This window comes from Gasterosteus aculeatus, chromosome 8 (genome assembly GCF_964276395.1).
Source record: "Gasterosteus aculeatus chromosome 8, fGasAcu3.hap1.1, whole genome shotgun sequence".
Lineage (NCBI taxonomy): Eukaryota > Metazoa > Chordata > Actinopteri > Perciformes > Gasterosteidae > Gasterosteus > Gasterosteus aculeatus.
This window is the reverse complement of record NC_135695.1, coordinates 9,727,148-9,799,236: the sequence shown is the minus strand read 5'-3', so window position 1 is coordinate 9,799,236 and position 72,089 is coordinate 9,727,148. Positions and strand designations below refer to the sequence as shown.

Below are 72,089 nucleotides of genomic sequence, written 5' to 3'. Positions count from 1 at the left end.
TCATTCTTGATTTCTCCCATATAGGCTGCCGAGAAGTTACAATGATGTATCTCTCATCAGAGAATCTGTAGCTTTTTTTAATAGCTTCAAGCAGAGAACGTGATTTAAATTTGTACATGACTTGACATTTGCTCACTGAATAATGGGGAACGGAAAACAACATTGGAGAGATAAGAGTGACGAGGAGAGAAGAGGATATGAAATGCAACAAAGGATGCGAACTGGATCTGAATCTGTCATTAATCAATCCTGTTTGTAAGCATTTCTTAATTCTTCACCCCCCGAGTTGCAACAAAGCATCTCACCACTTAGAGATCTGATACGCCGCGTGAAGCGATGCCTGCACCTCTTCAGGGAGCAACATTTGACTTGAGAGCAGAAATATTCATTGCTACACAAGGAGACAGGGGCCAAATGAGGCAGGCTGATTGCTATTCTGAAATGTGGCGTAGTGCAGCGAGACCAGTGCCGAGAGAAAATCTGTGCCCTGACAAAAAGAGGAAGAAGTGAAGGGTGTGTGTGTGTGTGTGTGTGTGTGTGTGTGTGTGTGTGTGTGTGAGAAGGTGTGGCGATAGGCCATAATTAATGTAGTGATTCATTCTCATAGTCAGAGTATTTCTCTCCCTCGCTACCAAACACACACTCACACACACACACACACACACACACACACAATGTGTCTGAGCACTCTCTTCAGAGATGATTTAAAAAGATTAAAAGTGAGAACCAGATTTCTCTACCAACCTTGTTGCTATGGCGATACAAAATTTAGCCTCTTTCTCTCTCTCTCGCTCTCCTTCTTATGGTCATATCATCAAATCAACATGAGTGCAGTCTTGAACACAGAGGCATGTGTGTGTGTGTGTGTGTGTGTGTGTGTGTGTGTGTGTGTGCGCTCCTGCTGTGTTATTGCTATCTGGTAACAATTTGGGACTCCGGATGAATCAGCCCGGTGTGATCTCATGTTAGTGGACCTCCTCTGCTGCAGACGGGAAATCTTCTATCTTTCAAAATAAATTTTGGATTTGAAATTTTTAGTTCCTGAAAATATGTATTGACCGCGACCCAATGAAAAAATATATACTGATGTAGCTCAGAGATCAGCGATCAAATAATAGCATGCACTGCAGTGTTTTGATATTTGATAAACTCTCTCTTTAGCCATTGTGATTAATCCTTCCAACAAAAAAAGCGTAATCTTATTCGCTAAAAGCTAATGCTGACTTGATATTGCTTAAATAAATGTATAAAATCATTGCATGTTGACATCAATATATTTGTACACATTACACGTTTTATGACAAGATCACATACTTATTAATTTATTTGATCACGTATTCAAATTTGCCTCAGAGGCCTTTACAGTCTGTACATATGCGACTTCCTCTGTCCCAGAACCCTCACATCAGCCCAGGAAAAACATCTGACCTCGGCAGCGAGTTGCTCATCGAGGGGGTGGAGCTCCAGCGTCGTCCTGCCTTTGCGAAGACGGTCCGACCTTCAGACACAGCAGGCGGCTATTCAATGCCTCCGTCACATCCTCCCACTCTGTAACCTTTTTCGGCATTTGTGTCCACCAAACAATATATTTATCTCGCCTCTACCTATCTGTCTCAAACTCTTTGGACATTTTTCCATTGAATTCGAATCAAATCAAATAAAGAATGTTCTACAAGGTGAGTTGCGCGTACTTGGACTGTGTTGGTGTTGGTGGGGTAGTGGTTTTGTGTTAGTTTTAAAGTAGCATTTGGTTTGGTCGTGTTCATTCTTTAAAATATTTTCAGCAGAAGACTCTCGTAAAAAATAAGAAGAGAGTGTACTACTTCCTGCAAACAATAAGTGTGTCTTCAGAAAGCTGCACGAGTACTGATCCCTCAGGAAGAATAGCTGGCTAAATTTAAACTTCTGAAGCTTCAGGGCAGAAAATAACAATGGGATGCAGGAAACAGAGTGGGGGGGGTAAAGGGGGATGAGGTGGGAGGAAGGAAGAGAAGGAGAGGATAAAAGAGGAAGAGGGAAGTGTGAATACAGACAGACAGAACATACATGCTGATATTCTGACCTTTGACGATGATTCAAACTTTAGCTTTTACTTGAGCCAGCAAGAAATTGCTATTATATTGTTATTATTGCTATTGCTTTGTTAAGGCAGGTTATAAGCATATGAGAGCATATGAGTTATAAGCAGGTAAGTACATTCAAACATTGATTATTAAAAAAAATCTCAACTTTAGATTTTCAAAAGACATTACTTCCTGAATTTATTAGCGGCCCAGTGAAAAGCAGTGACAATTTAGTAACAAATTGTTCAGTCATCCATTTTTAGAATGAATTATTCATTTAATGACACAAAGCGACCTGCAGACTAAAAACGAAAAATGTAGTTTTCCCAGATTTCTGCGCAACCTTTTTTCAAAATTTGCATTAATTGAGAAGATTTAATGGACAAAACACTGTATGCGAGATTCAAGAGAAGTACGACAGGCCAAACTCTACGTACGCCATGTAACCACTCAGGAATGTCATGTGACCCTGCTGTGAATCTCTGGAAGCTTTTTGCTGTTTAAGTGTGACATGATGAGTTAGGAAGGCATTTACGTCAGAAGGCAGTTTATGGTTCTAAGAGGAAGGTCTTTTTTAAAACAAGGTGTTTACTCCCTGCTGGGCTTGAGGGCCACTCTGGACAGAAATGTACAACACTGTTGCTGGTGTTGTTTCCAGTATCTCCTTGACTGTTTAACATTTGCATCCTTACCTCATCCACAAAACCTCATCTGTTCTCATGTTTCATATGTATTAAAGCTGGTGAGATGGTACATTCATTCATTATACTGATGATGATACAACTTCACAAAAAACTGCTAACAAAAAAAGTACTACAGTATACTGTAACTGCGTCAAACTAATTCTCATAAAATATTAGATTTTGTTTGTTGTTATTTTGATTTACTCATTAAATTACAGATAAACGATTGGACCGGATTGGGAAGCAAGATTAGAAAGAAAGCAGACAACTGAAAATAATAAAGGAGAGAGTTGAGGTTGGAAAAGTCAGGTAAACGTCTGTGAAAAATACACTTTGGACTTGATCGTCCACCTGAGTGAAAACGGTCTATGCTGTCGTTTAATTAATGCACAAAAAAAAAGATGCTGGCAAAAGACGTAAAGAAAGCCTTCCGGGTTTCACGTACTAGCAAAGTCACTGGAGAAAAACCTTCTGTCTCCCAATCAACCAGCTTTTTATCTTCCAAATGTTAACTATGCACTTTTATTGAGCTTCCATGATTTTATTTTCAGCCTATAACACTTACATTTAAATAGATATGTTGTTATTTGCTAGTGATATACTTATACGTATAGGGTAACTTCGTAACTAAACAAGGGTGACAGGTATGCTGTAATTGCTGTTATGTGAATTAAGTTAGGCACACTAAAGAGTCTGTGGAGGTGATTAAAACAAACCTGTTCCGAGTCAAATGTCCCCGTACCAGCAGAGTGCTCACATGATAGAACACAACTTAAAAAATGACAATATCCACATACATTTCAATAATCACCTCATTCTTCAATACTCCTCATATTTAAAGAGCAGATTGTCAAACCCCGAGGGACACAAACTCCAGCGCAGTGAATCTGGTTGACACTGAGCTCACTGCACACATTTTGTATTCAGACAAAATAAAGTGATTAGCCTTATGTGGAGCAATAATTAAGGGTCAAAATCTTTACTTCAGACAGGATTACTCGGGTCTGACTTTGCACTTATGACCAAATTATAACTCACACACTAACATTTTAAGAGGCGTGCAGGTGCAAAGGCATGCTAAGGTGTGCTAAGTGTGATCACGTCAAATCGACAAGGCTGCTGGCCTGTGAGTGGATAAAAGGACTTCCTCAGAAAACAGCAGTGGCATTAACTTCACAATCCGCGGTCAGTGTTGAACAATTAGAGGAAAGTGCTTTTTTCTCTATTTAAGCATACACATGAATTGTCGTTATATTGACCATCATTGTGGCATGTCCTGAGGAAACTTACGGTAAAGGATTCAATCAATTAATTGCTAGATAATAAATACGGTCTGATGATTCTTTTTTACACACGTTCTTGCCAATCAGGACTCATTGGTTTGAATTTGAATAAATATCAACGGTCTGTCTGGGCTAAAAAGACCGGGAGGCTAATTCTCCTTTAATTCACAACAATCAGGCAGCCAACATTCATTAAAACATACAATATAAAGATCAGAATGAAATAGTGGCAGTTAAATGTGCTAGAGGCCAACAATTTGGGCCTTTTATGGTCCGTGAACCACTTAGCTGGCTTCTTCCTGCTATTAAACGACTAAATAGCCTCGTGGAGAGCCCTGTTTATCAAAGTAGGGTTTACCATTTCATAATGGGACATTTGAAATGGCAGCCAATTCATCACGTTTGCTCTCTTTTAATATTACTTCCTATCCTCTTATGTGTTTACGTGAATGACATGTGTGTAATCATTTGTGATGGGCCTGTCGAGGCAAAATGACATCACCTGATGACGTTTACCAGAATTAGCACAGTTCTGTCTGCAGCCACAAAACGCTTTACACAGTTTTTGTCACATTATGCAGATATACTCGCATATTGGTGAATAGACTTGATTTATAAAATGTACTTCAAGTCTGCACCTCCACAATTGCAGAGGAGAACGTGTTCAAAGGTGCCCGCTGATGACAGATGAATCCAATAACTTTCACCTTCATGTCATGCTCAGCCACAACCATCAGCTCAAGCCTCTGATGCCCAGAGAGGTGACATTGCATGTTGCTGCCGTTCCTCTGCCAAGTCCCACATTGCCCGAGTCTGTTCCTAATCCCAACTCCCTACCCTGCAGATGGCAGCTCCACAAGGCCGGGATTCTTTTCATCTGCAAGTAGCCCCCCGAGGACACGGCTCGTGGGCCTCTGTGTTCCTAACACAGCAAGGTTGTCTCATCAACCAGTCAGAGATGCATTCGGGGAAATCCAAAGTCACACAAGCTATTTGTTTAACCCTGTAAAGCAACGGTGCTCAGAAGCCAAGTAGCTCAACAGAGCCGGTCCAAATTGGGGGAAAAAACGACTTTACAACTTTTCAGGATACATTTTTGAAATGAGCAAAGTAACTAAAAAAGAAAAGCACGGAACAAAAATGAAAATAACCAATGCAGGCAACATGGGGTTGGAAAGCTCCAACTAAAGGGCAACGCAGCTAATCATGTGCTGTAAGTGTATGCTGGAGAAAATTCTGTGTGTACCGCAGTAATTAACAAAGAAGGGTGAATGACTGCAGTTGGGTAAATATAGATACTGTGGATTCAGGATGTCCAATCCAAGAGAAATACTGGAGCAAAACACAGACTCCAGTTACTCAGCAGGTTTAATCCAAAGGTGAAATATATAGACACACAATATATATGTCATATAACAGAAATACTAGTTGCTTTGACCTTCTGCCTTGCTCAGGTCTGGCTCTTGATTTGCTGGTGAACGTGTAACTCAGGAGCTCAGTTCAGATCTGTGCAAATCTCTCCAGTGATGTGTCGTATTTATTTTAGCAGCCTAGAAGGTAGAGATAGCTGCTGCTGACTGCTGCTCAATAATAGATAACCGCCCCGCTCCCCACACCCCTCCTCCGCCCCCCAAAAGTAGAGCGCTCAGTATTCATCGTTTTCCTGCAGAGAGCTCTGTGAGGGAAAGATAGAGGCGGATGAGAAGAGAACGCGACAGAGCCAGAGAGGAAGAGAAAGGATCACGTTGTTCATCTCCAGGAAAACAAAAGTCGGGTGAGCAAAACGCCTCACACCAGTGGGCCAGTGTGGGGTAAGAGTGAGTCAATTATGTATCCGGGAGGGGGGGGGGGGGGGGGGGGGGGGTTGTTGGGAGGGGAGAGCAGAGAGAGAAATGTGTTGGGATGGTTATGTGAAGATGACTCACTCCATGAGACACACACACACATTTCATGAAGAATCCCCTCTCTTTTTGCCTCCCTCCCCCTCTTTCTGTCACTCTCTCTTTCCTCTGGCGATGCAGTCACGCCGGTATTGTGCCCCCGCCCCCCCCCCCCTGTGACACGCCTGACCAGGCTTCGGTCTGTTATCACTGAAAGCCATCAACCCTTTAAGCAGTGTTGGGGCGACACGCACAGCGTCATCCATAAGATATGAGCTCTGGACCCTTTTTCTGAACTAAAAAGCGATGACACACAGGCAGCAGATATACAAAGAATGAAACTCTGGAGTTAATTTTGAATTACATTAATGCCGGATTTAAAAAGCGGATTACGTCCAATTTCCTAAAATAGACATTGGGTTCCTTTAACCACAAATGTCAAAATAATTCACTTTTTTTCGTTAGGTCTATTTTTAGCTGTGGATTAATACAAAAAAGGACAGCATGCCGTGATGAGTTCTCACAGCCAGCGGTTTGTGTATTTGGGATCCATGTACACGGTAAGAAAGGAAAGAGTTGCCAAGTGCAAAAAGTGCAATATTCTGTCCCATTCTTGCATTTAAATATATTTTCTAAAATACATAGAGCCGTTAATTGTTGGTTTTTGATCCCTTATCCTTTGATCACAGGTAAATGGGCCCTTATGAGGTGGTTATTTTAGAGGGCAGGTTCATACGCTGTAGCCGATTAGCTGTAGGGGCGTTCGACTTGCATTTTCAGGTCGATGCTTTAGTGAAATAAATGGAGATTGTATTTAATACTTTGAAATCACATTTCTTTTTTTGTCATCAAATTGAATTTGCTGTCACTTAGCTGCACTTAACGGCTTTATGTCAATTACACGACTAACGTGTATTCATGGCCCTCATTAGCAATATGCAATAGTTCCTGTGCTGTTAATCTGTTTTGTGTGAATTAATGGCTCTCACTGCTCTGAATAATACACTGCAGCAGACTCCACAGTCAGGTAATGGGTCTTTTTCTAACAACTAACTCTAAATGTGATTCCATTTATCCCGCCTTGTGGGTTTTCGAGCTTTTGTAAATCTTTTGTCGGCTCAGATGTGTTCGATTCCTGTGACGCTCTGAGCAACCAGAGAGGATCATTCAAAGTCGACCTAACAGGTTGTAAACTTTACCGCTTTGTTTATAAATCCCAGTCAGAAACACGAGACTCACACATTTAATGAAACTGACTCTCACTCCCATCAATGATTCATTTAGTCCGCCGGCATACTGGTGGAACTCATTATAGAGTTTTATTACCGTCTTTATTGATTTTCAGAATGCAGTTGTCTTCTATAATCTACTAAGGGATTGGATTTAGTTTGTGAGATATAGAGTGGATTTTGCCTCCAGAACGTCATACAAAGAATATTAAATTGGCCATTTATCATAAGCCTTATTGATATTATAAAAAAATTGGACATATCCAGTTAAATGTGTATGTGTTCAGCACGCTGGCAGACGACTGAAGAACAAACTTAACTCCAAAAAGTCCTCAATACTTATTTAGGGTTCCCAAAGGAAATACTGCTAAAGAAAACATTCATAATTGGTAAGCAAATGAAAATACATTGTATTTGAACTTTTAACTTCGCTTCTGCGCCGTAACGTATTACAATTGAAACAGAATATTTTAGTGCTGCATAGTCAGAAGAGGCATTCAAATAAAATCCTATTCATTAAAAAGTTGGCGAGATTAGAATGTTGCGCGATGCAAAGCTGGAATGAGCACTGAGACGGCAAACACACTTGGATGGATGGATGTGACGATATGATTGGTTGATACCATAATTTTACCAGCGATGACATAAGCTGGGAATTTGATGTAAAAAGACAAAATTTACATTGAATCCTGACTGAATTCTTGTTTTACAGCTAACGGACACAAGCAATGAATCGTGTTTATAAGCACTTCAAAGTTATGAAAGGTAACATAGTCAACTTGTCAAATCAAGGTTATTAAAGAATGTTTAATAAGATCTTAAAGACATAGTTTGAGTCCTTTTATTTTATAGAGTGTGAGTCTGAACGATAAATATGAAGCTAACAAAGCGCCGTTTAGCATAAACACTTGATTAAGCCGATCAGCGTGATTGATTTGTCCTCTTTATTGACAAACAGGGCCTTGTAAATGTAAGACTCAGAAAGTTAACAGCTACAAATTCACACACACACACACACACACACACAAAATGTACAAACATGTAACTGCACACTAAACAGCTCACTTAGGTTATCTTACACACACACACTCACGCATACACACACACACACACTCACATTATCTTACAGCATTGTAATACATTACAGTGGGATGTTCCGACTATATGGGCAGTAACACCTTTAACAGTATTGTAGGTAAACAGAGAAAGGCAGACAACAGACGATTACTGAGCTGCTTTTTTTTTAAACAAGAGAATCAGATATACATTATAAAAAATACTGAAAAAAAGGCAAGCAATAGAAAATAAGATACATTTGAAATAAATAATAAATACAAAATGCATTAATAGAGAGTTAACAGCCAGGCGGTTTTAGTTCAAGTTATTATTTTTTTAAACATGACTAAACACATCGACCAAAGGCTAAAATGAGACCACAAATCATTAATTTCTGCGTAGATTAGACATTTACTTTTGTGGTGGAAATGTGCAGATCAACAATTCTCTTTCATAGTTTATTGATAATTGCTCCTGAAAAACAACAACACTCTGCAGGTTGCTGTTTTTATTGTGCGTGTAAAAGTGCAAAATTCCTTAAAAGCTCAAATATAACATGTTTCTAAACAGTTCATCTCGAATAAACCGAGAACTGAACTTTAAAACGGTGGAGGTGCAGACTGGAAGCAGATTGAGTTGCACATGGAGGTCGTGGGCATTAGCAGAAGAGAGAGGACGGCCGGGGAGAGCAGGGGGAGAGAGTGAGACAAAAAGAGGAGTAATCTCTCCTCACCGAGGCTCATTTTTATTCAAACACCAGTGTCAAGCTTTGCCTCTCGCCCGCCCACCCCCTCCTTTTTTTCCCTCTTCTTCTTTTACACTTTCCTTCTTCTCTGGCTCCTTCTATTACCTATTCCCTTTCACTTTATTTCCTCTCATCTCCAACCTCACCTACAGTATCTATTACACCAGAGCAACTGGAGAGAAGAGGAGCAGCTGAGTCCTTTCAGCCTTCGGAAGAAAAAAAAAACTGTAATTAAAAGATAAATCGTCCCCTAAAGCACATACAGGAGTCATTTCTGGGCCTATTTTGCTGAATATTGGTGTATATAGTTGTCCCGTTATAGTGGTTGAGTGGCCAAACAAAGCGACATCATGATGGTATATTTTCTTCAGTCACAGTGCAGTCTGAATGGAGTTCTCTATCTAAAACATCTGCAGTAAATGTCAGGTTTTGGTGTCAGACCCGAGCGGGAGCTTTTGTCTGCCGCTGCCATTTGTACCCCCGTTGAACAATGAGAAATTCATCATAGTCGTCCCCATTGACAGTAATCCCAGCAGACCAGCATGTTTTTTTTTGTAAAGGAAACAGACTGTGGTCACAGACATACACGCCAACCCTTTTCAGCGCAGCACGCTTCTACGCAACACTATTTAAAGTATCATGCAACAAAAGGATGTTCTAATTACAAATGATATTTATAGGTGGGCCTTTCCTTAAAAGGAGAAGCCCACCTTAAAACAATGCAGTAGCCGTGTCTCAAACCAAATCGCATGGAGACGTGAAGTGGGAGGAGCGATTTTGGTGCCATCTAGTTTCCAGGTAAGACCGTTAGACTGCAGTGTCCAACCAGCCTAATGGAAATGGGTCCAAGAACCATTTAAGACAAATTGGAATCAGATTGTTTGAACCAACTAGAGATTATGGTTGTCTCACTCATTCAGCACTCATTTGTTGTTCTTGTTCTAAGCTGTTGGCAGTTCTTTACTACCTCGTGAGTCTGGTCTCTAAGTAGCTGAGTAAAACCAAACGTAAGCGTACATGCACATGGGTGATGTGATTCACATCACTGCACCAGCGAAAGGTAGAGAAGAAAGAGACGAAGAAAAACACTGTCGGTCAAGTAAACAAAACAAATCTGTCTTTTTGTAAAGAAAGATTACATTCAACATGCTTGTTAGAAATCAAGGATTCAAATAATACGTTTTGGTGAGTGACATTGATCAGATGCAGCTTTCAAATGTCTTTAAAACGTCTGCAGTGTAAAACAGTTTACAAAGAATAGATTTTGAGGTTTTACGCAAGACCCCTTTAACAAAGTAAAGAAAATGCAAAGACCTTTAAAAGTGTAATGTTGTAGAAGAAATCAAACTTTCAATAAAGAAGGATAGAATAATCAAATGTAGCCTTGAAATAGAGAATACAGGCAGATTCAGCACTGATACAGTCAGAGACTGTGATGACCCAAGCTAATATCCATTGCCCCAGCGTTAATCTTCTTTGTACAAGAGTCTTCTTCAAACACACAAATAGAAACTCATGATTGAATAAAATGCTCCTCTCTCTCCGGGGCTTGAGGAAGGTGGATTTTACTTTTAATACGAGATTCTCCATGAGCCCTTGGAGCCTTTCATATTGTATTCATATCTCACACAGCGCATGATTGAACAATAAAACTGCTCAACCAACACGTCAGAGTATAAATACAAGATGTCCTTCATTCTGGTCACAAATACACAGGAAGATGTGAAACGGCACTGAGAGCTCACGTCTCGTGGCTCACAGCTACGCATCATACGTAGCTCCATTTTAGGGAATATATTAAGAAGCCTCTCTGGATCGATAGCTTTTTTTTTTTTTATAACCTGACATATTTATTAGATGTTTAATGTGAGTTTTTAGGCGCACTCATTGTGTCACTCTTTGCTGAACCACCAAAGCAGCGCCGAAACATGTTTTTCCACTGACATCTATTTACAAAGAATCATGCCTCTAAAGCCCTGACACCAGGTTGAGCGCAATACTCTCGGGTAAAAAGTTCAATAAGCAATCGTTTCTGGGCCACAAACGCAATTCCAGTCGCGGTGAAAAATGAAATGGTTTGGTGTTTTTTTTTTGTCAATGCTTTTAAAAAAAAATAAAAAATGTTCACAATCAAGAGTTTGGGCCTTCCCAGCAGTGGACAGCAGTGGTGCGAGACGAACACAAACACATAGTCCTGTAGGACACGTCAGCAGCCAAACGCGTTTAAAGTAAACATCCAAACACCGTCACCTCACGTCATTGAGAGAACCGCTCTGAGGGGACACTAAAAAACAAAAACAAATCACAAAACACAATGCGGGGCAGCAGACTGGTGATGCTGGGGCTGGCGGGGGCACGCGCATGGCCAGAGGTTTGAGCTAAAGGCAGAGCGAGCCTGCTGCTGTTTCACGACTGGTAACCTGCTGCCCGCTGAGATCAAAAGAGATTCTCTCGGTGCTTTTCCTGCCAGTGTGCCGCAGAATGGGATCTGGCCTTTTGAAGAGCAGCGAGTGAAACATCTTGTTTCTGCACGAAATGTGATAAATACGCCAGCAATATCCCGCGGACATTTTTTATTTCACTATCTATGCTTGTTAGATCATCTCTCTGACATTTGTTGCTTGTAACCGGGTGCGGCGTAAGGCCCCTCGTTGAAAAGGTTGCCGCCCAGCGGATGTTAACGCGGATAGGTCACGTTATTTAATTTCATCCGCTAACTGGCACGACAGCATAAATCACCGGTGTCAATCACAGGGAAACGCGTCCGTCAAAACAGACTGTGAGACCGCTGACATATTGTGCAGCCAATGAATACAGCAAGGAATTGATACAAAGACCCGTGCCTGCCTGCTGTGGAGTGATTACCATCTGGACGGGCAGCCGTGGAGTTTAGACAGAAATTAGTTCCGTGCATGGACACGGTATTAGAACATTGGATTTCTGGTTTGTTCATGCATTGTATTAATGCCGGACTCGCCGTCCGCTGGAGGATTTGCAGCAAAATCACAAGCACGTTGATACATCTTTACCTGATTTTGTTTCTGCTTCCTAATCTCTAATTGCCTTTTGATTGTTGAACTCCACTATGAGTAACTCCTGAATTAAGTATTTCCAGTTAACCAAGCTTTTCTAGCTTTCTGTGTGGATTAGTGGAGTTTAGCTTTTCATTTTTTTTTAAAATATTTTGTCTGCAGCGCCTCGCACTCAAAGGCTCCAGTGATGAGTCAGGGGAAGATAATCATAGAGAAATCACAAAATACTCCAGTGGCAATTAACTTGTTCAATGTTGTTGGCAAAAGAGAAAGCAAATAGGAAACAAACATCCCATATCATAATATGTACAGACTCTTCAATATGAAGATGGATTCACAAAGCCCCGTTTTTATCTTGTCTCTCATCTGGATCCAGATGTTGATTCAGTCTCAACAGAAAAGGTCAGAAAAAACAGCGAAGCTCGTCACGGGCCTCAAGAAACACTTTTATATCAGCCTTTGTCTTCCACATGAGAGTCCGTTGAGTCAGTTCCCTCTTCACAGTAGCATGTGGTTGGTGAGATTTATCCTTAAATAAAAACCAGCCCATCAAATCAAACAGTCAGGATGGCGAAAACTGGTCCGTGGAATTCAACGATGGGAAGTATTTTACAGAGATTATTTTAGGGAGGGTTTGTAAGACCAGTCGCTAGTTTGTTTGTGTTGTTTTACAGCCACAAATCAATTCAGACAGAAATGCCTTCCTTCCATTTAGTTCAAATCAATTAGCTAAATGTTGTGAAAGAAGTGTGTCCGCGACCGGGTGAGTGCTGAGGCCGCACAGACGCACAAATGGCCGTAGCGACTGTTAAAAACAACGGCGGTTCAGATCTCCACCAGCGGCACATCGTTGAGGTGTATGGGGACAAAACAGAAACGGGCGGCCTGCTCGTTCAGACTGTCCACTTGTACATATTTCCCCGCTACACAGACTCAGTAGGAGACTGATCGTCGACGTTGTGCCTCATCGACTGAGCGCTGGTCAGGATTTTCTTCTGGTGTCCAGCTAGAGATACTCCAATCCTCTGAAGATCTCTGCAATAACACAGAAATATAAGATATAAGATTCCTTCATCCTCACAATGGTGGTTACCTGCAAGGGTGGGATGTGACACTAGTAAATCTCAAGTACACTAATCCATAGTGCTCATTTTGGAATAAAAAAAAGTACCTGTTGTTTAACTTCGCAGAGCAAGAACATGGTGGGTAATGATCATGTTGGCTTTGATAAATGATGACTAATAGTAACCTATCTTCAACTATCAGTATCTGCAGAGAAAACTACAATATTATAAAATATTTCACATAAGTGCCTCTCAAAGGTTTAATAGATTAAAAGGAGTGTGGAAATGTTATATTATTTCTTATTTAAATATTAGAGAATGAATATTCGGTCAAATATAATTTACTGATCAAATATATCGTCTGAGGGAATTTGCTTTTAAATACTATGAAAAAAACATTCCTGTCAGACTATATACTGCAGTAAGAATCTAAACCCTGCATAGCTGTGCCTCATCCATTAAAAACCTTTTAAACGCAGTTCAGTGGCACAGAGCCAATTGCTCTGTGGCTCTTTCTGCGGTCTCAACACTGGCATTATGGTAAAATATACTTAATTAATCCTCATGGGTAAAATCTCCCTATATGTTTGACCCAAACTGAAGTGCACACGGTCCACCAGCGCACCAGCTCCAGGACTGAGGTTGGTGTATCGTCCAAGGACAATAGCAGGAGCTAATGCTAATGTGCATATATACTTCTATGCTAAATGTATTAAGATAAAATGGCAGATGGTGAAAAGCTGATTTAAAACAGGAAAAAACCTTTAAAGAAACAACAGGATCACCTACAACAATTCTTATCATTTTAAAGCAATTTCAAATCCTTTCAAACAAATCAAATTATCATATCATGATGAAACAAAAAGAAAAAGGCTGCAGGAAGGTTTGATTGTTCAGAGACACATGAACCGCCAGCAAGCCGGCCGGCCGTCCTCTCAGTCGTTTGACTGTCGGTACACCGACTTGGCAGCTGAGCAGTCTGAAGGCAGACGCACAAAAAGAGCCAGTCAAACGGACGACTTACTCAGCTGTCATTTGTGTGACCAGCGGCAAAGAAGTGAAGCCTGAGCCCAGGAAGGAGTCCCGATACTGGGTCATCTTCAACGCAGCCAGCCAGTCTTCCACGGAGCTCACGCTGCTCAGGTCGGGACCCGCGCGGTCTAACAAGGCATGATGGGGAGGACTGCAGACAGCAGAAACGAGGACAGACGGGAGGGTGTTTAAAAAAGGCACTCAGTGTGTTTTCTATATGTAAACGCGTGCCTCCCCTCACCCTGGGGCGACGTTGTTGGTCCCGGCCTTGAGCGACGCAGGGTTGCGTATCATTTTGTCCAACATGCTGACAATATCGGGGAATTTGGGCCGTGCGTTCCTGTCCTTCTGCCAGCAGTCCAGCATGAGCTGGTGCAGCACGACCGGACAGTCCATGGGAGCTGGGAGCCTGAAGTCCTGCTCGATGGCATTTATCACCTGGGACACAGCGAGAGAGGGCAGCGGGGTCGTCAAACACAGGACTACAAATCCAGGCTAGTAATAGGAAACTGTTCGTGGTTACAAGAAAGGTTATTGCAAAAAGATTTGGAGAAAAATAAGATAAGGATTGACATACTTTTGAGATTAATTGGAAAAATGCATGGTGCTGATCTGGGATGCTGAATAAGTTGAGACCTGCTCTCTCGCTCGTTGTTTCGGGGACATTACATTTGTCTCTCCGATTTTCATTTGTAACTTCATATTAGCCAAAAAGAGTTCAGATTACTTTCTTCCAGCATCTTTGTGATTTTAGAAGGTGTGTTTTTACAGAGAATTCCAGCTTTAATTAAACTACAAAAAAGATGGATAAGTAACAACGATTCAATTTCCATCCGAGAGCTTCTTTCCGACACAGCGTGCAGCTGCACAGTATCAGAGATATTCATCGCTAAGCAGCAGTGATGCCTGCTGCAGTCTCTGATGTTGAGGGAGGTATTTTCACACTGAGGAGCTTCTGATTTCCTTATGAGAAAACACAGATATTGAGTTTTGTCAAGGCTTCTCTGAAGAAAGAAAATGTTGTATTGCAGAGAAGTAGTGCTAAATGCGCCAGCATACCTCTGAGTGTGAAATGTAATTATCCAAAACATGATAGCATTTAAAATCTCCTTTAACTGAAAGAGTAACTAGCTCCAACAAAATCAAGGAAAGCGGAATATTTGTTATCATTATCTTAAGGCATCATTTGGATATCTTTTTAAATGTCATCCCAATTCGAAATATGCTATTTGTAATGTATTAAACCAAATGTTTTATTTACCTGAGTGGCCTTGCTTATAACATATTTCTGTCTTTGTAAAGACTATAGATAAAATGTGTCATTTTTTCTTCTCCTGAACCTCCACACTTTGTTCTTCAGAGGCCCAAGAAAAATTTCAAAGCATCGGGAGAAACTGCATCATGAATAGTGCACAGTTCAAGCAAATTAGTTTCAGGTCAACGCATTCAAGTGTTCCGTCTGCCGGTTTATAACCTCCCATTGCCCGGCTGGTGCCCTGTGTGTTTCTCCATCACCTGCAAACATGCCCATTACTCTTCATTTAGCCAAACTGAAGCAGTGCTCTCTATTTGTCTTCTAAGCTGTTGCACTGTGCCTTTAGCTTTGGTGCCTTTGATACATTTTTAAAGACGGATTCTGCCTTTAACAAAGCAGATGTGCCATAAAATTCCTTGAAATAACACTTCCCATAAATTTAGAGTTACCGGGCCGTGTCAGTGTAAGCCGACCTAGCAGCACGCTGACAGAATGCGGCGCGGCGCAGGGGATTTGTCTGCTAGCTGACTGAACTCTACTTGACCCCGACACACTTCTCAGGCTTTGTGCCGCATAAATTCTCTCTAAGCACCGCTGTCAATCAAAATAGCAGCGAGTGTAGTAAAACATCACAGGTTTCTTTCATGATTAATTCATGTCGAACACAGCACCTGTGGTGGCTTCGGCTGACAACTTCACCATTCTTTGAAATCCTGTATGTGTGTGTGTGTGTGGGCCGTGATTCATGTCTGCCTGCATGTGTGGGGTTCAGCTGAATGTGTAGTATGTGTGGGCTCAGGATGTGAGGTTCATGCATAGTTAAAATACCCCAGCAGACCCTCGTTAGCTATAGTGGTAACACACACGTTCCCCATCATTATACCCTGTGTGTGCCATTAAAAAGCTGTCCCTGTCATTAGAGTGACGCTCTGTCATTACTGCTGCATGGACCGCTTCTATTCCGGAGGAGGAACCATAGGTGAATGAAAGGTGAGGCTGCGAGGGAGGAGGTGTCGAGAGACGGCAGGGGGGAGGTGGTGTAGATGCTAATGCGGGGAAATAGTTGTCGGATATCAAGAAATGGGGGGGGGGATTTATTATTATTATTATGTCTTAGTTAAAAATAATTTTCCTCATCAATCTGAGGGCTAAAAGTCCAGGTTAATGAGGTCGGGGAAACATGGCTGCAGAGCTTCTCCCAGTCTAAAGATGTTACTACTTGGAAAGGTAAAATGGCTCCTCTGACTATTCTCCAAGTGAGCTGTTCAGCAATGTCTTCGTAGAATTTCTCCAAACACCAAATCTATTTTGAAGTTTGAATTCAAGAAAAACTTGAAGAGGCTTGTAAAATCCTCCGCCTTGTCTGTGTAGTTTCAGAAAGCAAGAATTGAGATTTAGAGCCTCGGTGCTTTGAAGTGGGGTTCAGTGCCAAAACTAACTAAAGTCTCAGTATCACATTTCTTCTCGGAATAGAATGCTAAGAATAAAAAATGTCAGCAGTGTGATCTAACGGAACCTCCTTTTTAATGGACTGTACGGGTATCCCTTTTAGCTTTAAGCAGTAAAACTACAGCTCAGCCTGAAGCGTGGACGAGAGTGTTTTTTTGAGATAAATGAAATGCCAATCATTGCAAGCCCAAACAGCACCTGGATAAATGAAACCTCAAGCCACTTAATAACGTCCTTGATGCCAACAAACAGAAAGAAAAAAAAAAAAGGTATCCAAATGCTGCAGTAAATTGATCGTACTGTGAAGGTAATTGGAATGTTGTCACAAAATGAGATATTCACTGGAGAAAAGATCCGCTGGAAAAAACAAATCCTTAGGGTCTCATGTTCCAGGAAACCAACATTTCTGTGACACTCAAATTGATGCCCTCATTTCCCGTGTTTTCCAGGAACATCAGACACCCCGCTGTGAGAGACGGCAAAAGAAACAAACACGTACGCCCCCCCGACCCGAACCCACCACACACTCTACAGCGGCAACAAAGGGGTAAACGTAAACAAACATATGCAGTTATAGAAAACCAAGGAGAACAAAGAAAACAAGGCAAAGTCTGGTATAGTGAGGAACTATACAATTTTGGGTGAGATAGATGAAAAAAATTTAGATGGTTCTGCTGGACAAAGATACTCTATTTATATACTATTATATCAATTAGAGTTAAATAATTCTTACACATTTTTAAGATCAAACAAAAACCTTGCACGTCACCAGCCTTTAAGAACATGGCTCTGTTCACTTTCTGACTCAATTCTCTCTCTCGCAGTGACTCACATCTTGGTTGCTCATGTCCCAGTAAGGCCTCTCGCCGAATGACATCACCTCCCAGGTCACGATCCCGTAACTCCAGACATCTGACGCCGAGGTAAACTTCCTGTAGGCGATTGCCTCCGGAGCCGTCCACCTCACGGGGATTTTACCTCCCTTGAGATAAAGAGCAGAGGAGACGGTAAGATGGAAGATGAGAAATAATGTTAACTACCACTCTGGATGTGCACATGCATCACGCCGTACCGATGTGTTAATGCCTCCCGCGAGACAATTACATTGTTCTAATGAGCAGGAACTACTACGGGCTTGTTTTAGTGATGTAACGGTCCAGCCTTTTACATAGTTAAACTAAATTAACATATGAACAAGAAGGGAGTTGTCCATTTATAGCCTGTTCCCTGTGTGTGAGGGAGTCCTCACCAGGGAGCTGGTGTAGGTGGGGTCAGAGGTGTCTTCCTCCAGGTATCGGGACAATCCAAAGTCAGACACCTTACACACCAGGTTACTGTTGACCAGGATGTTCCGAGCGGCCAGGTCCCGGTGAACATAACTCATTTCCGCAAGGTACCTGTAACATTAAAAGGGATTTATTGTTTGGACAGATATCCAATGTTGTCATCCATCACACGCTGCCCGGTCTACAAAAATAAGCAAATGAGACTCATCACTTCAAGCCAGGCATAGGATTTAATGTCTGTGTACATGTACGCGTTTGGGTGGTACCACAGCGAGATACTCGCAATAAAACACGGATAGGATCTATTGAGCGTGTAAGATTGTGCCTTTTGTGTGCATATGTGTGAGCAGTGTTTATATGTGTTAAGCCAGTAATTTGTGGTACTCTTTAATAAATAAATGGACTTATGTTTATGTGTGTGTGTGTGTGTTGGAAATAAGTGGTTTCTGCCAATATACCAGACCATATTCTATATCAATACTTGAAATATTTATATCAAGTCTATTTAAAAACCCTAAATTATACCGCAGCTACTTTGAAAGTCTTTATCTGTGAACGCCAACATGAAAACACTTTGGCCAATTCAATGTAATGTACAGTGTACTGCACCCCAGTACTGTGTTTATCTCATTACTAGACTTCATTGGGTTCTGGCATATTGCATAAAAATAGAACATTTAATAGTCTTTACACAGAACCCTCTTCCATGGGGTCACTGCCTCATAACTAACCTGGTAGCGCTGTAGCTATTTTAAAAAAAGGGATCATATCTGCATTGAATCCAATGTTTCAATACACCAGAGGACTTTAGTCGGTCCCTGATAGATCATCTTGTCTAAAAAATACAGGAATAAAACAAAGAAAGCTCACAGCATGATGTACGTGACCCTCGCAATCACAAAGTAAAGCAAACATCAGGAAAACTTGAAGCTATGGCGTTCTACCAACAAGAAGATAATCTCCTGCCACCAACCAGGACCAAGGTATCCTCAATCATAGCGACTAAAACCTGATAAATATTAAGACATATTTTCTCAAGTCGACGTTCACAAATGGGCTTCAACAATTTCTAAGTGCGTGTGTGTGTGTGTGTGTGTGTGTGTGTGTGTGTGTACCTCATCCCAGAGGCAATGCCCCTCAGCATACCAACAAGCTGGATCACTGGAAACTGCCCATCATTTTGCTGGAAAACCATTAAATTAATTAATGTATTATTTATTAAAATAAATATTTGTTTTTCCCCCAAATATATTCACATCCAATATCACCACAGGAGTTATAACTACGGTAACAGTTTTGGGAGAAAAAAAGTAGGCTTTTTTTCCAAACCGATTGACAGTTACATGTTACATAGAAATCAAGTGTGCGGATTGATGATGATGTTGAAATGGGAGTTTTAAAGTTTTAACTTTAATTTACGCTACGAGACCAACTTTAATTTACCAGCATTTATCATCAGTAGGCCCTCAGGATGCTGAAAAGTGCACAGTGTCTGAAACCTCCTGTCTCTAAAATTTACATTTAAATTTAAATTTAAAAACTGGAGGGAGATGTTCTTCTTTCCTGTGACACCGGACTCTTTTCAACTGTTTATCAGACCGCAAATCACCTTCCACCTCACTGCCTGCTGCTGGGAAGCTGCTTCGACTGCCACGAACTGCCACCAAGGCATCATTAGTCCCAAATAGCAGTTTTAATATTAGAAATCTCCTTGCAAGATTATTAAGAGTCGGGGGACGGCCAACCATGAAACGCTGATTTTTACTAATTGTATGAGAAATGTCTCAAAATTAAGATTGAGCAGGTGTTTCATCAGGGTGCGGTCATATACGTTAGTTTATAGCTTAAAATCACATAGAGGAATAAGTATGCAGTTGCTCTTGAATAATGCCGTTTTATTTCAGTCAGCCATAATATGTTTTTTAGGCTGGAATTATTAAACACTTTAATAACATTTATAGATGGACTCTCATTGTCCTAAAGATGTAGAGTATTTGATATGATGTAAAAATATTTAATTCTATGATTTGAATAATTTAAATCAGATGTTCAAGACATTTAGAGAATAATTAAACATCTAACAAATCCTTTTTGCAAATATCTTCTCAATTTACACCAGCAAAAATAACATTTCTAGAACTGAATACTGTAAATCAACAGCACCCTTTTGAGGAGCTGGGGGCCAGAAAGTCTCTTATAAAGTCTCTGCTGGCATTTTTGCAGTTGAAAGTGTGTGCACCTTTTAATTCACTTTGTGCATCAAACCTTCCCTTGGATGCTCTTCTAGCCTAATCCTCTGCAGCCAAAACCACACACACACACACAAACACACACACGGTCATTGATCCTCTGGGTCATGTGTCTGCAAGATGGTCACGCTAGGACAGCAATACCACTGAGATCGATCACTTTGTGTGTGTGTGTGTGTGTGTGTGTGTGTGTGTGCGTGAGTCAAAAGGGGTCACGCTGTGAGAACCAAACATCAAAGATTTTCTCTCTCGGTCTTTACGTCTCGAAAAATAAAGGGCACGATCAAAGAGAGGAACAGACCGACTGACAGACATCCTCGCTGGGTGAGGAGGGGAAGAAGAGCAGGAAGTTGCTTCTGTCTTTGAGTCCCATTCTTGAAAAACTCTCCTTTCTCCACCTATATAGCCGTAAGGACATCTTTGCATTTGGACAATTTTGGCGGATTTTGGACTGAAGAAAAGTGCGTAAATAGACACTGCAGGCAAAGAAACCAACACCTACGTGGTATAATAACATCTCTCATTTCATCTCTTTCCTTTTATCCGGAGTCGGGTCGCGACCGCGGATAATCTTATCTATACTATTTTGCAAATATTATATTCTATATGTCAAGTTTGTCATGAATATAACAACATTCTAATATCATTTGACTCAACAGCTTCAGATTGCGATTAAGTGGTCCCACCTACTGATACAATGTCAAACTGCTTAAAAGGCTTCACACTGTAAACAGTCAAAGTGCTGCTTCATAAAATCACAAACTAATCTCAGCCGTGGATGGAGACATCGGGTTGAGAATCTAAACTGTGTTTGGTGTCCTTGTAGCAGTAGAGTGGATATTTCTTCACTTACTCTGAATCTGGCAACACTTAACGTTACGGTAAATTGTAATAAATAGTATAGTGTTAAAACATTGAAGTCATTTACCCTGAGAAACGAGTCAAGTGCTCCGTTCTCCATGAACTCTGTGATGATCATGGTGGGCCTGCTCTTGGTGACGACGCCCTCCAGTCGGATGATGTTCGGTTGGTCAAACTGGCCCATGATTGACGCCTCGGACAGGAAGTCCCTCCTCTGCCTCTCAGAGTAACCAACCTTCAGGGTCTTGATGGCCACGAGAATTTCTTTTTTCCCAACAGGCTTCAGGCGACCTCGGTACACCTCCCCAAACTCACCTGCAGAAGAAGAAACCATTATATGAGTTATGAGTTGAATAGAAGAATTAGAGTTTATGTTTTACATTCATCAAAATGCAGAACAGGCAAACAAGATAAAAAGGACGCTGTCATTATGAGTGCAGAGGGACTCGTCTCCTTCACAGCACACCTTAAGTTCCCCCTCGTAATTTAAACAAAGGAAGGAGAGCGACCTCACTGATAAAGAGACAACAGTGTCTGTCCGTGTGTCCCAGTTCATTTATCGTGTTCAGCTCCCTGTTGTCTTCCAATTACATTATTGAGATGTAATAGGACATCATGGAATGTCACAAGTTTTCATTTGGATCTGTCAGGTGCAAAAAAAAGAAGAAGATATTCTTGAAGTGTCTTTTCTTAATGCTTGCTCTGTGCATTGCTCTGACGTTTTTTGTTAAAAGTTCAAAGATTGGCCTTGAACCTGTTGAATGTACGGACAATTTCCTACAGTGCCGGAGGCACAGATACCTTTTGTCACAATAAATGCAGCAATATGCTGCTCGGGGACGTGAAAATTGAACATCACTTCAAAATAAAAGTTGTCATCTCAGAGATATAAATCATGTGTGAATTATACATTGGCTGACAAGCAGTGTCGTCCCGTCTCACTGTGATCTCTGCTCCACATCTCACTGCTCATTAAAATCGCTCCATTGTCACTGTTGTAAACCAGCAGAAGTGGAGATGGATGGAGGGAAAAGAAGGAGGAGAATTGAAAGAGGGGGTCGGGGGGGAAGGGGGGGGAGGAGGGATGCAGTTTGAAGAAATGAAAGCATGGAAATGAGACAGAATTGATAGTGGGGGAGAAAAGGGACAGAAGTGTGGACTGAGAAGAAGAGAGGCGCGATCAGGTGACATCTCTATTCCTCTTTTTCTAAAACACGAGGTGGTCATGGGGAAGATGGAGCGTCACAGTAATTAGTTACGGTGTTATTCCAAAACCTGGTCTTCTATCTTCTGCACTTCTAAATACAGTAGTAAGTAAATTAACCGGCCTGCAGGGAAGATGTTATGGTTTGTTTCTTTTGTAAATTGAAGGGGTTTAAGGCTTGACTTTTTTATGAGGGACCTTTACGAGTGACGGTTATAAGGAACGAGAACAAGAGAGGAGTGTTTTTACAGAGCGAGAGAGAAAGTGAGGTGAGATATTTTCATCTTCTCCTCAGGGTGCCTTCCCCTTTAATCTTTCCTATCCAATCTGTTGTTCTGCTTTTTCTACCCCTTTGGTTCTTTGTTTTAGCATTTCTCTACATGCAAATTAACTCTAAAACTCCACGGGGCAGAAGGAGTTATGAAAATAAGAGGAAGCATAAAATAAATACAGAAAGTAAAAGTTGGGGGGGGGGGGGGGATTTGTAGGGAAGTGGGTATATTTGTACTTTCTACCTCAGCCCAAGCGCAGTAATTCAACAGCTTATGGGCCCCAAGTCCACATCTCATATCACCCTGTTGATATTTTCTTCCCCCTACCCGTTGTTTTCATCCCTCCTCTGTCACCTCTGGCTGAGGTGAGAAACCTTCCCCTGAGAGAAATAAAGCGAGAAACGGAGGGATTACGGAAAGCTTCTCAGGAGCGGCTTAACAGACCAAAGCCGAAAGCACATACTCTGAATGTGGTTCATGACCTTTAGCACCCGGAGCTCCAGCGCTATTTGTGTTTGATTGGTTTGGATCCAAAAAAAAGTTTTTATTTAACAGGAGGATAACAACAAAAACATTGCCCCATCGATTGTGCATTGAGAGATAATAAATTGTTTATCAGCTAAAAGAAGCGAAGCGGTCGAAATACAAAATTTGAATGCACTGCAGACAATGTCATTTTGTGTACAATTTTGAAATTTTTACCCTGTGGGTGAAGGTGGGACAGTTTCCGAGCACCAGAGTCCCTTCAGAAAATCTCTATTTTTACTGCGGCCTGAGTCTGCCGCTCCGCTCCAGTCGGTCCTGGTTCTCCGGTGCCTCCCTGCCCTCCAGCTCGGTCCATCAATGCCGTCCTGGGCAATTAGTATTTAATTGGGACTCGCTCATAACCAGATAGTTCCTCTCAAATAACTTTGATTGAATTAATTCTAATTTACTCATGAACATGTGACGTAAAAAACTAAAATAGTGAATTAGATTTTAATAAAAGAACTCTACAAGATGAGGTCCTAATACAGCTCCCACTGGAGCTTCACGTTTTAAAATCATCCAAGAAGCAAGGTTTATCTAGTATTTTATATTCCTGACAGATATTTTTCCTACATTAAGTACACGGTACTGAGAGATCAGTGGTAAAAGAAGGTATTTCACTTTTCATCTTAGCAACTTTAAAATACATCTATATATTTGGTCCCTTATTAGCTCATCTGAAAGCTAAAACTCCCTCCAAAAAGGATGCTCTGGGACTTTTCGCTTCCAAATATCTCCATTTGCCCAACTTCACACAGCATTTTTGTAGTTTAGATCAGATAGCCAAAGAGAATGCGCGAAAGCAGTTCTAATTTATTCTTGTGAAAGTTTTCAGCATGAATAAAACATTTCTCCTGACTTCAAAGGAAAGAAATAAAGCAAAATAATAAACTGACATTGCATGTTTTCACATCTTTTCATTGACACAAATTGCTGGCACGGTGGAATAAATTGATTAATTTAGTGTAGACGATCTGCTATTTCATGTGCCGGTTGGTTTCATTAGAGGAAACCAGGGTTCTCTTTTCCTAAATGTCTCTTTAAAGCCGTATATATGAACTCGAATCTCGTAAATCTTATGTTTATCTTATTCTTGAACAAAAGCGCTTCTTAAAATGAACTCAAAGTAATGATAGACCCGAACAGGAGTATTCATGGATTTGAATTTCGGGAATAGTTGATGGAAACAACAGCGAGAAATGAAGGGTCAAGCCGAGGGTCACAAGACACAAAGCATGTGGAAATCTCTACCTGATCCAATGACTTCCTCTATTTTGACGCAGGAGGGGTCGATTTCCTTGGCAAATTCCCGAACAGCCTCGTTGGGATCCTCGTAGGTGAAGGGGTCGATGTAGATCTTGACCCCTGGCGAACTATGACCCTCAGACAGGGTGGGAAAGGTCACTGTGGGGGTGGTGCCACTGAACATGTCAGGCCTCAGAGTCACCTCTGCGGAGGGAGGCACAAAGTGTAAATACAAGCGCTCTTTTAGAGGTGAGGCGCATTCAAAGGCCTCGGCGGCGGACGTACCTCCTCCTGCGTTGTACTGCTGCAGCTTGTCAGCGTACACACTCTCCTTACACTGCCTCCTCCTGCAGAGGCAAGCAGGTAGAAATGTTAGGGATGCCAACAGGTTGCGCTTTATCTGGTAGGTCATGAGGTCACATAATCTACAAGAGATAAATAACAATGGCAATGATCCATGTTGTGGACAATATAACTCGTGACTCAAGGCGCACTTACTCCGCTTTTATGGGGAAGGCTCAGTTATAAACTGTTTACTATAGTATGTAACTTCACATGGTAACAGATGGTCATATTTTAGTGCGCTGGGGCTTCTACATCTGTCATCCCGTTACTGTGCTTTCAGCCTTATGAAGTGAGGTTGAAAAAGCTTTTCAAAAAATACCAACTTTACCAATTTATGTAAACGAATGATGGGTGCTTCATTCTTTAGGGTTCCTACTACTGTGCTCACTGTGTCACTGTGACCATGAACGGTGAATTGAAAGGAGCCACTGATGATGTTATTCGTAACGCCTGTGCTTTTCCCTTCGTGACAATGGAAACGTCTGCTGACACGTTGTTGGGGTCGTGTCCACAATGCAAATAGCCACAATTTCACCACATTTATTATTTTTTAACGCGTGGCTCTTTGTGTGCAGGTGTGTCACTGCGTTACCTGGTACAGATGATGGCAATGGCCACCAATGAGACGATACACACTCCGGCCACTAAGGAGCCTGCAATCAGGGAGAGCTGCTGCCCCAGCTCGGACTTATACTCATCTGTGGAAACACACACAGACACACAACCAACCACACGCATTATTTTTTTAGCCTCTCTTACGTAAACACAACTCTGCATTTCTGGAATGTAAAATATGCAGTTTCTCTCTCTTTTCTCCAACACACGTTAATTAGCAACAACGTGGCTCATTTTACAAGACGGCAACACAGAAATTCATGCACGCGCAAAGTAGGGCAGAATTTGAATACTTCACCACCAGGTTTTCACATTTTAGATTCCTCCTCTCCGTCCTGCACTCTATTTAATCCCCACCACAAAACCCCTTACAACACAAACACACACAGACACACACTCCGGCTTCCCACCGGCCCACCTTACCGTCGGTGAGCGTTTGGAAGAGCATTTCCTTGCTGTAGGCTCCGTAGCCGGCCACGGTGCGCGCCCTCACCTGGACCACGTAGCCCGTCCCCAACTTCAGACCCTCCAGAACCACACTGGGCGTTTTGCTCTGGACCACTGAGCTGTTCTGCACTGACGACAGGGACTGCAGGGGAGGTTGAGAGAGGGATGAAAATGTTCCACCGCAAGACCAGACAGACCACAACACTTCACACGAACTCTGTTTTGGCCTTCAGGTAAAACAAGATTCATTATAAAAACATAGTTTATTCATTCATCAACAATGCCAGAATCTATCACATTTTATGAAAAGAAAATCAGTCTGAATACCCTCAATTCAATTATCCACCCGTCCATTTGTCTCTGTCTATCAATTCACACCTGAAGGGTCCTTTTCACACTTCTGGTTATTGTCTGTCTATAAGCACAATGGCTTTCATTTTTCCACATTGAGATACTGTATCTACCTTCACACCGATACAATGGAGGACAAAGGAATTTTGTTTGTGGCAAATCGAAATATTGTCCCAGTTACTCAAACTAATCCACAGACCTCATTATCTTCCACTGAGAACCGTGCAGATTATCCAGATTGACCCGGTCATGTTTTCCAAATCACATTTTTTTTAGTATTTTGAGTAAGACAAAAGAATATATTTGAACCCAGCATACTGGGGTGCGGCAGAAGTTTGAAGAAGGGACAAGTCTCTAAATGCAATGTAATGTAACACCATTGAAATATGTCTCATTTATTAGTCCTGGCTGCCTAAAGTTTGAACTCTGTTGCACATCTGCTCACATCCAGCACCACTGATGGGTGTAGCCAGAAGATTGCCACAGATCTGCAACCACATCCCATCATTTCACAGTGCACGGACATGTGCATGAGTAAACTTCTATAAGTTGAGAACTTTCCTCCATCTTGATCAGATCAGATTTGACAAAGTGATAATTCCTCAGGTAGATTTAGCATCAGACTTATCAGGCCTATCTCATATGGCTTTATACTGCCTCTCAACAATTTGTTTCAGATAGAAAAAAAGGTTCATACTGCATCGAAACTGTCCAGAAGGAACGACAGATATGGTATGGTGATGGCATGAAAGGGACGGGGGAGGGAATCGTGCCGCGAGGATGAAGGAGGTGGAGGGGTCGACGGGAGAGCAAAGAGGAGAGATGAAGAGGCGGAGAGCTCCGGAGGGAGGGAGCCTAAAGAAAATGAGCATTGTGGAATGAGAGCAATAGATGAATACAAAGGGGTTAAAGAGGATTGAGTTTTCATTATTGTTATCATTATAATTCTTAATAACAACCTCCCTTAATCTTCGTAAACAAATTGTTGTTCTTTTTTCCCCCTTTGTTGTTGTTGCTGGGGGCTAGATTTTTGTAAATATTAAGATCAAGATTTCATGTATTAGTGTTATCTATAAAATCTTAATACACTGTATTGGACATCATTTTACTGCACCATGAAGTCCCCACTGTCATAATTAGGACAAAGTGCACAGGGATAATTTTTTGCCATTTAAGACCTGGGAGATAATAATGAAGTTATATTTGGATGTGGCCACAGAAATTGGGGTATTGTGTTGGAGTGCGATTCGGATTTGGAGGTTTGTGATCATGTGTGTGTGTGTGCGTGTGTGTGAGAGTGAGAGTAGGGAGGGGGAATTCTACGCTTGCCACATTAAAAAGGTTAGAGGGCAACCCATCTGGGAAGGTCTGGGAGCCAGAGATAAGTAGTGGGGGGAAATTGTGCCATATCAAATTTACAACATTAAAACCTCATTATCTATTGAGTGGCTATGAGGGGAGGGAGGAGGTGAGAGACGGATGGAGGAGTTGGAGGGAAGGCAGGTGGAGAACATTATCAGAAAAAAGGAGATACAGTACAGCTGTCTGGTAAAACGCTCTCTGCTTTTCAAACTACTCCCCAAGGAATTCTACACTTGGAGACGTCAGCTAAAATTAGTCCCTTTTGGTGTTTAGCTCGTATTCCTCCCTTCTTAAGATCTGTATCAAGGAAGAAGAATGAAAAGAAGAAACTCTTAAATAATTGAACTGCCCGCTTTTGATTATGTGTCTTTATTGCCTCCAATGTTCGATGATGTTGAAGCAAAGGCAGCGTGGTTAAGACCGGCTTACAGTGGAGTCGCTGCCCGGATTTTGGCGTGTTTTTATCTGCGACAGTCACAGTCTGACTGTCAAAGATAAAAACACGCCAAAGTGCAGTTCTCCTCACTCTGTCCTGAACTCCAACTCTAACTCCCTCTAATTGCTCACCGCGAGGCACAGTGTCAACTTTCTCCTTTCCTCTCTCTGCTACCCGCAGTCGATGCCTGGGACAAACTGTGCAAAGCAGTCAGACCAACGGCAGGTGCAGCCCCCCTGTCCCCCCCATCAACTAGCTAGCATCGAGCTTTTCTCGATGCGTTCCTATAAAATGTCCTTCAGATTCCTTAACAGCCGTAGCATAATATTAATGTTTGACTGATGTTTCTATCCAACAGCTGCACTTTAAAAAAGCTCTGCAATGTGAGTGGTGATGGAGAGCAGTTATCTGGCTGTGTTTTCATGTTGACACGATGTCATAACGTCATCAGGTGCAGTCAAAAGGTTATTTACAATGTTGCAAGGACCTCAAATTGTGCTTTTTTGTTTGCCTGATGTTCCACTATGTGGTCCGGAAAATTTTCGCTTTTTGCCAAAGTGGCTTTTACTGTGCATCATTATTGGGGCCCTTGTGTTTTTGTAGAAACCAGTGTTGGCGGTTGGTAAGAGAGACTGTGGTTTCTGCCAACAAAGACCCTTTGCACAAGTGCCAACCTTCCACCTTGGCTTCTTTGAAAGGTTTTGCAACCACAGTATACAATAGTATACAATAAGGGTCAAACATTTGAAGGATACAAATACTACACTCGTCATCCTTAATGTTTATAACAGTTGTAATAAAGCATTACCTGATTTGGCTGAAAAAGCATCATTATACATAAGGGAAAACCTTTTTAGAAGTAGTGAAATAACTGTTATTTATCTATAGGATATGAATATTAATACTTAGCCGAACCAAGAAAAGCATCCAATAATGCAACAGACAAAAAAACAACGGACACTCTTGCTTTCCCTTGTGCAGCACAGTGATATGTGGCTATAAACTACAATATGTTTGCTGTTAAATTGGAATCTGTGAGAAAGCCCTCTGGAGTGAAAGACTGTGGCTGAGCATTAGCATGAGAGGGAATAGACAAGAAAGAGTTCACAACAGTCTTGAGCCTTTACAGCTTGCGGTTATGATAGAATCTAAGAAATTTAGTGAGTTATGGAAGCATCAGCTCGCTGACATAATGTGTTAAAAGGGAAATAAATGAGCACAGGGAATAGCAGTGAAGAAATGACATGCATGGAGGCACTTTTGGTGCACCTCACAGAATCCCATGTAGGTACTTTGCTCTTCGTTTTCAAACTGTCTGTGGTGAAAGTCCATCTGTTTTTGCAGCTGTTGGCTCAGCTCCAGAAAAGACGAGGATATTCTATGTTTTGGGTAAAAGAGAGGAGCTTTCACTTCAACTTTCAGTCTCCGAAATACACCGTTTCCTATTGACTAAATCACGAAAAGGACAATATCTTTGTCGGGAGTTTTTTTGTCTCTGTTCTGAAGCAGCACTAATAATGGGAAAGCAATCGGGCCGTGACCCTTTCACCCCTCACACAGCGGCCCCAGGATTGGCATTATTTATGCACGCTATCTTATGCTAAAGCACTGCTGAAGGCTTTGGTCCGACAGTCTAACAAAGCAGAGGGGTAGAGACTACGTTTTCCATTGTATCCAATTACATTTGTTCTTTGGTCTTCTTGCCTTCCAGCTTGGGGATAAAAAAAAGAAAAATAGATCTTCCAGGGCCCCTTAAGGTGTTGTTATGCACAGCAAAAATTGGGAGTAGCTCAATCATCCTATTCACTGTTTATTCTCCTTTGCAAAACACTGAAAACAAGCCCTTCGAGATGGGGCGAGGCGCTCAGACACCTGGAAGGAGATCAGAGCGCCGCCGCTGTTCCTTCACATTTAAAAAGGAGCTGTTGAGGTGGTTTGGCAGCCGTTGAGGAGGCCTCTCGGAAGCCTCCAAACTGGAACACCCCCCGGGAAGACTCAAAACACGCTAAAGGCATTTCATATCTCATCTAACTTTGGAAAGCCTCTGGATCATCCAGGAGGAGCTGAAATACATATCTGGGAGAGGGGAGGGGAGGGGAGGGTCTAGATCACGTCAACCAGCCCGGAGAAGCAGAGCGAAATTGTCCAGGGTGAGTTATCTCTATGGTGGGAAACAGATAACAGATAACTTCTTCAAACTTTGGTATACAGACATAATGACACTCTTTGACCATCAGTAAGTTTTCGACTTGGAAAACGTTTACGATTAAAATTCAACACTTAAAAATCCAATGAAGCCTTGAGTGTAGAATGAAAGGAAGTCTGTGTTCCTCCAATTGCAAAACAATAATTGCTTCTTAGAATCAGGTCTTGGGAAAAAAATGTTAATTTGGAATGAGACAGCCCGATTAAAGGAAGATTTAATAAATACATGTGTTCCGAACACCTGCTCTGCATTGCTAATGCAAAAGAGAATACAACTAATCATTTTGTCCGTCTATTGCTTCCCTTCCACCTCAGCAGCTTGAGACGAACCGATCCTCAACATTTAAGGGCGGATAAATGGTTGGTTTCCTGGAGAGATGTGCTGCTCTCTGTGGTTCCATATACTGTATAAGGTAACTATTAACCAATCGTTGGTTGTGATTCATCCGACGCAAAGTGAGATACCAACGTCATCATATTGAGTTGAAGGCTGCATTAACAGTGAGCTAAAGAGATGACTAAAGGAAATCTCACACAACAAACAATGCAGCAATATTAGCAGAAGACAAACATGTCAACATTCCTCACCATGGACTTTGAAATATGTGAAAACATCATCACGAACAAGACTTATATGTATTTATAAAGGCAAAAAAACATATTTGATCTCCTGCAGTCATCGACACACCTAATAATGCCGAGGAAGATGGAAATAGAAGTAAATGCTGTTGGATTTTATGTTTGTCTATATTGTTGCCCACAACAGTTGCCTTTTTTCTTTTCTTTGTCTGGTGATTACAGTGTGGCCTTTACAAGTCACACAAGATGAGTTAGTTATATACCAATATAATGGTTTTAATTAGATCAACCAGAGCCCACAGATAGTTCAATTTCAATGTCATGCCATGTTACAGCTCATGAGACTATGGCCATTCAAACTGCATCAGTACATGAGAGAGATACACGCGATCAATAAATAAATACATTTTTATTTCAGTATTTAGTTGGTCTTGCAGTTCACAGAATCACACTGTAGCTAGTTATTAATGAATATATTGCATGACTAGGATCAGTTATTAATGTGTGTTGGAATAAAGAGAGGCTCTCCATCACTGCAAAACCCAGTATTAGCATGACTGCAGGCCCTGTGAAATGCATTGATCAACCCAGACCCATGAGGAAATTATATTGTATAAAAGATTATACATAAACCGCCCTTTTCAATAAACATTGAGCAGAAGTGAAGTTAAAAATAGATGAAATAACTGGAATTAAAAATCTAGGAAATATGTACCCGCCTTCAGCTTCATTACAAATCATGCCATGTCTATGTGGAGCAGCATTCCCCACATTCAGCCTGTAATCAAGTAATAAAAATAGTAAAATGGATATTGTATCAGTTATTACTTGTGCTATGTCATCAATAATATATATAGATTTACAAGCGAATTAATTGATACATTTTCCCGTTTTTCTGAACATGCAAAATGAACTTCTGTGATCTATTAGACCAAGCGAGAGAGTATGCAGGCGGTTTGATTTCCAAAGTTATTCAAAAGTATTGACGCGTTAAGACTGTTTCTCAGAGAGTTCTGATAACAGATGACTTCGATGTATTTGACATTGATACATCTTTTGTATTGACTCTAATGGATTATTGTCTGTGACCACCAAAAAGGCATGCAGACAGAAAAACACTCAGACATTTATCATCCCACCCTACCTTGTCAAAGTATCGTATCTCGTAGTCGAGGATAATTCCGTTGGGCTGCTCGGGCGGTGGCCATGACAACGAGAAACTGCGGCTCGTTGAGCTCACTTGGTGCATTATTGGAACTACTGAGGGAGCTGTTAGAAAAACACGCGGAAGTACACACAATCAATTATCTAGTTACAAGATTTGCAAGCATGCTTGAACTCCATAAATATTGTAATGTTGCCAATATTGGCAGCACTTGCCACTGATTGGAAATCAAGAGTTATTACACATTTTCACCCATCATTTTAGGAACCAGTAGCTCTTTGTCATAATGTAATTCATGGGTTTTGCTTCACAGAAAAAAAACACATATGTTGGTCAAAGATTTAAAAAAAACTTGATTAATCAGATGATTTTTCAGCGATTAATCGCATTTTGCACACAATTCAATAATACATAAAAAACTAGGGTAAGTAATGTTTTCAGAACAATAGAAGAGGCACTTTCGGAGCAACACCAAGAAAACATACAGTATATCCATCTGTTTTCTTGTTGTTTCTGCACAGGTACCAGAAGAAACATGTACAACAGGTGTTTTGTTGAGTACTAAAGGATAGTAACAGTGGTAAAAGAAATGTGCGGCCCGGGGACAATAGATCATGTTGTGATTAGGCATGAGCCTCCCCTCAAGCAGAGGGGATACAGGCGAGAATATAAGAACAGAGAGAAAAAGAGAGAAGCAGAGGGAAAACAGGAAAACAGGAGGAACGCTGTGGATGTGTAGGCATGACAGATAAGGGGTGAGAGATAGAGAGACAGAGGGAGAACGATGACACCCTCATATCATGTTTCATGAATTAAAAAGCTGTAGCTCAATTTCATTTATCCCCCTTGACATCCCTCCCTTGCATAATCCACTGTGCCCCAGGGTTTGCCCACACACACACACACACACACACACACACACACACACACACACACACACACACACACACACACACACACACACACAGCGTTTGCACTCTCCACTCACCGGCCTGATTGGTTGTAATGTTGATTGACAGTTGCTGGGCGGGATAAGGGCTCTTGTTGGACACTCCGTTTACTGCCTGTGGAGCAAAAAGTGTAATGGTTTAGGTTTTCGACCCTTCAAACATTAACTGCCATATTTTCCGTTCGGCCTGTGAAGCATCCTGGTCTCACACAGCCTATTTGTCCCTTACAATGTTGAAAGTGGCCAACATGACACTCAGTATTCTCAGTAATTCTATAAACAAAAGGCACTTGATTTCAGACATATATGGACGAGAGAATGAGTCTCATTTCTAACTGATTTTATGAGCTGGGGGAACTCGATTGTTGCGACGGCCTTTCATTCCAGGACCCCAACAGCCTGAAAAATGTCCAATTTGACCCAAAGTCCATTCGTGAGACAGCCTGTCATCCTGAAATTGAAAGGACATTGTTCAGGAGACTCATCGCTAACAAACAGTACATGGTCATTTTGAGGAAGAATGAGATTGTTTAACTGCATCAATTTTGCTTTTGTTGCCTTCTTTTTGGTAAAACAGGAATTTGGTCCAGTTGGATCTTTTTTGTTTCGTTTGAAAATAATGGGCTGTCCAAACAATAGCGTGGTACTGTTAATGGATATTAAATAAGGACATATTATGGAATTCTGCTGAACGGTTAAAAGGTTAAAGGGTTAAGCTACGTGTCCCATACAAAATGAGACACTTCATCAGTTGATGATACATGACACGGAAATAAATAAACACCATTTTTCATTTTCACTTTAAAGCTAGTTCAATCTACAATTATAAGTATGATAAGGAAATACTTTCTTATGTGTTATTATTGATATTTCAATATTTAGTTTAAACACAAATACTTGGTTATGGTTCCTGTATTGTTAAAGAACAGAACACACTGATACTGCTGAGCTAGGATTACACAATCAATGTTAAGGGGAGGGATTTAACAAAAACGACATTTAACAGCAACAATTAGGTGGTTTCAATTTCAGTGTTTAAGTCTCGAAACTGTAACGTGTCATTGTGTGTCTCATCCTGCCAACACAAAGACACAATTAACAGGTTCCAAGTGCATTTTAAAGAGCACCTAATTAGCCGCCTCATATGGTTTGTCATGAGCTTACTTAATCATTTTGATGGCCAAAACAGTGTTTTCGGTCCGGGCAAATCCTTGAACAATGACATGATAATTAGTTAGGCTTAATCCGAGCTCCGATTCCATTTTGTTTCTTTCTCCATTCACATTTCATTTTCTGCTTTTCCTTTTCCTGAGATTCTGAGGATTCTCAAATATCACATTTGCCAATATGAAAACGTCTTCCACTACTCACTATTTCCAGGATAGAAACACAGAACAGATAACCAACTGTAACTAATTTGGCAGGTCAAAGTCTTCAGTGGTTGGTACAGTGGTTGATGCCACCATTGCTTTTGTCTGTTGTCAGTGCTTTCAACTGATGGGTAATTACATTTTGGATGGATATCTCCTTTGGTATTCAAATGTGTCTTTAATAGCGTCTGCTTTTATTTTGAACATTCAATGACAAGCTATACTCACTATCTGGATGTTTTAAGTCCTTCATCCATACATCATCATTATTAATCCACTTGTTCCACAACGGTATATAGGTGATCATAGATCAGCTGATCTATTACCTTCAAAAATAATTGTTTATATAAAATCGGTCCATTAAACTTTAAAAATGTTTGGCCACATTTAGATTTGAAGGATATGAGAGATTTCACAATCCAGTACTGAATGGGGGAAGTAAAGAAACATGCGGGGTAACATATGACCTTGATTTGGACATCCAGCCTTGAAACGGCCGCCAATAACTGAAGATTAAAGGTCCACCGGTGCACTGGCTTTATATTGCATTAGAGTGGCCTTGATGGTTGAAAGTACGTATTATAACTCAAAGCTGTACATAAAAAGCCTCCATGCCAGCAAGCAGCTACTGTATGTAGCCTGAACAGCATGCAAGTGGAATAAATGCAGCCTGAGGAAGGAGCTGGTCTCACGGGACGGACAAACCTGTATTTCGAAGGTGTACGATGTGTGGGCTCGCAACTTGCTGATCTCCACCTTGGTGTCCTTTAGCCCTTGCTTGCCGGACACGAATGCCACGCCGTCGTCACACGGCTGACACGCCCGGCGCTCGCTGCTGTGGCACCGGCGGCACACGACGTTGTACGACAGGTCGTCACGGTACCCGATATCCCGTGGTGGGTGCCACTCCAGCTGCACCGACGTCTGGTTGACAACTGAGACCACGTTGCGAGGAGCTGATGGGACACCTGGAGAAAGATGATTGACAACAGTCAGAATCTGTCAGCTTTATCACTGCTCCACACCTGGATGCAACCAAACCTCATTACAATAAACTCGAAAGAAAATAATTATTTTTTCCATTAAGAAGTCCCCACTAATGGCTTACATATGGATACTATGTTTAACTATCACAAGATACATTACGGCTAATCGAGCTGATGCACACCCAACAAAAAAATAATTTTGTAAATACTTTGTTAAAGCAGCGATGGTTAATCCTACATGACCGTCCAAGATATATCAAAACTATATATACGGCATGGTGATTTCTTTCTACGTCGCCATGGCCTAATCAATGTTGTGTATTTGTGGGACCTTTAAATCCAATTCGACAGGATTATATTCTGCATTTTACTGCCGACAGTGCTACACATCGAGGCCAAGGGGTGCCCACACTTTTTCAGCTCGCGAGCTACTTTTTCAAATCAACCAAGTCAAGCAATCTTTTACTTTACTGACAGTCGGTGCTGCAAGAATTCAGCAGGTAGGCTCAAGATACACACATACGCATCCAAAAGATACGTTGGAACAAGAAATTAAACATTGTAATTCATTGTAATCATATTCACAATCGACACAGACGTTCCCTAAATCTTTCTTTTTGATGTGAGTGAATACAGAATATATATGGATATTTTGCAACACACTCAGAGATGCACACACTTGTCTCCTCTGTACCCATGTTGTAACATAGTCAGTCAATAATCTAAATTCGGAGAACGATTTTGGATCAGGCAGCTATTTGCACACTCGGCCATCTCCGTGATCAGATTACATTTTTTCATTTCTTACCAAAAAAAAATTCAAGCTCCCTTATGATGAAAGTTTCCCTTATCTTCTCTAGTGCTTATCTTCGAAAGAAAAGTGTGACTCAATAAAATAAACAAATTGTTAAACAACAAAATCCATTTAATGTTCCTTCTTTAGTATACTGCAATACATGATCAGTGCAGACAGTATTGATAAACTCCAACACTCGGTATTCACAGTCATAATTACAACATGTTTTCGGGATACCTTGTACATAATCTCCTGGCAGAATGTTGAAATGAAAAACGGATACATAATGATCCGCCCATGAATGAACAAGAGCTTTTTTTATAGCCTTGAAAAATATGAAGTCTTATTCAGGTCGTCAGGGCGCCTTCACACCCAGACATTCACACAGTTTCCCAATTTGAGACTAGCTACAGAGACAAAATGATTCATGTCTCAACCTACTTGCACCATCTCTCCGTGGAACAGGGAGGCAGCATTTTTCAAACCTCGGTGTCTCGTCTTGCGTAGCCTCTTTGACGCACTAAACACACATTCCCTTCAATGGGAAGCCTGAGGACTGCGGCAGCGTTACTACTTACTGCTTCCCAAATCCCCAAACAAGGACGCGAACATCGCGGCACACCGGCTCTGAATGAGGTGCATTAAATTAGCGTTGGAATAATAAATCAAAGTAGAGTGCTGGCGATGTCACACACCAATATGCTGTCATTTGTCAGCTATTGGTAACTTCAGTCCAAAAAAAAAAAATCAACCTACCAAAACCTGCCTGAGGCATAACCACACTTAGCTATTGAAAAGATTTTCTTGCTTTTTGTTTGTTCAACAGAGAGACAGACTCACTGGTGCACACGTCCTCCGGTTTGTCCATGTCTCCGCGGTAAAAGCCGCTACGACACCCGCAGACTGTGGCAGCCTCGATGGTAGAGCGACTGTTGAGCGGACATTGCTGACAGAGGCCGACCCCCTGGAATGACTTGAAGGTGCCCTGAGGACAAGCTGAAGAGACACAGAGAGAGAGGGAGGTGAAACATTAAAATACAAAATAAACATCGACACAGATGAAACGCAACAAATACAAATGTTTGTGCAGCTTTTATTTGTCTTAAGACATTTGGCAAAATTTGTTTTAGAAAAGACTTGCAGCAGTGGGGTTCGTACTGGTAGTACAATGTTGACGGAGAACAGAGGGGGATGTTCTGGGAATAGCGGCATATTATCTCAACGAGACAAACAAAAAACAAGTGGTTTTTCGCAGTGTCACATTGATTATCTTCAAGTATTGTTTCATTTCTTCGTTTTGCTTAAAAATGTATATGTACACAGATGCATACAGCATACGTTTATACACCATCATGGACTTCCATGGACTTAACAGTGACTGAACTCAACTCAACTGGAAGCCCAGGCAAAGTGATGCCCGTGTCTCCTCCACAGTGTTAAGTAGGTTGTTTTGCAGGCTTTCCTTTTCAGTTTACTAAATGCGAATGGCACGCAAAGTGTAAAATAATATGAATTTAAAATAACTGCGTTGATGCTCATTAAAATAAGCATTGATTAGTTAATCCAGTAAAGCGATAATAATGCCTTAACGTACCTAGAACTAGCGGTATCCCTTTTTCTAGCTAGTGCGCAGAAAGTAGCATTTTGTTTCAACTTTTTGGCGTGCATTTGTCTTCGCTAAACCTTTGCCTGAATATAATGTCATTATCAAAATTGTGGCTTCCATCTGTGTTGCTTAATCTCTTTGATCAAAGGAATGACCGTATGGTTAGTTGGTAATACGTCCGGAGCAGCTACAATCAATATATCAAACCATCCAAGTTCAAGAATGAAAGTAAAACCCAAGAACAGCAACTGTTTATCTCTTCAGGGATAGAAGAGTTCATGCTCACTTTGCAGCCTACATTACTTGATTTGACGTTTATTGTCCGAGGCATTTTGATAGTAGCGAAGGTAAATGAAACATTAAATAATTTGAAGCAAAAGCAGAACGAATTTCCCTGATCCATCATCATGACATAGTCAAACATCTTAACTTCAATGTACCTGAGATGTACTTTGCATCCCGGGACACCAGGACATGAGAAATTAGACTGAAAAGGCTGATGGAAAAAAACAAATTAGTTTTTTTAATGTGACCTATTTCCAGGTTTGATTAATCTTTAAGACTTTCTCCCGCTGTAATGAATGTTAACTTTATCTCTGAGGTTTCAGATGCTTTAAGACCAAAATGCAAATGTAACACAGATTTATGTTGGCAGACGGAGGGGGATTGCTGCACGGTGTCCGTAACAAACTGGAGCCTAAACGATAACTTGAATTGAGGGGAGGAGGTAAATGAGACAAAGTACCAGCGAGTCGAGAGCCTCAGAGTGTCACTTAAGCAAACATTAAAGGATTTAACGGCCAGGCAGATTTTGCTCAGGAAAATATAAAAGACAGAAACAAAGACCAACTCCAAGAGAAAAGAAAAAGAAATCCAGCAGAGGATAATAACGGGAAAGAAATCCAGTGCTGTTTTTATTCTTCCCTCTCAATAATTGTACATCTTCTGCACTTCTCTTTTGTGTTCACGTTCCTGAAATACAACACTGCTATTTCTTGCTCTTGCTGATGCTTTCTGTTGCTTCTAACAACAATGGAAGAAGCTGCTCTGCCCCCATTCTTTTACTGCATATTACATTGTGCAGGAACCACAGAGCATAAAAAAAAAACTCCCTGCCTGATTTTTCTTGCACAAATTTGACTGCTTTGGTTACCTCTGGCCTGGGGAAGCCCCAGAAACAGTTCTAGTAAATACCTTGACGTTACATGCCAGACGGGGACGGTCTGCATGTGTTCTTGTCGTTCTCCCTCCTGCTCATTGGTTTCTCTCCCCCAGTGATTATGCTGATTGGCCAACTCCAAACACAGGTGGAAAGCAATCAGCAGTTCCGGTGGCAGTCCATAAAGGAAGACTCCTGAGAAGTGAAGTGGGTGTGTTCTGTGCTGCGGGCTGGTGGCCAGTCTTCCTGTACATGAGCTTTAGCTGGCTGCTAGCAAAACTGGAGTTTGGTAAGGTGGAGGTTGAGGACCTTAGTAAGTTGGGGTACCCTGTACATTCTTGCACGTAGGTATACCTTTGTATAGACACACTAGGTGTAGTGGTTGTTGCCTCCTGTGTAACGTTTTCCTTTAGTCCTTTTTTAGAGAAGGAGGTAAGGTATTTTGTTTGACTTGCTTTGGATGAAGAGCCAGTGGTGAGCTAGGCCTCGTTTTGTTATATTCATTTCATTTGTTTGGCACAACCTGTAGGTCCCATCTTCCACCATCTCCCTCCCTCCTGTTGGAAGCCATCTTTTTGTGTAAGAATAAAAACTAGAAAGACACCTTTTACCCTGACTCTGTCGCCTGTCTTTGATTGTTGTTTTACTGTCCTGGAGTCTACAAAAGGTAGAGTATCAATCCGGTCCGGAGGTAATGGTTGGGCTGTCGGTTGCTAGAAGTTAAAGAGTAAAATCCCAGTGAAAAAAAAAGGAAGGGCCGCAAACCTCGTCTCTCTATATCTGCGTCTTTGCACGAGTGGTGGAGTTGTACGTTCTAACACACACACACACACACACACACACACACACACACACACACACACACACACACACACACACACACACACACACAGCAAACATGCAAAACCCTAAAATGTGCAGAAAGGCCCAAGTTTTGACTGTTCTGCAAACAGCTGGACATCCACGTTCACTGCAGGCATCAATGTAGAAGCCATAGAGAGTTTGATCATAAGAACAGGCTAATGCGTATCACTTAGCTAATTGATTAGCTGAGACTGGATAACCATCGCTGCTCTCGCCGCTCACACATCTTCTGCCGCATCAGGCAGCCGTTTCATCTAAAGACCACCAAAAGGTTCTGTGCAGCACCATAGCACCAAACAGCAGAGACACCCAGTTAGAGACTAGCCGGTGAACATAATTTACAAGCTAAAGTGAGAAGTGAGATATTTCCCTCGGGGGGTTTGACCAAAAAACTGTTTCACAGTTAATGAAACTTGTGTGACAAGACTTTAGCTTAATAATAATATTGCCTGGTAAAATCAAGTATTCGCTAACACATTCACCTTAACAACTTTATGAGGAGTTAATAAGTCAACGTTGTGCTTACAGCTTGTGGCCGCTGCAGAGCTTTCCTTTCAGATTCAGATTCAACTTTATTCTCTTTAAGTACTGAGGCAACGAAATGCAGTTTAGCATCCAACCAGAAGTGCAAAATAGCAAAAAGTGCAGAGTATGTGCATATGTAAAGTGTAATAAGTGAATAAACAGATATGTACAGTAAGAAATAGATATGCAATATGAATAGTAAGAAATGGATATGCAATATGAACAGTAATTGGGACAAGAATAGCAGCAATTGAGGTAAGAAGTGTAGGTATGATAAGCATATGTAAAGTGCAGGTGTAAGTATTAGTGGTGGTAAGTGAGATGAAGTGAAAGAGGTATTAGTAATATTATATTTAAGAGGTATTGTAGGTATAAGTACGATTAATACAGTAAAAAGTGGTAGAAAAAAACATTCTGGTGCAAATGTTCAGTGGCTGGAGGAGGGTGTGGCAGTCAAGCCAAGGTGGAGGAGGGAACTATCTGTCATCTCTCAACTGTCTGTAATAAATGCAGAAGAAATATATATATATATTTTAAAGTAAATAGCTGCAAAAGACAGACCGTCTCAAAATCTTTTGCAAAGTGTGTGCATTATTTAAATTCAAGCAATTATTTGATCTCATTTTCAGCTACAGTGTTATCAATGTTTCCCTCAATCTCCCTATTTGTCAGACACACTTTCCCTCTTTCCGCCTTTCCTCGGTCTGTGTCACTCTCCCTTTCCTTTAGCCTCTTTGTATTCACACCTTTCTTTGAAGTTGTCTCTTTAGGAGTGTCGATGGCCTGTGCCTTTCTTTTGCGGGTTCTGTGTCTTCAATAGGCAGATAGACATCTGGCTTGTCGAGGTCATTTATTCAACAAACTCACTCATTACGCATGGGGTGTGTCACCATGGCAACAGGTCTTGCTTCCTTTCTCTCCGTTAGATGACTCTGGCGCCTATGGTTATCCCCCTCCCTTTGTGTCCAGCAACTACTAACACTATATTTGCCTCTCATTTTTATAGAATGAAAAATGTTGACAAGACAACAGAGAGACTTTGTCAAAATATCATTTAGTTGTAATCTTCCTCCATGCTGTTGTACACTACAGTGCACCTTAGGAATATTGCTACAGCGTGATTGGTCGATGCCTTTGTTCTCGATGAAAAGCTCTGAAAAAAATTATGTTTTTTTTTAGGACAATAGCCAAATACTTTTTGAAAGTACTAATGAAAAACAGTTCAAAGAAATGCATTGACATGCAAATTAACCAGAAAAAAACAAACCTCCTGGTGTGTCTGCCTTTACGTGCACACACAATGGTGTGCTGGTGTTTAAAACTCTTTGCAGAGTAACCTTTTGTTCATTTGTTATTACGATGTTTCATACGGAATACTGGTTAATGGAAAAAGCTATGAACCCCGTTAGAAAAGAAGGTAGTAGATACATTCTATCTAACATATTTGGTGAGGATATAATGGACTGAAATAAAGAAAACATCGAAAACACACATAATTCTCTAAAAAGAAAGAAAGGGCGAGTTGAAAAGGGTACAAAGAGAGAGGAAAATATGATTGCCTTGGTTTTCCTCGACGCATTTAGCCAGCTGTGTGGAGTCACACAGCGACCAGGTGGATGACAATTGTCTAAAGTTGGCATACGGACTCAATAATCAATTACATAATACTTTCATATATGTGTGTGTGGTGAAACGACCCTTAAAGCCGTGTTGACGGATGGTTTACACAATATGCTGGTTGGGTGCTAAAAAAACACTATCTCTGTGGCCTGACACACACACACACACAGAAAGACAACCATCTGTTCCAATAGTCGGTCCAGCTTCCTGCCAAGTTGTTATCAGCTGATTGTCAGGGAGCAAACCCAGAAGATGCCAGCCTGGTGCAGACAGACGGGACAGGGTCTGTCCCACGGCATCTCAAGTCCCTGTTTAAGCACCAAAGCTTTACGTAAAACACGAAGCAGGTGTGGGTGGAAACGGTGTAGTAGGGCTGTGCCAAACACACAACATCAACACTGGTCACAGTCGAACATTTTATGCCACAAAATGAGGAACCTTTATACACGTAGTGTCTATAGGTTACATTGCTTGACAACTAACAAATACTACAGTCCAAAGAACAGACATGCTGTCATAAAAGACATCGTACCACTCGGTGATGTCTACAATTTTATTCTAATTGATTTATTTAATATCCTGTTTTCTACTTATACGATTATTATGTTTCAGGTTGTGAATTTGCTATGAGATTTCAAGCTAAAATGCAACTCATTTATACTGTTGTAACCATATATATTCAAAATATATAAAAACTAATCACTTCAGTAAAATATGTTGCTGTATCTTCTTTCGATTTTGTTTTTCCAAGGGCTACAATTACAAACAAATCTTTTAAGAGAGGGACTAAACATTACAGTCAACATTTAGCTTTATGTCTTTCTGCAGCAGCAACAGCACTACCTTTTCTGGCTTATTGTTTAAGATGCAAACGGTATATGAAGAAAAGCTCATTTCAACAAAGGCAATAATAGAATAATGCATTTCTCTGGAATGCTACTCCTCAGTCCCTTCTGTGTTCTCTATGTCTTTTAACTCTCACTGTCTTTACCTTTCTGTCCTTGGTTTGTCCTTTTTATTTTATTTTCTTGCCAGTCCAACCCTCCAGAGGATTCTGCTTTATCTTCCTTCCTTCCTTCCTTCCTTCCTTCCTTCCTTTACTCACTTCTTCCCTCCGTCCAAAAGCCCCTCTATCTTGTCGACACTCTCTGGCAGTTCAGGACTAATTTTCAGAAGACTAATCTGGGGGGAACACACCAAACTAATTAACATGGGATGAAGCGGCCTCACTTATCATCTCACCATATGTACATACATCACACACACACACACACATGCTCAACCCCCACGCACATATTCACACACACAAAATGGATGAGACTCACCAGGCAGAATAAGAAACGATGGGTACAACTTCAAAGAGGAAATGGGGAAGGAGGCCAGATATAAAAAGGAGGTGAATGAGGTAGAGGAGCGGTTTCTGTGCTATTTATGTTCACCCAAATCTGCTTCTACTAATATTGATATATGGAACATCGAGCCCTGGAGAAAACATACATCTGAAACTGCAAACAAGGACCAACAAAAGTAACACAATTACACTCCAAAAAACAAACTTAATTGACTCTGCGTTATAAGCCACCTTGTTTAGTGAAGCAGGCCAGCATTTAAATATGGCATTTTTTGTAATGGTTGTAATGGTTATGCAAACATTTAGTTCAAAAGATAATTTCAGTAAGATATTTGTTCTATAAAGAGAAGGTTTAAACAGTTTGTTTGCTCATGGCATGCTTGCTGTTGGTTGTGTGCTTGGTGAGACAATGCTGCATGTTTGCTTGTTTGCTGGACATTGATTTCCTGTCATAACAGGCTTACTGGCTCAAAACAAAATGAAATGTGTGTGCACACAATGCAACAGTTTTTGAAGTTGCAAGGTCATCAGAAATCAAGATAATTAACACAGCGAACATGCCGTCTCATTTTTTTTTTACAAACACAATTTTGGATGGCACAGAAAAGACATACCTCGACACACGTTGCCATTGTCGGGTTCATAACCCGCCTTGCAGCTGCAGCTGCCGATGGGCACCATCCACTCTCCGTCTCCGTTACAGTAGAGCTTGATGGGCACGTCTACCTCCTCAGCGTTGGCGATACAGCTTCCTCTAGCGATGACTAATGAGGTGGACTCCGCTCCGGTCAACGTCTGCACAGAATCAGAATGATAATACATACCAAAGTGCGATTTGGAAAGAGCGCCGCAGTTTTCATTTTAGATCTGGTCCGTACCTCTGGGAAAAGGGCAAAGTTTTGCACCACGCTGGGGCATTTCTTGTAGAATACTCTGACAGCCAGCAGGGACATGCAAGCGCCCAGATCCTGGAAGGCCAGGTGGAAGCCTTTGCCTTTGGACAATGGTCCGAAGCTACGAACTTCTGTGTTCACCTTCATCAGCCTTCCCCCGAAATCAACCTGGGAGAAACTCTCATCTGCTGCGATGGTGTCCACCTTGTAGTGAACGAGACCGACAGCAGAAGGACGGGAATGGCAAAGAAAACCAGAGAAATTATGTTAGATTCTTCTGGGCCTGTTTCTTGGTTTCTAATTTAGATTCACTCTGTAATGTTTGGATCTTCTGCATAATTCCGCCCTCATAACCACATACTTTATCAAGTCATTAGATTCGTCATAATTGGATATTTCCCCAATGAACCTCAACAATAGGAGGCTGCTAGAAGACGCCCAACACTCGGATCCAACACGTACTGTGAAACTACACGGAAACCAAGGATTTGGTTAATTAAAAAGCCGCAAACATGAGGCTATGTAAATGACCTTATCTGAAGAGGGAAAAAAAACACATCCAATCAGTAAGTGTTCCATTCTAACCACTTCAGGAAGGATGTCTTTAATAACATTTGCATTTGTTGTGATCTGCTTCTGGACTGTTGATCGACGTTTTGATCTCTGCAGGGTTTTCTTTTGGCTGCATATCGCCCCTCTCCTTTGAAAAGAATGTTACCCCCCCCCCCCCTCCAAAAAAAAAACAGCAAAGAAATACAAAATCCTGGATTAAAGAATTTTTCCAATAATCTAACAGGTTCTCCAAACCCATGTACTGAATCAGGGTGAACTGATTAAAGAAATCACCAAATTCATACTTTAAAATGCTCATTTATGGACTCAATACCTTCAGAAAAGGGGCATTGGCCCAGTACTCCACCCCCTTAATGCCCTCAGACAGGGTCCTTTCGGTCTCCAGGTAGTACAGGTTGAACGTCTCTTTGCAGGAGCCCAGGACGCTGGGGATTGAGGCGCAGTCGCGTACGGTGAAGCGGATCTCCACGTAGATGCGCTGCGCCGCCCGCCGGTCGACGTAGGTTGTGAGGAGCCAATTGTTCTGGCTGGGCTCAAACACGTTGCACACCTGGTACGTCCTGATGGTGTTGAGGTTCTCGTCATAGCCGCTCACCTCCTCCCACTGGGGAGAGTGTGTGAGGACGGGTGCAGGAGGTGTGGATGAGGGAGAGAGGAGGAGGTGGGGGGCAAAATGATTAATGGGTCTAGCAACACCCGACACAAAGCTCTCTGTCTCTCTTCCTGAAGAGCGACAACCATTCATCACAATTTGAGTGGCACACACACACACACACACTATTACCTAACTTGCTAGTAAATAAATAACCTGTTCAATTTCATTCAATTATATTTGATCTATTCTCTTAATTTGTCTCTTGATCTATTAGAATCCATCCTGGGTTTTTTTCAACAGACAGACTCCTTATTGGAGCTCTGTAAAGTGTACTCAAAGCGTTCTCCCCCGGTACACACAAACACATTACACCTCTCCACGTTGTCCTTACTCCGTTGGCGGGGAACGATATCCAGCCGAGCTCAGCTGTCGCCGTCCTTGTATCCATCACCGTCTCTGACAGGCAGAAAGAGAGAGGAAGGTATGATTTTAATTAATAATAATGCATCAAAGCAGCTAGCTTGGCAACAGCCATAATAGTTTGCAACAAAAGGGGACATTTGTCAACGGAAGGCAGTTAGATATAGTGCTACCAGACAGCAATAGAAAGCAATAACGTCTCACATTAAGTACAGAATAAGGGTGAAGGCGGTAGTGTCATTTCACCATTTAAAGAATAAATGCATTTAGGTGAAATCAATCAGTGCCTGCAACAGCAATTAGATAGACAACTCTATTGTGTGAATGTGTGTCGGCAGCATTGAGCTGATCTGGGTCCCAAACCTGATCCTACATTAGCACCTCTATCTGCTGCAGTAATCCCACATACAAACCCGGCTCACTGATTCAATCGCAGCAGGATGACACACTGATAGCAGCGCACACGAGTTAAACGTGCGCACTCAGATGGAAAGCTGGCCTGCACGACAGCAACAACAAAAAGCAGATGGCAGTGTTAATTATAAAAGTAAAAACACTGATGATTTACATTTAATCCTATTTACCGTGATAAATGGAGAAATATTGAAGTACCGTCTGAGAAACTGGACCTACAGTAAGTACGACCACATGTTATATAAAATCCAGAATGGAGGTTATGGAAGTCATCTTTCATAACGCGTTGGTCTAGTTTAGAAAGTGGAACAAGACGACAATCCTTGAGAAATGCTACTTCTCCTGCAATTTAAGACTAACAGGAAAAGTCAAAATAACATTGGAACCACACAGGAAGCAATAAAATAAATACAATTTCCCCTTTGCTGAATCAGTTTCCTCATTTCCACGTTTCCTCATGCCTTCTCAGGTCTCCTGCGCTACTCCTGCGTGAACTGGGGTGCCGCATGCGACACGTACGGTTGGCATACTGACAGACCTTAACACGCGCTCCTTTGTAGTAAAACATGGTGAGAAGATTCACCGACATCCCACCACGGGGAAGCCACAGGCAAACAGCCCCCTTGATTCTTGACATGCACTCCTCCTCTTTCAATATGTCGCCCTGCCTCTCATTACATCCCACCGTCCCTCGTCTTCATCCCCCCCCACCCCACCTTCATCTTCTCCTTCACTCTACATCCCTGTCTTATCTCACCCTCTACCTCGGGTGAGTCTTCTTCTTGCCAGCATGCAAGCCTAATTACAGCAGAGCCCAGTTTTTCAGCTCTCCCTTGGGAGTGAAGGTCGTTTGTAAAAAATAAAAATGGCTTCGTCGCACCGAAATGTGCTCAACTATCTTGGACCAAAGCTCATTCATACAGTGACAATCGTGCCGCTCTAATTTGTAGCTTCGGTTCTTGAGGTGTGTTCTCAAAAAACATTTTTACATCAATCCGCAGCAGAATAAAGCCAGTTCATTTTCGCCTTGCATATTTTGCCTGTTCAGAGATCTTTGAAGTCTGGTTTAAAACAAAGAAAAGCAGCTTAGAATAAATATGGTAATATCAAACGAAATCCACTATGTTGACAGAAGAGATGTTGGAATAGTGTGTGTACACTTACGAGCGACACAGAAGGGCTTTGATTCAGGGCTTTGCTATAAGAACAGAACAATGGTTGTGCAGCGCAATATTCACACAATATCATCAGATTTCTATTTCCAGAACAGGGTATTCAAGGCATATTCTCAGGCACCTTTAGCGCACAATACCAGCAAAGCTGGTAATACGTTTATTGAAAATTGATTGCACCACAATGCCCAGGAACTCTTGGGAGACCCGTGTGATTCATCATTTAATGTGGTTACATACTGTTCACAGCTTGAACATTAAGACCGAGTGCAGGGAGAGTAATGTGGCTGTACAGCTAATCCTTCTTATCATTCCACCAAATGTCTGAGATTCTGTCTGGGCTCAATCTAACCATGATTTTCATCATTGATTATTTACATCTATTTTATTGAATCTCCTCCTGGCTGCTCTTTGATTTTCTAGATATTTAATTTGCATTCAAAAACATATTGTGCCAATTTGATTAACCAGCACCCAGTTATCCACATTATTTAGATCATTCACAAACCCTAAAAAACAGAACCTTGCTGCAGAACCGACTCCCTGGCCGCCTGAGGAAGAAGCTTTGTTCCAATCTTCCCTCTCATCTTATAGGCAGGAAAGACGTACTGAGTATTCAGTGATTGCCCTGTGATGGATAACAAGAGACTGGTTTCCCTTGATGTAGAAAACGTACAGTTTATGGTTGCATTCCCGGCGAAGAGCCTTTGAACTGTCGAGACACACATTCTTATTGAACTAATACAACTTGTTCTGCGTCGGCGTGCGAATAATCCATAATTATGGAATACGTATTTGTAGCTCCGACAGAAATGGACTGTGGCAGCAATAGCAGTGCAAATTCCAGCTGGATTGGTTGTGGAAAAATTGGAATAAACTGGTATAAATGACCCCAAAAACAACGCTTATCAATGAGACAATGTGCAACTGTTCCATTACTGACATGGTGATTTCTGGGTCAATAGTGCACGCCGCTAGAAATCTCCCCACAACAAATGATCCTGGTTGGTCAATTTCTAATGTTCATAAACACATCAGACAACCCAGCATCGTGTAAACACCACGTCCTGCTGTGACCTCTTGTTATCTAATGAGCTAAAACACTAATCACCATCACTGTGCTTCATAGATTAAAGAGGTTGAAGAGACACTCGGAAGACACCAGCCAGCAGAACCACTTCAGCTCGAGACAATGTAAATCACTTCCCCTTTAATCGTCCAGGAGAGCACCCGCAATTAAAAGAACTGTCACACACAAGGAAATTAAAACAACATGGCCTGCAACAATTGGCATCCTTTGTCTGTGTGGGAATTGTGCCCCATGCAGCAAAACAACATGCACAAAATTGTACAATCTTTCCCACAGCAGGAGGAGAGTCCCCGTCTGCAAAACTGTAAATAAACACATGTGATCCAGAAGTTACAGTGTCCCTTTGGTCTGAACTGCAACCTGTACAAGCTGTGCAGCGTCTCCCCAAGGTTTACATCCTTAGGGCGGGGGGGTAGTCGGGCAAACGGATCGGTGGCCGGGGGGTGTTGGTGGTATGTGTGCCTGGGGGGGGCTGATATGATGGCAGGGGAAACACCGCAGTTTGAAATATGTAACAAATCTATGCCGGCTACAAATTCGAACACCTAATGATGTATGATCATCGGTAATAACAGCCTATAATTTAAAACATTGAGAAAATGTATTCTATTTAAATCTATTTAATTATCCCCTTTTGGTCTTATTGTTTTAGTAATAAAAGCAGAAACGCTTTGAATCTGTTTACATCGAGCGCTCTGAGGAAGACTTTGTAACAAAATGTCTATTTTGAGTTGGTCAAACAAATTAAATGCTCATATTATTTGGTCGCAAATAATTTTCTTTTTATTGACAATTTATTGGCAGATTTTCTTCTCGTCTTTAAACAATTACAAGAGGTATGGGCACAGTACGCCGAACCATCCCTGTGAACGTGCCATGTGAATTCTCACTTTAAAAGAGTCTACGCTGGGCTTATTAGAGCGCACACTCATCAGTCTAATTAACGGCGCCCAGCACACACACACCTTTTTGTGCATAATAGGGTATACTCTCCGATCAGCCTAATTACTTTTTACATGTTGGAGGCTGTGATAGCAGTGTGCGCGCCCTCCCCCGCAGTGCACCACCTCCTCAAACAAATCTACACACCACTGAACAAAACTAAAACCATTTTATGGCAGGAGAAACAGGAGGTAGCTTTGCACAATATTGTAGCCGTCAAAGAGGCTATTAAATCCTTGTTGTGGCCCAAGAGGGAGAAATAGAAGTATTTCCATCGCATACCGTGAATTAGAAGTCATTTTTACCGTTTTCATTCCAGTAAAACTGCTATTTTTAATCTGTGTGTGTGAAGAAGTACAGGTGGTCACATTGCAAGTGAGGTTGGTTCATCTTATGCTAATTAGCCCAGAATGTTCTAACCAGATTAGTCTACTGTTCAAAGACTGCAAATTAAGCCTGATTTATATGCCTCTGAATGTCTGTGTGTGTGTGTGTGTGTGTGTGTGTGTGTGTGTGTGTGTGTGTGTGTGTGTACTATATATTGTACGTGAGAGAAGGAAAGAAAAGTACGCCTGGGAGCATCATATTTATGGTTAAGGAAGCACAACAGAACAGCATACACAGCAGTTCAACGCACAATAAAAGCCCTCCTGGAGTGAAAGACGTCATGTCGCCAGCAGAGGCAGCCGTTGACCAATCAGGCGTTGAAGTCAAACGGCAAAGCATCGCGGCAGGAAAAGCACACAGACATTCAGACACAGATGTGCAAATGCACAGGTCTAATATGTAGGCTGAACACATATGCGTACGTTCTAACACACACACACACACACAGGTAAACTCTGCAGGACTCACACGCAGCAGCTTTTTTTTTCTCTGAATCAATTATAAGGCAGTGATGAGGCGGGGCAAAAAAAAAAGACTTATGTCTCTATGGGATAAGTGTTTTCATGCAATAATTATGCTGTTATAATTAAACACTAGGAAAAAGAATAAATGGATCATAAGAAAAAGAATAAAAGCATACATATAACCATCCTGTCCAAATGTGTTCTTGGAGCCTGCTCTGTGGGTAGAATACACTCTGTACCTCTCATCTGCATGCAGCTCCCTTCCCTTCAGTGTATCTTACACAAGTCTCACCTGATCATTTTCTCTTTCAACCACAACAATCCAGAGTACAGCGGCTAATCGGCTGATCCCGTCGTCCTAAAGAGTCTGCTCAGCAGTTTAAAAACACATTGTATCAGCACAAAATAGACATAATAACAACCGTATATGTTACATGAGGAGCCGTAGATGTTGTGGACAAAATTACAATCCTGCTACAACACCGTCATGTAATGAGTGTAATACTATACAGTAGAAATAGTTTATGGTCACACTCAAATTACAAAGTGACTGGATGGGTATTTAATTACGGAGGTAACGTACACCTACATTCCCGAGGACTCCAAGCACTCCCCCTTGCAAGAAAGACGCTGTTGATGAATTTCCAATATTAAGTCATGCCAGTGCACTTTGATTCCCTAGTAATTCAATGATTTCAGTTGATTTATTAAGTTACGTTCAATGGATGCTGGTGACCTGAAGCAACATAAAAGTGATGAGTGTTGAAGCAACACTTCAACAGCAGCTCGCCCACTTTGTAGCTGGCCAAACCTGGACATAAAATCCTTGTTGCACTGGTTTGGTGATTTTGCCATTGCTATTTAACGGCAGGGACCTGTCAGTCACATTTACGTCGCCCAAAAGCATCAGCTCAGCTTCATGGTCTATTTGACATATAATTTACAACATGAGAATCCTGCTGTGTTTGAGGAGACAAAAAACTAGCTAATCAGACAATACATTCATGTATACAATGTTTACTGAGGTAATACATCAAGGGACAAGTAGGGTCATTTTCTCATCGAATTCCAATGCAGGTTTCAGAACACTTCCACAGGGAGGAGCATTATGCTTCTCTAACTCTGCTGGCTGATGTTGGTGTTCATTCCTTTCTTGATTTATCTTCCTCTGTGAGCTGCACAACACAAATTAGAGACCTGGGACTCAGTGTCTGTGTGTATTAATACCTAATCTATTTACTTGCTTTCAAACACTGTAGGAACACCAGTACTTGGGCAGGCCGCCATATGCACCGGTTATGAAGAAGGCCAATCTGCAGCCTGACAGTATATAAGCGTTGATGATGAACACAAAGGAATTAGTTGCCATTAGTTGACCTATTGAGCCTACTAGGAGATGCTTTGAACGGTACATCGTATTGAAATGCTTCCTGTCGTAAATACCTTTCTCTCTACTTTCAATTGAGTGCTTTAAGAAGCTGTGCAGACAAGTGTCCTTTCAAGACCGCATCCCTGATAGAAGAGACACAGACCATTGTGAATGCAGCAGTTCAGTTGAACAACATGCGTGCATGAAATGCCGTAATTGTGTTGTGGAAAAACAGTTCGAATGGGCTTGAAGGAATTCCAACAACTAAATATGAGGAAAACACTAGAACAATATTATTCAGATCTACTTATTTAATTAATAGGTAAATTGGTCACTTGGCATATGAGCACCCAATGCAGTGACATAATGGTTCTTTTCTTATTCATGAACCATAAAGCATGTAACTGTTGATACAAATATGGATCATATGGTATGATACAAAATGTTTTTGGGTAAGCCAATATTTGCTTCAATTTATACTATAATTAAATAGTAATAATAGTAATAGGATAGCGTTTCCCACTTCTGCACCAACATTCACGTTAATATACTTACAGCTGCAGCAGACGGCTGTTTGCAGCACAGTTAGCTTGCATACGTACGCCGCCCAGCCAGGATCTTTACAAGCTAAAGAGCCAGATGTTTCCCTCTGGTGCTGATGAGGCGCAGAGACCGCAAAAAATAAGAATGAATATTGTACTTATGATCATCAAGTGATGAGAACAATGGGTCAAAGAAGTGTCAGAAGTGCAAATAGGCATCTGTTTTGTTAATGCACACAGCATATCAGGTCAATAAGTTGATGTCAGGAGTTTATATATTGTTTGGCTTGCCAACAATGGCTGAAAATGTATTTCTAGTAACATTCATACATCTTCGAAACCTTTAAGCCTTCCATTAAAATCGATCCGAAGCAGCAGCACAAACAACAGATGATAAATGGACAGATATTTAAAGCAGTTCATCCGCCCATCACACTCATTGCAGACATTTTCAGGGCAAATGTGGCCACAAAGCAGCTCTGCTCACCAACGCTCACAAGGGTAACCAACGCCTTGTCTTATCGGGTTGTTCTTCCCACTGCTGACATGTTTGTGAATGGGTTAAAAAGAACAACCAAGCTGTCACACAGGGACATTTATCTGTGCCGCAGTCGGTTATTGAACAAGCATCCCAAACAAAACACACACAGACTTTCTTTCTCGAACATTTCCCCCAACCTCTGATTTCCCCTCTCCTTTCATTCCTTCTTCCATCGGCTGTTAACAGCCTTGACCTAGAAAAAATGTGGTGTCATGATTTTTCACCATGAAAGAGGGCGTGCTCGTCACTGTTGGAAAAGACATCGCATTATCTTTGTCCTACAACCTGCTATCTAAAAAAAAAAAAAGAGCTGCGAAGTCCCCTGATAACTGTCCATTTGAACAATTTACAGCTTTCTGCTTCTCCTCTGTGTTGAAAATCACGGTTGAGACACGCTGGCACGCAGCTGCTATGTTGGATGTACAATAATGTGATGACTTGTCACTAAGCAGTCAAAGAAGAGGGTCGTCACTATAAATAGAACTGACGCATATTAAAGCTTTAGACAACGGGGCGTGCTAGACACTGTACAATAAATAACTCATTGTCTTTTAGAAAGAACGCACAACAATAAAACAAAAACATTTCGGGTTTCTTCTTTTAGAACCAAGCCCTGATGATGCTGTCATGCTCACACACACACACACACACACACACTCGATCCGGGACAGCAGCCCTGTGCGAAGCGTTAAGTCTGTCAATGCTGCAGAACTCTTTGTGCCTTTGTGACTAAGACAAGGGGAACGGGCCTCGAGCTGACATGCGCTGTATTTTAAAGCAGAGCGACGCCGGTAGAAACCACATTAAACGTCTTGCCGTGCGCGACCCTTTGTTAACGTGCACGCGAAAGGCACACGACTGGGAACCGGTGAGGCACAAACATCAGCACATGTGCTCGCCGTGGGACACGTGGATGAGTGGGATCTGCCGCCATTCGTCCCGTTGGGTTAGATGGGCATAAAAAACGGCACAAAAACGGAGGAACGTGTGATTGGGTTAGAGGACAAATGAATACTTTGTTAGTAGGCTGCTTTTCGATAGGGAGATGAATGATTTAAAGGTAAAATTAGACGCTAAATGGGTGTCTCAGCGATTTGATACCGCACTCCCATAATGTTGGGGCACTAATAAGAGACAGATGAAGGATCAGTCCACATCGAAGCAGGACTTGATGTCCATAGTATGGGTCAACCTCCAAAAATACAGACTCACATTTAACATGAATGTTTTTACATGTAATTTTTTTAGGGTAAACCCTCCCTTTATCTGCACAACACTAAAAAAAGTCACATCATCCGCAAGTGAACTCGGCATCTTTTTGATAGTCAGAAAGTCATTTTCGAGAGCATGCTGGAGAATGAGAATACAACTTCAACTTTAATGAAACGCACAAAACTACAGATCAAAATCCAAAAGGGTTGTAAGGGCATCAAGGGATTTGCAATGTTTTCACCGAGTGTGTCTCAGAGCTGCCAATCAGTAAGGGAAGATAAATGGGACACAAAATCGAGGCAGAACTGAGCTACACATCGAAGCATTACAGCTCCAAACGACAACATCTAATCTCCAAGCCCCAGACATCAAACAACTAATCCCGCACATTTTTTTTTATCAAATCAATCTTGAGTAAATCTACTTCAATTTCATATTTCTTTTGCATTTTGACAACTGATAATAGTTTAGAAGCCCAGTGGATTTTATCCATCAAGTAGGGAGTCAAAAAAATGTTATGTGACTCGGGAGAAGCCTGTTAGAAAAGGACTGAAATGAATGAATGAAAGAAGATGGAGCACAGTGCGTTTGTTTAAGTATTGTACATCTATGAATCATCTCAAACGGCAACAAGCTCATTTACAAAGAATTACAGACTCTTAAGCGTATATAAGTGCATTCAGGGGGCAATGTGGGTACTGAAAAAGACTCCTGAACCCTGAACTCTGAACATTTCACAGTTATTCATTCAAAAATACGTAAACATTTGTTGTATTTACAAATATTAATCAATTAGATAACACAGTGAGAGTGAATTACTGTGAATTTTCTTATTTTATGAAGAACTTTGGTGCAACAATCTTTCTGAGAAGAGTTAATATATGCTTCTTATTATCAATTCTAATTCTAATTCTGTATCATGAATCATGATATCTAAATATCTGATTTAATCACCATATGATTTATATAAATATGAACATATTATTGACTTTACTGACATACAAGGACAAGCATCACCAGACAAGCCAATCAATATTTATCACAAAAATGAAAGCCGATCGCCATGACATCCCCCCCCCTCCCAAACAGTACATGGAATCTGAGGAGAGAATTACAAAGCAGCAAACTCCAGCTTCAAGCATTACAGTGTTGACCTTGCTTTTCCTCGCTTGGAATAAAGCGCTTCTTTAATCGTCTAATTGGTATTCTATTAAGAACAGACCGTTGGTCCCAGATCTGTTCATCACATGTCAGCATGTGTGTCCCCTTGTCTCCCGGGAGAAAGCCAGAAGACGAAAAAAGACGTGAACAAAAGAAGAAGCGATGCATCAGCTGACCACATACCCCCATGCCTCTGCTGCGTCTCCCCTGACAGTCTCCATCTATCAGCGGCTCAATCGGCTAACAGATGTTTCGCCGGAGCCAGCCGGGAAGACATCCGCGCTCTCAGTGAGACACCTTGTGCGAACTCAAAGTGTGCAGCACGTCTGAGAGACACATGCTCGCACAGTATGGAGCTCGGTCCTGTCAGCGTGGAGCTGCACTCTGCCACACTCACTGGAGACTGATGGGGGTTTTCTCTTTTTCATTGAACAGCCCCTCAAATGTGCTGCTTTTCTGTATCTTACAGATTTTAATTTAATACCAATCGCCTGAGATTAAAAAATACATTTTGGGTTGTTTTTCACAAAAAAACAAATATACAAATATTTTCTAGAAAAAGGTACTAAAAGACGATATCCAACCCAGCCGCAGCCTGTTCACCCTGCTGGCGGGCTGGCACGCCATAGAGGCCTCAGCCTCCGTCCCACCAGACCTCAGGGCAGCTTCTTTCCTCAGACTGTGAAACCACCATGAACACAGAAGCTTTCTGTTGTGCTGCTCACACTCCTCTAGGTACATTTCCGTACCACTGTTTCCCGTAATGCATCATTCCCTAGATAACTAAAGTCTATATACAATCATTTAAAACAGTACGGTATATTTTTACTGTACTGTGCAGACATACTTTCTGTGTAATATATGCATAGATGAGCATGTACAGATGGAGCTACATGGATTGTTTTAATTATTGTCATTTGAATATATATATATTCTCCCATGTCAGTCAGTTAGCTTTTCGGCAACAAGACTACTGTTATTACTGAAGTTATGTAACAAATAAAATTTTAAAAATGTTGACTTCTTGTATCACATGGGGAACCAACAGTGGACTCGATTCACGATTGATGGATTACATACTAAATAATTTCACGAGCTATCTACGCTGAAGGAGAAATACTTACAGGTTATCTTTAAATACACATATTTGAATTGAATTGACTTTAAGTCTGCCAATAATTACAATCAATTTGGCAACAAAATAACACAAGATTTAAAACCTTTCGGTGTGACAACACAGAGATCTTCTGAAAGACCGAAAACATGTTGGATAAAGTAGTAAGCACAATGGTGGTTGCAAATAGATACTCGTTACCCGATTTATTCCTTGCTGTTCAAAACTGTGGAATGGACATTGTCGATGCCGTATGAAATGCTTTAACATGTACCACTTCTCATCTCCTGCTCATCATTGAAATGCTAAGAGGCCACTTTAAACATTTTGGAGAGGTTTCTGTGAAATCAAGTGCCGGCACTGAACGGACACTAAAAACTCTTCAACATCGATGTCTCTGCTCATAAACCAGTTCATAAAAACTGGTTTATGTCACAGGAGCGAGGAGAAAAGAAACGCCATTTAAGAAAGTCACAGCACAGCTATATGCTGAGTCACTGAGGATGGTTTTGTAACTTCTACTAAAAAGGTCAGAGCTTTTACTTAAACAATTACAGCATTTCGAGACACTAAGCTAAGTATGTGCCTTTATGTGTGTGTGTGTGTGTGTGTGTGTGTGTGTGTGTGTGTGTGTGTGTGTGTGTGTGTGTGTGTGTGTGTGAGAGAGATGGTCATCAAAGACGAGTGTCGGAGTCTAGTCGACTGCACTGAGTGCATTTACACATACATGCAAAGAGCTCCATCCACTGTAAAATAGATGAGCTTGTGTCTCCTGCTGGATTCGCCCTGAGGGCTGATGAAAACAACCGCTGGATCCAACTCCCCAGTTCCCCCTCTCAATCTCTGCTTCCCTCCGTCCCACCTCGACCTCTGCCCCGTCACTGATGCCTTCTTCTTCCGGAGGGTCTTGAAGCGCAGCTGTCAGTGTAAAGCCGGCCTGAGTGCAATCCCACGCTTTACAGTGAACTTATATATATATATATATATATATATATAATCTCCCCTCAGAGAAGACGTGTGGAGTAAGAGATGGGTTTCCTTGACAAAAGTTAAATATTTCATTGATGTCAGCAGTCAGGGCGAGGTTATGTTTGCTCAGCGCCTCTATAGCTTCCGTATAAGATTGGCAAAACAAAATTATTATCAACATTCCTTTTTCATTTGTCCGGCAGTCATCAGCACCTTGGCAGAAAGGATACTGACAACAATGTGAACATTTAAAACTATAAATATGAGCAGAGTTTCCTTAAAGCAAACTGTATGTTTTTATTGACTGAGAGAATAAAGCCTGCCTCTCTCTTTACCTTAAACAACAATAATAAAAGCAATATTTTGCTGTTGTATGTGTTCACAGTTACAACATTTCAATTTCAGAGCAGTCAGAAATTGCCCGTCTGGATTACAAGGCTGCTAACAGCCACTCAAACCCTGAGAGCTTGTTAAAATGGCTCCCCAGTGGGTGGGACCTGACACTTATTGGCTCTCTGCTCCATATATATCAAACTGCAGAGGGATAACCACCGGCTTCATCATCTCTGCATTTCTACGCTTTCACTCGTTTTCTTTCCTCGCCCGTCCCTCTTTTGCGCTCTCCGTTGCTCAGGAGACTTTCCATCAGAACTGACGTCATGCACAGCAAAAACTGTCAAAGTGAAATTGGACCCTTTGCTCTTTGCTCGGCCCCTGTTGTGGTGAAAAGTGAGCAGCAAAAGGAGAAAAAGGAGAAAAAGAAGCCTGAGAAGTTGGGTCTTGATACGTGCACTGGTCAAGCGTGTGACATTCCGTCAGACAAAAGCAGACACTCAGTAATCTCTCCTCTTTTTCCTCGGCGGTCAGTTTCCATCTGTGCCCGAGCGGAATCGCTGAATGGCCTCGGCTCCGGCGCGGCGGCGGCTTAGCGGTCAGCCGCCGGCTGTAAAGAGGCAGGTTGTGGATGAAGCCGAGCAGGTGTGAAGCAGCTTTAAAAAAAAAAAAGAACACGGCAACTCGCTCAACCTACCGTGACTTGATCGAGTTTAATCTGAAATGGCAACTCCGGAGAATATTCCGTGTACTGTGTGAAGTTGGAGAACTGCAACTATCAACCAGTTTTTCTTTTTTTAAAAGGCTGAAAATAAAAATCAGAAAGGTTGTATTTTTCTGTTATATTAAAATATTTCTTGGTTTCTGGCAGCTATGGAATCAGGAACCTTCCACTTCTGAGGCCACAGATTAGGATTTCAGCAAATATATTGAAAAGGATTTTGAAAGTTAATTTTATTAAATTGGATCATTTATCAATAAAAAGTACATTTACTTTCTTTAGCTTCTCAATTGGGAGGATTATTTTTAGGTTGTTGCCTGTTGCTTGACATCACCTTGGACACCACCATTTTTTCAAGTCCATCTTATAATAATAGTCAGGTTCCCATATGAATATTGAAGGGTCCTAATGCCTTTCCAACAAATCAAACTGTGCTGATTACCAGCCTGGCATCACACCTCAACCCTGTTGAACCAACCGACTTATTATTTCATTAATTCTGAAAACCAGTTCATCCTGCTTGGAATACTTTGAAATCCAAACTGATTCCAATCCCCGATGAGGTACTTTTCTCCCCACAACCTTTTCACTCATGTGCTTTGCCTCCCCCATTTCCTTTTGCTTCAACAATGACACAGTCCTTAATATCCAGCATGGCTATCTGTGAGACCATATGTCCACCGCAGGATCCCTGAAGATGCTGGCAGAAAGCCCACTCTCAACCAGCAAATAAATAACAGGCCATTATGTTCAATCATATGCTGAGCTATAAAGGTCTAAAGCTCAAAGCTGCAGTAGGAAGAACAGAAGTAAGCACAACCGAATACAATGGTATAGTTTTGATAATACTACAATATGCTTATATACCACTCATTACATTCCTCAGTCCCATCATGGAGGCTTTTTAACATCTTCAAAGCCGCCCCCTCCTCTGTACCATATTCTGTGTTTAACAAATGTAAAACAATGGGCTTGAACATTTTTCAATCTACAAATTGGAGGCACATGCACTGACAGGTGCAGCGACTGCACACAGGCCGTCATGCCTGGAAACACATGCGAAACCCGAACAACCCTGTGATGACATTACATTACATGTCATGTAGCAGCAGACGCTTTTATCCTAAGCGACTTACAATAAGTGCATTCAACCATAGGGATACAAACTCCGAAGAAACAAGAAAGTGCAATTTCATCAAATAAGCCGATCTACAACTTGCTCGATAAGAGCCATTACAAGTGCAATTTGTCAGTCTTTTTTTTTTTTTTTTTTCAGTTGAGGTAGAGTCTGAAGAGGTGTGTCTTTAGTTTGCGGCGGAAGATGTGAAGGCTCTCTGCGGTCCTGGTGTCTTCAGAGAGCTCGTTCCACCATTTAGGAGCAAGGACAGCAAAGAGTCGCGAACGATCCCCATCCTCTCAGTGAGGGAGGGACGAGCAGTTTTGCAGATGCAGAGCGGAGCGTTCGGGTCGGGATGTCGGGTTTGACCATGTCCTGGATGTAGACTGGACCCGATCCATTCACAGCACGATACGTGAGCACCAATGTTTTGAACTGGATGCGGGCAGCCACCGGTAGCCCTGACGTAAGGCCTCTGATTGTTTGCAATTAGTCTCCATCAACAGATTCTGCAGTCATGCTGAAGGAAACAACACAATTTTGGGATCAGGAGGGTTGAACGAATGCGGATAAATAATCAATATGGCAAAAGACAGAACGCATTGGCTGAAATGCGATCTCGAAACACAAGGCCTTTCTGATCATCATTCTCATGATGATTCTGATGATGATTTTGCTCTTATTGGTTTGAAATCAGCTTGTTACCTGGCTGCTCGTGAGGGAAATCTCCAGCTCCAGTCTGGCATCTGAAGTTGTTTATGCATCTGAAGATAACGAGACGTGTATGGGAATTAGGTTTTGCCTCGGGCATCTGATCGCGTCATCTGAGAACCAGCAATATAGCCCTCGTTCCCAGGGGTTCAAGGCGCTCACATCATTTCCAAAGCTTTCTGAGATTGCCGGTTGGCAATATTACTACTAAACTGATTAAAAGTGGATTTCATTTTATTTATTTCCAAAAAGTTGCTTTACAGTAATTTAAATAAGCAATGTGTAAATGTAATTGATTGATCTATTGCTCAGAAACAATGGCGTTTAAGGCAAAAACCAATACAATCATTTAACAAATAACTTGGATGGATTAAGAGACAAATGTAAACAATATTTAGTTACAATAATAAAACACGTGTTTGAATTCCAACCAGGTTTGACCTCAACAGACTTGGATATAATTGTGAAAGTAATTCAAAATAAAAAATATCTGTCTACTTCAAGCAACCACAACACAAGAATATGCGTGGAACTATTTCTAATTTGTATTCAAATAAGGTGAATGCATATCAGATTTTTCCTTTTTTTTTCAAATTTCCAACATACAGCAGGTTGATAAGTCAGCAAGACCCGAGGTCAAGACAAAATAAGTGGTTTTATTGGTAAAGTCTACTGCAAAAGCGTAGTGAAATAGTTTTACAGGTCAATTGTTGCCATTGCTTGCTTGCATGTGGAGGAGACTGAACAATCCAAGGTGCCATTTCCATCGGTCCAGTGCAGCTGTGCGTTGATGTGACTCTTTGAGCTGCAAATAAGTTGAAGTGACAGCACAATAGATCTGAGTGAAAGGAAATGGGAGAATTTTAGGTGAAAACAAAAGGATTATTTCATTCATTTTATGCCCACCGGTGCTTTGTATCAATTATAGCTTCATATCAGGGAAATATAATCTATTTAGACTGGTTTATTATGCAAATAACCTGAGGAGTTTGGGTGGAGAAGTGTTTTATTATACACGAGTCTTCTGCTTCTCTCTGCAGCTAAAATCAACTCAAGCTTTTAAAAACATGTCAATGATGGCATGCTGTGAAGGAGAAATTGTGATTGGAGTTAAATGTTTGTAATAAAAGGTGGTTAGATGCTGATTGACTGTTATTTATGTGAACCATATATTCACTGAGCAGGTTTCCAGAAAAATGTATCGTTATAATAATCGCCTTCGCTCGACCGAGTATTTGAGTGTTTGTTAATGGTTTTGGTCTTATGGTTGACTAAATGCTCTATCTCGTTGTCCTGCTGAAGTTGCATCAGACCGCCGGCACATTTTCCTCACTAGTTGGTGGAGAAATAAACAGAGCTAAAAGCAGTGGATCGGGCATCTGCGGGTTGAAATATCTGGTTATCATATGGTTTATTCACGCTACACAGGAACCACAACGGGGCTCACACTCTCAGCGGAGACGAGAAAAGAGGAAGAGACGGCTAACTCGTTAGCGACTTCCGTCATCAGCTCTGGAAAAAAATAAGTTTAAAAAAAACCAAAACAGTTGACGGGAGCCGTTAACTAGTGAGCCGGACTTGAGAATTAAAAAGGTAGCTGCAGCAGCGGGTCCACAATCGACTACTTGAGCTCCTTCTGCACAGATCTCACAAGACAGAGATGTACAGCGTGACCCCAACGGTTGGTGTAATAATGTATGAAATAACAAAAAGGCATCTTTCCTCAGTATGCAACATGACCGACTAATCACAACAAGTTCCTCCTCCATAAGAGGATTGTTGAGTTGTGTGAAAACTCACAGCCGAGGTGTGAAGATACACAGTCATGGATATATTTTCACACTAATGGGAGTTATTAATCACACCCTGGTAAACATTGAGATCTGTTTTGTTTGAAATGACTTCCTGAAGTACTGAAAGCTGCGATATTGAGGTCTTATGGCCCGTGTGGGCTCGGGGAAGCAAGAGTTTCACAAATCAGGCCGACGGATCAGAAACTGCTTCACGATGCACGATGGTGATCTGGCTCTCTCAGCAGAAGGTAAATATTCCCACAGCATCCAGGTACCTCACAGTGGAGTAAAAGTATTCTGACAAAATATCAATCTTACATGGAAATTAATATTTTAATTTTAAATGAGGCCCCAGAGAAAAAATATACAGTAAAATGGTGGAGTAAAAGACCGGTGTGAAGGATCTTCTTCCTGCTTCTCCACGGTTCAACAATCCGTCTGTCTCATTGATAACCTGTCACCAGATGGATATACAAACCACATCTTTAAAACATGAGCCGGCAGAGCTTGGTGCATGGCACAGTATGCGTGTGTGTGTGTGTGTGTGTGTGTGTGTGTGTGCATACGTGTGTGGCGGCAGTGCTGTGTACGTGCAGGGTATCATCTGCATATCTATTTGCAATAAGTATGTGATGGGTTTCCCTGAGGAAATCATTTGTTCATCATTGGCTGCGCACACACACACACACACACACACACACAAACAAACATGCACGCACAGAGACAAGGTTGTTTTGAAAAAAAGTCACAAATTACCGCTTGTCGTGTTAATGCCAGCACGAATAACAGGGATCTACGATATTTAACCTTTAGCAGTCTCACAAGGCGACAGATGGGACTGGGCGCGTGTGCGTTTGGGCTCTGGGGGAAAAGGACCCAAATAGTTCAAGTGCAGGAATCATACGTGCCGTTGATTATATGCAGAGCGCATAGAGTCACATGGAGTCATGCCGCGCCGACGAACAAATTCAGATTTGGTCACCTGAGGCTCAGAACACAGTTGCAGCTCTTGCGCGAGAAAGTCGGGAAGACACGAACTCCTCGACCCTTTAAACTCTGACACAAACCAGCAATTCTCCTCCCGAGGCTTGTTGGGTCATGTAGCACTCACACCGAACAATATCCGCTGGTTCGGATTGACTTCTAACATTACAGGGTCAAATTATGGATTAGTGCACTGCGCTTTGGCCTCGGTGAAAAGTCGCAAGCCCTGGAGTAATGCAGAGATCAATGTATATGTGCAGCAATGTCAGGCAACGCATATGACAGGCTGCAGCTACAGCCAGAGGGATGTTTCCATTATGCTTTCATTCCTGAGAGAAAACCTTTCCAGTATTTTTAGCACCAAATCTGCGATGGCAGTACAAAGACAGTATGCTCCCACAAAGCTGCTGATGGGTCCATTTGTAAACAACACATATGATGAACACAAAAACATCTCAAACTTAGCAACCCTTCTCACTTTGTACACAGCAGTCAGCCGGGTTTGGGCAGAAAGACAACTCAGAGGCCGATAGAGGAGACACTTCTCAGGCGAATGGCTTTTGCATAGTTTATTTAACTTCTCTGTTCGCTGTGGTATTTGTGACAGCACCCTTCTGAAGCGACCGCCACTAAAAGGCTGTGTTCATTCATTGGTGCCAGATGTGACTGATTCTAACTGAGCTAACTGAGTCTCATGGTTCATACCAAACATCGATTATTTTGGCCATTCAAGAAGATAATTTGCAGATACTTGATAAAGGAATCCAATTGGCTTCTGGCAGAAAAAAAAAAAAAAAAAAACTCTAAAAGTTTACAGAAAAGAGTTCACAGAGCAGATGTAATAGTGTCAGCAGTGGGTTGTTTTTACACCAACAGACTCCGATCAGCTTATGAATCAGTTCATTAAGCACCTACTTACCATGAAAAGGCCACGCGACCACAAAACAACCCGCCACCCACACCTATTTGTCTCTCTTATCCATTTTAACCTCCCACCTCTCTCTCTCTGCCCCCCCCCCCCCCCCACACACACACAGTTCCGTGCAATCAAAATAGTCCTGCTCATTTACATGTCTCATAATGTGAAGGGTCTCACTACGGAGGCTGTCATTACGCGCACCATTAGAACACAGCAGTACACTAATCTAGCGCTTCCGTGAGGCATCGGCAGCAGGGACGAGAGGGACAGGAGAAGACGCGGTAGAAGACAGGGAGTCTCCGTCTCTCTGGCGTTGATGCTTTAAACTGGCTTTGATCATACATGACCAGCGCCTGGGCGATCGATCCGGCTGGTATTGCACAAGAAAGCAGGTCGTGGTTCCCCGCCGTTTCCTCAGGTAAATGCTTCCAGCAGGTTACGAGTTCAGTCAAACTCCAGAGGACACACAATTACACGCGGTGATTGAGCGGACTAAACGGAGCGGCCTGTCTCGTCCCGGACCGTCCGTTTGGCTTTGACAAAACAGTGAATGAAACAAACATCTTGAGGAGGAGCGGCGGCAGCGGCGGTGCGAGCAGTGGGCGCTAAGTGGGAAGGAGTAGCAGGAAGAAGAGCTGGGGAGGATGTTGGAGGATACAGCTGCTGCAGCAGCAGGTAGGTGTGAGAAAGAGCAGCGGGTGGAGCAGGAAGTGACGCCTGGGCAGGAGCAACAACAGAAGATAATTGCAGATTGAGGAAAACCAGGAGGTGATGTTTGGGGGAGAGAAAGATCATTAGTAAGAGGTCATGCGTGACCAAAAAGGAGGAGCCAGTTGGAGAGGTGCCGTGCCAAAACGTTCATGTTTATTGGATGACAGTAAGCTCCAATGAGGGATTATCTAAAAGGACAACTAGTAGGCGATGTTCAGAGAGGAGCAGTGATTCTTGGGGAGGAACAGTAGGACCACCAGTAGGAGATGCTTGGAGAGGAGCAACAGGAGACAATGCGAGTATGATGTTTGTGGAGCAGTATGAGAAAGAGAAGGCCAGACTGTAGAGTGGCTGGAAGCCGACTGGGTTATTCCTCAGAAAGAGGAAGGAGCTCGAGAAGAACGCTTGGTACGCTTGGTAAGGAGAAGCAGGAGGCGCAGCAAGGCGAGCGCGAGTAACATTTGAGGATTGGAGAGAGAGAGGAGCGCTGCCAGTGGGTAAAGCGCGCAGAGAAGCAGCAGTAGGACATACGAGAGGAGAGGAGCAGCGGGCGATGGATGCTCGTGGAGGAGCAGGAGGAGCACGACCCTTAGCTGCTGGTGCTTTGGGAGAAGGAGCAGGAGATCTTTTTTTTTTTTTTTTTTTTTTTTTAAAAGGTGCAAAGAATAAGGAGGGAGAAGGTTATGTCTGGAAACGAGTAGGAGGTGGTGTTGTGTGGGTGTAGGGGCTGGAGGAGGAGAAGCAGAGGTGGTGGCAGCAGCGGCCACAGCTACTACAGCTGGGAGCTATAATTATGATTCACTTTGTGCAGTTTGTGCACTTAGATTGTGTTAATAGCGCCTCTTCAGTGGGCTCTGGAGGGACGAATGCAAGAGGGTCTGGCGCTAAATGCCAAATATACGTCACATCATATACAAAGCACAACACGTCATTAGGCGCAATAAGTAGATCGGGGAACACCTGATAGCCTCCAACAATATAATAATAATAATGCAAAATATGCGATTGCAACAAGGTTTGCATGCATTTGGTGTCCCTAAAGATTATTAAGAGGACAATTGGATACATAGAATACACGTTTTTAGAAGAGCATGCGGGAGCTGTGACGCGGTGACAGCCTGTCGGTAACTTATTGTGTTTATTAATATTATTTTGACCTCCAATAGGCGATAGTTCCATTCCTTTAGCGTGCACAGCCAAAATGTAAATGAACCTCCCGACGAACAAGAAAACTTACAAGTGAATCCTACAGAACTGTGGCTCAGACTAAATATCGCAATATGTCTCAGTCGGGAAAGTTAAAGTCGATAACAATATAACTGATTGAACTGAATTGAACTCATTCAAGCTGTCACATTGCGCCGTCGGAACAGACACACGTCCCCCTCTTTGCGCACTTACCTTCCACTGCGCACACCGAAGTAATCACACAGAGCAGCACCGCAACCCGCACGGCCCGCATGGCCACCGGGGCTCCCCGGGTCTCCTCCCGCATCCGCCGGCTGGAGAGAAGAACAAAAAAAAATCCCACAGAAAAGACGCTGTATTCCTCTGGTTAACAGTCACATCTCAGCCCCCCGGTTGTGCGGGTGGGTGTGCGTGTATGCGTGGGCTTCGCCCGCAGAGTCGGCGGGTTTGGGGGGCGGGGGGGTCTCCAAAGCTCTGTCGCCTCGTGCACCTTCCTGTCCAATCAAGAGTCAGACTGGCGGATCGTAAACCAATCACCCGTTCCCTTCCACCTGACCTACGCTGAATGCCCAGTGGACAGCCCCCCTACCCCGCCCCCCAAAACCCCTCCAACCCCCCAGCGTTGGTTTGCGTGGCGGGACAGCGACACCCAGCGGTCACACTGCGGTACAGCGCTTCAACTGAGTGGGCGACCGGCACCGCGCCATGAAATATGTAATAAATATTAATAACCTGTTTTTATTGTGATTTATGATTAAAAACTGTATAACTAATAACAAAAACAGTCCGACAAACTTTTCAACTTCATAAAAAAGTAAAGTAAACTGATAAACCCCCCCAAAAAATGAAAGTGTTTTCTTGACCTTATATGGAACTGTTTATATGTACAGTACATTCTGAACATGCTGAACACTGGCTTTAGCTATTTAGGGCCAACTGTGTTTTAGCATTTACATGTCGGCCCTCATTGTTCTCCTTCGCACTGGACTCACAAGAGAAGTTTCAGTTTGCTGCAATCTGAAACCTCACCGCTGTCAACTTGAACCCTTTTTCCCTTCAGCTATTATAAATGACAAAATGAAAAATCATTTTAAAAGTTTTTAAAGACTTATTACGCTATTGTACTGGGATTGTGAGCTCTTATTTGAAAATAACCACAATTACCCCCAAAACAGAGTGTGGTGATGTACTTGACCTCTTAGTGAAGATACTTCATATTTCATCAGCATCAGCATCCCACCAAGCAGTGGGTGGCGGTAAAAGGTTAATTACTAAAAAAAAAAAATAATTCTCACAGGTGACATTAAATCCACGTTCTTTATGAATGTCATTATGAATATAACACTCAAACTCATTCAGCCACGGCTAATTCAGCTTTTACTGCCACACAAATTCACCGGCTTCTGACACACAAAAAAGATTAAAAAAACGGGTTCCATGAAGTGACGTGTATACATTTCAAATCACAGCATCTGTCTTGTGTTGGTGCTCTGAGGTGCAGGAGGGGAAAAGGTGGATGGTGCAACTACAAGCTAAAAGTTATACTAAGCCCCCCCCCCACCCCCCCGGTGGCTTTGGATCAATTCGCTCTTGAAGTTTCTGTCCAGTCTCGCGCCTCCTTCATCTCCTGCAGCTTGCTGTCTCTGGCCCTGTCTGTGGAGAGAAGCTGAGCCACACGGTAGTTCAGACCATCGCTGTGACGACGCAGGGCAGACGGCACCTTTCCCCGTCACCACACCATGCACCTCTACAACGATCTATTGGATGGATCTGTTGTTTTGCTTTTTTGGTTGGATGTCTGTGTGTGTAAGTGAGAGGGAATCGCTCCTTAGGCAAACAGTCAGAGGCATCTGAAATCGTTGGAGAACCTGGAAATCAATGCTAGGCCTGCCGGCTTCCACAGGAGCTGAACGATTTAAGTTTAAGCCGTCTCCAGAGTTGCCTTACTTTTCTTGAATGACGAATTCTGGCACCTTTGGTTCAGAGGTAACTCCCGACCAGGGGACTCTACGAGGCAAACGTAGACAGACACATTGGCTCTGTTGCTGAGCGTCGATACGCCTTCGTGTCTAGACAAGTCCAATAAACGGTGTAGTAGAAGGTTGCTGCCACATGTGTCTTTCCACATCTCAGTTCAGATTTTACTTTTACTTCCACATCCTTCACGATGGTGTCAGGAAAGACCAGCGATAAAGAAAATGGACGGAAGTTTTAATCAGGTATATAGAAATGAGGAAGACTTTTCCATCATTTAAGGACTTGCTGGGAAGTCTCGCTCCATTTACCTGCTGCTCTCCTGCAGTCTGTTGTATGCATCAGCAAAATAAATCATTCATTAACTCCAAATCCCCTGACTGCTGCAGGATTGTCATCCCCACACACAACACGTGGCCCCGTTTCCTCAGCGGGGCCACGAAAGGCTTGTCAGTGCCTGTTACCAAGAGTAATATGCTTATTTATAGCCGTAGTGCAGCTGGCAAATTGCGTTGTTTTTTTTAGAAAAAAAAACGGGATTGAATTGTGATTTATTGTTACACCTTCATAAAGTTAGGGAGCCGTGCAAGAGAACAGAGCTCAGAGTCCATGCAACTGGCTCTGTGAGGCTGTCCGCATGGTACTACGAGGCTAAGTGGAATCATTAGTGGTTTAATACGCTCACAACGACAAGGCTAACGTACAAAACGATGCCACGCAGTTTAGTTTACCTTTGGGTTACGTAAAGCTGAAGCTCGTGGGAATCTAATGCATTTTTTAGGTACTTGGCCTTGAACCAAAGTATTGCACACATGCAGATTGGTTCAAAGTTATTATCAATCCTGCTGGCAACATAAGTGTCCATCTGAAGGCTGTTGAGAATTTAAACCAAAAATGTCAACCTCATTGTGGTGCTGCAGAGGAAAAGCGTCATCATAAGGTTTCATTCATTCTGGGGAACACTGATGTTATGGAAATCCATCTAAAAGCTGCTGAGATATTTGAGTTGTGTCCAAATCGATGAATCTACTGACTAATGTACTTATTGTGTGGCAAGAAATGGTCCAGATGTAGGCAGCAAAGGCAGACATTAGTCTCTGCTGTGGGTTAAACGCCATCAACACTGGATTCTTTATTTGCCTCAGCTCTCAATCATTTAGTTTGACCCTCAGCGCCTGGTAAAAACTCAAGTCTCCCCAGTGCTACGCACCAGGTTTATAAGCCCCTTTGTGTTTCCATCTTTAGCTGATGACTCCCCTATGACATTCTCAGGACATTATACTATTCCGACCTTTAAAGAAAGAGCTTCCGTCTTATTAGTAGATGCTAATCAGAAACAATCAAATCAAAATGTACATGGCAAATTCCATTGCAACAATCAAACAGAGTTTAATGAATGAAATGTGTGATTCAATACACGGATGAATAAAAATCTGCTTCATACACAACCCCAGCGAATCAGGAGTCCCATGTGCACCGGTAGAGCAGTGTAGACGGCAAGAAAGGCATGCCGAGTAAAAGATGCATCACCAGGCAAACGTACACATGACGTCAATATTCTCCACATTTCCTCTTCTGCTTTCTTCTTTGACGTGTGCGGTTACAAGAAAGGGTTCAACGTAGGACACTGCCAGTTTTTAAACTAAAAAAGTGTTCAGTGTAACAAGTGCTTTGGTTTGACTTACTGTGTATCAGCCGCTGCGTTGCTTGGACTTCATTTAAAGGTGTTTAATGCAGGTGTGCGTTCAACAAGGATCCCTGTGCGTGGCATCAGTGTGTCATGAAACGGATGGACACTGAGCATCTGTGCTTGTTAAATAGTGCTTTTCACCACACTGCTCGCGTCTTTCCGAAGGTGATGAATTGTTAGAAGGTTTCAGGAACGTCATCGTTTATCTGCAATCTGTTTACGCCAACACACACCGAAACATTTGGACGACTACATCACAGGTTATGAGGAGATTCATTGCCGATATAGTATTACACTGTACATTCATGGCTCAATATGGTGCCAGTCTTTTAGCTAATGTACACACACATTTATAACTTACACAATGTTTGAAAAGGTATTCGACTTTGACTTGAGTTAAAAAAAAAACAAGCCTTGTTGAACGCACCACGTATCAGGGAACTAATCATTTTTCACTGAGCTGTGCCTGGAAACTGGAGCTAAAAGGACCTGATAGAGTGTTAATAAATCAATATTATCTTCAACATCAACCACAGCCATCATTCTCTCTGTCTTCGTCTCCACCTTCTTCCAACAATCCATTGAAACCAGCTCAACAAACTGAATCACACCCTCACTGAGACATTAAAACTGTCACTGTCAAGCTTTGATCCTCTTGCTCAAAGAAAATGCTGTGCATTCATTCCCCATCACGTCGTTTTCATTTTTTTGGCAAAAGTTACGTACTAGTCTTTCCCACCCCACCAAACCCCTTTTCGGTCCGTCCCGTCGTTCAGCCTTCCTCTAGACTTTGGAGACTTAGGATCGGGGCCAGCGGCGGTGCATCACCGCTGGAACAGCAGGGTGGCGATAGGGAGGAGCAGCAGCAGGAGGCCGCTTTGAGGAGTGGCTGCTGCGCCTCTGACCCGGTTGTTGTCTGGCGGGAAGGCGTACAATCCCGGCCTGTTGCGAGGACACTGACCCCCTGTGCACATTCCGCTTCCCGAGCCGCTGATGTCGTCACCTGGGGCAACGGGTTGAAGACGGAAGTGTTGCAGAGTGAGCCCCATTAAATACTCATCTAACAAGAAAGGTGTACAAAATATATTAACACTATAATATTAGAAAGGGACCCACTTGCGTCCTGGAAGTCCACGTCATTGCCATCCAGTGCGTTTTTCAGCCTGTTGCTCATGATTTTGAGTTGCATGATCTGCTGCCGGATGGTCATGTCTGGCTTTGTGATGTCGAGCTCCACTTCTGGGTTGTTGATCTGATTGGCTAAGCCGTCACCCATCACCTCTGGAAGGTACCTAATGTGAGGAGAGCAGGGATAGAACGAAAATGTAAGACAACATCCTCTTTTTGGGGGGTTTTGATGTTTAAAAGCAATTGCTACAGTAACAAGGGAGGTGATCTTGCTTATGAAAGGGTATTTGCTCTATTGGAATATTTAGTAAACTTGCAAACGCTTGGTTGTGCCGTTACTCCACCGGGGGACCACCGGGGTCGTAACAGAAGCGTTTAGCGCCCAACCTCCGGTAAGAGAGGTTTGTCAAACGAAAAATCCTAACTTATGATTTAAGTCCCAAATATTTAAACTCAGTTTTAAAGCTCTTGGTCCTCACAAAGATAAAAGTAAAGGCACACACGCGCACACACAGACACACAACACCTGCATAGTGGTGGTATTTAATTCATGTTTTTGCAGCTGCTTAAAATTGAGTGTGAACCTATTTAAACTCCTAACTTCAGCACCATCTTCAGTCTTCCACTGAGAACCCATTAGTGTTCATTTTGTGTCGGACATTTATTGAGCTCTTGAGCAATCCAGACGATGTCGCTGTCGAGCCTCAAACCGCAACAAGCTCCCTCTGCCACACCGACACACACACCAACACACACACACGCCTTTTATCCGTCACAGGCAGGCAGCGATTCATCTTTGTTTCACAGGCTTGCTCACACTTCTCTCATCACAAACACAAACACACACACACGCACACACACACACACACACACACACACACACACACACACACACACACACACATATCTGTGCTTCACGTCGATTTACTTAAATATATAAATAAGTGTTCCGCTCAGCGCAAATCTCATTAGTCGGCTGCCGCCCAACCACTTTAAAAGATGGGAAGAATGTGTGTGTGTGTGTGTGTGTGTGTGTGTGTGTGTGTGTGTGTGTGTGTGTGTGTGTGGGAGGGAAGGCCGAGATAACATGAATACATATCAGCATGGAATCAAATAGTTCTATATTCCATTCAGGCCTGGATTAGGGAGACGTTGCGGTTGTACGTGTGTGGCTCTGATCGCTTGTGTTGCTGAATGTTAATCTCACCGGGCTTTTGGATCGCTGTGTGTGGAGGAAATGTCAGTTCATGAATATATTTTCACTCGACACCGTTTTCACTTTTGTCTGACAAGAAAGAGCTTGTTGCTTCTTGTGTTATGACACAAATGATACACATGGCCTTCAACAAGAGGAGAACTGGACTGCACGAAAACAACCTGGTTGCCTCCTTTCATTTTTTTTTACTCCGGACCCCCAGGAGCATCTTTTAGCTTTTAAGTGCTAAAGAACGTGACGAGTGTCCTTTCTGTAATGTATAAATTCTGTGCTGGATGAGGTTCGTTTCAGGAAAATCGTTGTTTTAAGGTTAAAATTCAGCAATTAATGCTCCCAGAAAGCCCCCCTGGGAAGCAGTCTTATGAAGCTTTTCGTAAATCGACAGTAATGCAACTGAAAAATGAAATGCATAGCTAAAATAGTTGTCTTATGTAAAAGAAACCACTTGATGCTGAGGTTTAGTGAAGTATGGATTTGAGGGGCATTTTGATTATTGGATGGAGAGCAGGTAGGCTGGATGTAGTTAGAGTTAAGCTGAATAAAGCATGTGATCATTCAGTGACAGGCAACGTTTTCCTGCAGCACGTTTCTGCTTGCCT

General features: G+C 42.1%; 2 protein-coding genes and 1 long non-coding RNA gene across 3 annotated transcripts in view; all 3 read right to left on the bottom strand.

The window, feature by feature from the left end:
- Window positions 1-12,100: 12,100 nt before the first annotated feature.
- On the bottom strand, window positions 12,101-65,938 carry LOC120823753 (ephrin type-B receptor 1). The gene is made up of 20 exons (XM_040184019.2): window positions 65,696-65,938; window positions 45,600-45,664; window positions 44,927-45,217; window positions 44,026-44,244; window positions 43,762-43,942; window positions 36,863-37,018; window positions 34,946-35,208; window positions 32,910-32,985; window positions 31,901-32,025; window positions 25,800-25,965; window positions 25,354-25,459; window positions 24,702-24,763; window positions 24,423-24,620; window positions 21,235-21,482; window positions 19,173-19,240; window positions 18,021-18,168; window positions 17,604-17,753; window positions 14,309-14,505; window positions 14,060-14,218; window positions 12,101-13,006 (listed from the first exon to the last, which is right to left on the bottom strand). The coding sequence occupies exons 1-20, from the start codon at window positions 65,787-65,789 to the stop codon at window positions 12,895-12,897; spliced, it is 3,084 nt and encodes a 1,027-aa protein (XP_040039953.2). The 5' UTR covers window positions 65,790-65,938; the 3' UTR covers window positions 12,101-12,894.
- LOC144411383 (uncharacterized) lies at window positions 58,277-60,725 on the bottom strand. Its single transcript, XR_013468545.1, has 2 exons — window positions 59,882-60,725; window positions 58,277-59,696 (listed from the first exon to the last, which is right to left on the bottom strand). It is a non-coding gene; the product is annotated as an uncharacterized LOC144411383 (long non-coding RNA).
- Window positions 65,939-68,820: 2,882 nt separating the features above from the next.
- The window catches only part of gpc1a (glypican 1a), a 24,369-nt gene continuing 21,100 nt past the window's right edge, over window positions 68,821-72,089 (bottom strand). Inside the window, exons 8-10 of the mRNA XM_040184020.2 lie at window positions 72,088-72,089; window positions 70,263-70,438; window positions 68,821-70,149 (exon numbers count right to left, since the gene is read on the bottom strand). The exon at window positions 72,088-72,089 is cut by the window's right edge and continues 129 nt beyond it. Of these exons, the coding sequence (XP_040039954.2) occupies window positions 69,971-70,149; window positions 70,263-70,438; window positions 72,088-72,089 (357 nt within the window). The 3' untranslated portion in view covers window positions 68,821-69,970. The remainder of the gene's footprint in view (window positions 70,150-70,262; window positions 70,439-72,087) is intronic.

Excerpts from the sequence above, each read along its gene's own strand:
- LOC120823753 (XM_040184019.2), bottom strand. The coding sequence starts at position 65,789 with ATGCGGGAGGAGACCCGGGGAGCCCCGGTGGCCATGCGGGCCGTGCGG. Across the intron at positions 45,665-65,695 it reads TTCGGTGTGCGCAGTGGAAG|AGACGGTGATGGATACAAGG; the intron begins GTAAGTGCGCAA and ends TCTGCCTGTCAG. Across the intron at positions 43,943-44,025 it reads ACTTTGCCCTTTTCCCAGAG|ACGTTGACCGGAGCGGAGTC; the intron begins GTACGGACCAGA and ends GATTCTGTGCAG.